Raw genomic sequence first — 72,089 nt, 5'->3', positions numbered from 1 at the left:
CAGTCACCAGTGTCTTGTTTGCTTCTATCATATTCACTCAGGCTGATCACTGCAATGGAGAAATGAAATGAAAAAAATTAATCAAGGTTAATTGAAAACTTATATTGGATTGCAGTGTCACATTTCTGTATTTCAGATGCCCCTTACTGAACAAATATGAAGGCAAAGGGTCTCTCTTTTTTAAAACACGCTTAAGAGTGTTAAGTATATTATAAAGAATTCTGAGGAAGAAGGAGTTTTTTAAAGGTTTTTCAAATATATATTTACCTAAAAGGTTTATGGAGCAGGCTGTGGACACCATTTGACTTAGTCCATAACTTGTCACTCATAAATACCTTAAAACTAAATGTATTAACAGTGAAATGTTCTACAAAATTAAGAATAAAAAATATGTAATACGTTTTATTCTACAGTCTCTAAAAAGTGAGACTGGTGCAGGTTCAAAAGTGTTTTCACCATTTCTCAAGAACTCAATTGTAACTTTTCTATTGAACCAAAAAAATAGACTAAAACTATATCTTTGTACAATGGATAGGTATCATTTCCTACTAAGACATTAATGGGTAGAGTAGTAAGACGGTAAGTTAAAATTTCATTTTTGTTGTTTCCTATCCATTATCATTATGTTTGATTATGTATTCATCAAAAATTACCCCAAATTCCTAATAGACTCTTTTGGTTATACATTCCTCAAAACAACACCAAATTTCAAATAGACTCTTTTTAATTTTACTCAATAAATTCTCATATGTGAACATAATCATCAAACATTTATTTAGTGTCTCCTAAGCTAGAACACTGTCATTCCTAGCTCACCCACACTGTAAAACTGTAACTCTGTGTTTTACCAATGATGTTAAAATAACCCCTCCTTTAAGAAGAGAGAAAAGAAGAGATATTAGCCAGCTTATCTGCAGATTTGGGAAGAATCTAAGAGCTAGGACTCTACATGCCAGTGTAGACAATTATCATGCAGTTAACCAAGAATGTTTCTAATATGTCAGAAGCACATAATTCTAAAACAATTATAAGGATTTTCCTTCCCTGCCCTTTTTGAGATTACAAGTGAGACTATCAAAGTCAGGGTAGAATGTAACATTACAAAAAACACCAAAGTGGAAAGAATAGCCAGTGTTTAATGTTTTGAATATCTGGATTCAATTTAAATAGTAAAAGTTAAGATTTTGTTTACACCCAAATCAAATGAGGAGAAAAGATGAAACACGTTGGTAGGCAATGGCTAACATGAAGATAGCTAAGGCAGAAAAGAGCCCCAAATTACAAATGCACCTGTTAATCTTATAATCCTGTGAAGCAAATGAGAAGGCTAGATCCTGTGGAAACCCAGAGGGATAAACCTAAGTCCACATCATCACAATGTGTTTTATCAGTGACAAATTGTATACACTTCTGAATATAAAATGTGTTCTGTGCATCCAAATCCCTGCCTCGGTTATCTAAAGAAGGATCTAGCCATTTAGAAACAGCTGATCTACGTATATAACCATGCAAGGGAATAAGACTTGGATTCACAGTTCCCTGCCTTTTATGACATGCCCAACCACATGGGAGTCATTCCAGCACAAATTTTTATTTCTATATCCTAGTCACCAACTCTGCAGAATGTAGATGAAGATTTCACTGCCAAGTCTATGCTAGCCTGAAACATTTTCTCAAAGTGCCTGCATTGTAATTCAAAAACAGGAAACAATGTAGAAAATTTGAGGAAAATAGGGTTTGTGAATTCAGTTCTGACAAGAATAATATTTGAACAGTAAATATATGGAAGAATTGGGGTATTTTCTACAGAAATGCGCATAGAGGTTTTGTGGGGGGGGGGTTGTTTTTTTCTTTTCTTTTCTTTTTTTTTTTTCCTTTAAAAAGGGAGGCTATGTTGAGGAAAGCACTTCTGCAAACTTCATAAGGAGTAGGAAAAGAGATAATTTGTTTGAGATTAATATTAGACTTAAAAAGTACAAAAAGAGAGGCTGGTAACATTGGCAGTAGTCATTGAGTAAGCACACTGCTGTCATATCACTGAAAGTAGCAGATTATCTACATTTTACATTCTGCCTAGAATACAATAATGAGGTATGGCTTGGGGCAGATGTGGTGAACTCCTTCTTTCTGCCTATCTCCAGAGAAGTAACAATCTAAACAAGAACCAGGTTGAAGACAAAGGCATAGACTGCCCTTAAAAGCTCCATAACCTGGGCTTCCCTGGTGGCGCAGTGGTTGAGGGTCTGCCTGCCGATGCAGAGGACACGGGTTCGAGCCCTGGTCTGGGAAGATCCCACATGCCGCGGAGCAACTGGGCCCGTGAGCCGCAGTTGCTGAGCCTGCGCGTCTGGAGGTTGTGCTCCGCAGCGGGAGAGGCCGCGATGGTGAGAGGCCCGCGCACCACGATGAAGAGTGGCCCCCACTTGCCGTAACTGGAGAAAGCCCTCGCACAGAAACGAGGACCCAACACAGCCATAAATAAATTAATTAATTAAAAAAAACCAAACAAACGAAAACTCCATAACCCTATGATTCTTCACGGTTGGAAAATCTTCTGGATTCTGTGACAGTACAGTAAAGGCTAGAATGAATTCCACTTTTACAGACACAAACTATTAAATAGATTGGTTCCATAACTCATTATCCTGGCAAAGAAAATGTTCACAAAAATGTAACAAAATTTCTGAAGCTTTGAGTCTCAATTCCACCTCTAAATTACTAAATGACAATGCCTAAACAACTTTATGACCTTGTTCTAAGATTCTCATCTGTAGTGCACTGGATTTTCTAAGGCACATCTGCCCACAGTCTATGAGTCTATGACTCCTCTTTGCTATTTAGTTAACTAGTAGAGTATAACGGTTAAACACACAGACTCTATATGTAATATCACCAATTCAAATCTTCATTCTACAAATATATAGCTTGTATCCCTAAGGGCTCAGAGGACTGAACATAATGTTTATTTAACTGTTCAGTTCAGGATTGCTGCCTGTTCCATTTGGTAGTTAAATCATTTCAAATTTTTTTCAGATATTTTGACAGCGCCTGAGAAACTCTTGGTACTAAAATGATATGTTCTATCACTTTTCATGGAAAGGATAATGACAATAAAATAAAGCATTGAATTCTCACCCAATCCCAAAAAGAAGATGCAGAGATGCCATAAAATATAAATTTTCATGAAGAATTCTTAAAGTACAAGAACAAAAATGTCAAAAACAATTATTCATCTCATTAATCTTCTTTGAGAAATACAGTTTAGAAGGAAAGGTATTTATATCCTCCCATCTTCAAATCTGTTTGTGAAGATAATATTGAAACTCCCTCAATGCTACCAAAAGATTCCCTGTAGAATAAAGTCAATCTACTGGGTATTATAGGTTAATCAACATATCATTTTGAACATACTCATTTGCCACTATCATTTTCATAGCTTGTTTCTTTCTTCTAAAGCAATTTCAGCTTAATAGTAGAAAAATTACAACCTAATTGTAGAAGAAAATTGAAAATGTAGAAAAGCACAAAAGAAACAAATTGCTGTAATCTCACTAACCACTGGAAAATACATTTAAATTTTCGGTATTTTTTCTTCCACCTTTAACCAATTCATGTACCTCTCTTGGTATATTTACATACATATTTGTTTTACATACATTTGTATATATAATTTATTGAAAATTTTATATATATGATTATGCTACTGCTACACATATTTTTCACAAACTACTTGTAATTGAATAATATATCATTTATATTCTCCTATGTTCTTCTTTTTTTTTTTTTAACATGTTTATTGGAGTATAATTGCTTTCCAATGGTGTGTTAGTTTCTGCTTTATAACAAAGTGAATCAGTTAAACATATACATATATCCCCATATCTCTTCCCTCTTGCATCTCCCTCCCTCCCACCCTCCCTACAGCACCCCTCTAGGTGGTCACAAACCACCGATCTGATCTCCCTGTGCTATGCGGCTGCTTCCCACTAGCTATCTATTTTACGTTTGGTAGTGTATATATGTCCATACCACTCTCTCACTTTGTCCCAGCTTACCCTTCCCCCTCCCCATATCTTCAAGTCCATTCTCTAGTAGGTCTGTGTCTTTGTTCCTGTCTTGCCCCTAGATTCTTCATGACCATTTTTTTTTTCTTAGATTCCATATATATTTGTTAGCATACGGTATTTGTTTTTCCCTTTCTGACTTACTTCACTCTGTATGACAGACTCTAGGTCCATCCACCTCACTACAAATAACTCAATTTCATTTCTTTTTATGGCTGAGTAATATTCCATTGTATATATGTGCCACATCTTCTTTATCCATTCATCTCTTGATGACCACTTAGGTTGCTTCCATGTCCTGGCTATTGTAAATAGAGTTGCAATGAACATTGTGGTACATGACTCTTTTTGAATTAGGGTTTTCTCAGGGTATATGCCCAGTAGTGGGATTGCTGGGTCATATGGTAGTGCTATTTTTAGTTTTTTAAGGAGCCTCCATACTGTTCTCCATAGTGGCTGTATCAATTTACATTCCCACCAACAGTGCAAGAGGGTTCCCTTTTCTCCACACCCTCTCCAGAATGTATTGTTTGTAGATTTTTTGATGATGACCATTCTGACTGGTGTGAGATGATATCTCATTGTAGTTTTGATTTGCATTTCTCTAATGATTAATGATGTTGAGCATCCTTTCATTTGTTTGTTGGCAATCTGTATATCTTCTTTGCAGAAATGTCTATTTAGGTCTTCTGCCCATTTTTGGATTGGGTTTTTTTTTTTTTTTTTGATATTGAGCTGCATGAGCTATTTATAAATTTTGGAGATTACTCCTTTGTCAGTGGCTTCATTTGCAAATATCTTCTCCCATTCTGAGCATTGTCTTTTCGTCTTGCTTATGGCTTCCTTTGCTGTGCAAAAGCTTTTAAGTTTTATTAGGTCCCATTTGTTTATTTTTGTTTTTATTTCCATTTCTCTAGGAAGTGGATCAAAAAGGATCTTGCTGTGATTTATGTCATGGAGTGTTCTGCCTATGTTTTCCTCTAAGAGTTTAATAGTGTCTGGCTTTATATTTAGGTCTTTAATCCATTTTGAGTTTATTTTTGTGGATGCTGTTAGGGAGTGTTCTAATTTCATTCTTTTACATGTAGCTGTCCAGTTTTCCCAGCACCAATTATTGAAGAGGCTGTCTTTTCTCCACTGTATATTCTTGCTTCCTTTATCAAAGATAAGGTGACCATATGTGCATGGATTTATCTCTGGGCTTTCTATCCTGTTCCATTGATCCATATTTCTGTTTTTGTGCCAGGACCATACTATCTTGATTACTGTAGCTTTGTAGTATAGTCTGAAGTCTGGGAGCCTGATTCCTCCAGCTCCGTTTATCTTTCTCAACATTGCTTTGGCTACTTGGGGTCTTTTGTGTTTCCATACAAATTGTGAGATTTTTTTGTTCTAGTTCTGTGAAAAATGCCAGTGGTAGTTTGATAGGGATTGCTTTGAATCTGTAGATTGCTTTGGGTAGTATAGTCATTTTCACAATGTTGATTCTTCCAATCCAAGAACATGGGCTATCTCTCCATCTATTTGTATCATCTTTAATTTCTCTCATCAGTGTCTTATAATTTTCTGCATACAGGTCTTTTGTCTCCTTAGGTAGGTTTATTCCTAGATATTTTATTCTTTTTGTTGCAGTGGTAAATGGGAGTGTTCTCTTAATTTCACTTTCAGATTTTTCATCATTAGTGTATAGGAATGCAAGAAATTTCTGTGCATTAATTTTGTATCCTGCTACTTTACCAAATTCATTGATTAGCTCTAGTAGTTTTCTGGTAGCATCTTTAGGATTCTCTATGTATAATATCATGTCATCTGCAAACAGTGACAGCTTTACTTCTTCTTTTCCGATTTGTATTCCTTTTTCTTCTCTGATTGTTGCGGCTAAAACTTCCAAAACTGTGTTGGATAATAGTGGTGAGAGTGGGCAACCTTGTCTTGTTCCTCATCTTAGTGGATATGGTGTCAGTTTTTCACCATTGAGGACTATGTTGGCTGTGGGTTTGTCATGTATGGCCTTTATTATTTTGAGATAAGTTCCCTCTATGCCTACTTTCTGGAGGGTTTTTTATCATAAATGGGTGTTGAATTTTGTCGAAAGCTTTCTCTGCATCTATTGAGATGATCATATGGTTTTTATTCTTCAATTTGTTAATATGGTGTATCACATTGATTGATTTGCGTATATTGAAGAATCCTTGCATTCCTGGGATAAACCCCACTTGATCATGGTGTATGATCCTTTTAATGTGCTGTTGGATTCTGTTTGCCAGTATTTTGTTGAGGATTTTTGCATCTATGTTCATCAGTGATATTGGCCTGTAGTTTTCTTTCTTTGTGACATCTTTGTCTGGTTTTGGTATCAGGGTGATGGTGGCCTTGTAGATGAGTTTGGGAGTGTTCCTCCCTCTGCTATATTTTGGAAGAGTTTGAGAAGGATAGGTGTTAGCTCCTCTCTAAATGTTTGATAGAATTCGCCTGTGAAGCCATCTGGTCCTGGGCTTTTGTTTGTTGGAAGATTTTTAATCACAGTTTCAATTTCAATGCTTGTGATTGGTCTGTTCATATTTTCTATTTCTTCCTGGTTCAGTCTCAGAAAGTTGTGCTTTTCTAAGAATTTGTCCATTTCTTCCAGGTTGTCCATTTTATTGGCATATAGTTGCTTGTAGTAATCTCTCATGATCCTTTGTATTTCTGCAGTGTCAGTTGTTACTTCTCCTTTTTCATTTCTAATTCTATTGATTTGAGTCTTCTCCCTTTTTTTCTTGATGAGTCTGGCTAATGGTTTATCAATTTTGTTTATCTTCTCAAAGAACCAGCTTTTCATTTTATTGATCTTTGCTATAGTTTCCTTCATTTCTTTTTCATTTATTTCTGATATGATCTTTATGATTTCTTTCCTTCTGCTAACTTTGGGGTTTTTTTAATTCTTCTTTCTCTAATTGCTTTAGGTGTAAGGTTAGGTTGTTTATTTGAGATGTTTCTTGTTTCTTAAGGTAGAATTGTATTGCTGTATTGCTTCCCTCTTAGAACTGCTTTTGCTGCATCCCATAGGTTTTGGGTTGCTGTGTTTTCATTGTCATTTGTTTCTAGGTATTTTTTGATTTCCTCTTTGATTTCTTCAGTGATCTCTTGGTTATTAAGTAGTGTATTGTTTAACCTCCATGTGTTTGTATTTCTTACAGATTTTTTCCTGTAATTGATATCTAGTCTCATAGCGTTGTGGTCAGAAAAGATACTTGATACAATTTCAATTTTCTTAAATTTACCAAGGCTTGATTTGTGACCCAAGATATAATCTATCCTGGAGAATGTTCCATGAGTACTTGAGAAGAAAGTGTATTCTGTTGTTTTTGGATGGAATGTCCTATAAATATCAATTAAGTCCATCTTGTTTAATGTATCATTTAAAGCTTATGTTTCCTTATTTATTTTCATTTTGGATGATCTGTCCATTGGTGAAAGTGGGGTGTTAAATTCCCCTACTATGATTGTGTTACTGTCGATTTCCCCTTTTATGGCTGTTAGCATTTGCCTTATGTATTGAGGTGCTCCTATGTTGGGTGCATAAATATTTACAATTGTTATATCTTCTTCTTGGATTGATCCCTTGATCATTATGTAGTGTCCTCCTTTGTCTCTTGTAATAGTCTTTGTTTTAAAGTCTATTTTGTCTGATATGAGAATTGCTACTCCAGCTATCTTTGATTTGCATTTACGTGGAATATCTTTTTCCATCCCCTCACTTTCAGTCTGTATGTGTCCCTAGGTCTGAAGAGGGTCTCTTGTAGACAGCATATATATGGGTCTTGTTTTTGTATCCATTCAGCCAGTCTACGTCTTTTGGTTGGAGCATGTAATCCATTTACATTTAAGGTAATTATCGATATGTATGTTCCTATTACCATTTTCTTAATTATTTTGGGTTTCTTATTGTAGGTTTTTTCTTCCTCTTGTGTTTGCTGCCTAGAGAAGTTCCTTTAGCATTTGTTGTAAAGCTGGTTTGGTGGTGCTAAATTCTCTTAGCTTTTGCTTGTCTGTAAAGGTTTTAATTTCTCCATCAAATCTGAATGAGATCCTTGCTGGGTAGAGTAATCTTAGTTGTAGTTTCTTCCCTTTCATCACTTTAAATATGTCCTGCCACTCCCTTCTGACTTGCAGAGTTTCTGCTGAAAGATCAGCTGTTAACCTTATGGGGATTCCCTTGTACGTTATTTCTTGTTTTTCCCTTGCTGCTTTTAATATTTTTTCTTTGTATTTAATTTTTGATATTTCAATTAATATGTGTCTTGGCATATTTCTCCTTGGATTTATCCTGTATGGAACTCTCTGTGCTTTCTGGACTTGATTAACTATTTCCTTTCCTATATTAGGAACGTTTTCAACTATAATCTCTTCTAATATTTTCTGAGTCACTTTCTTTTTCTCTTCTTCTTCTGGGACCCCTATAATTCGAATATTGGTGCATTTAATGTTGTCCCAGAGGTCTCTGAGTCTGTCCTCAATTCTTTTCATTTTTTTTTTTTCTTTATTCTGCTCTGCAGTAGTTATTTCCACCCTTTTATCTTCCAGGTCACTTATCTGTTCTTCTGCCTCAGTTTTTCTGCTATTTATCCCTTCTAGAGAATTTTTAATTTCATTTATTGTGTTGTTCATCTCTGTTTGTTTGCTCTTTAGTTCTTCTAAGTCCTTGTTAAACATTTCTTGTATTTTCTCCATTCTATTTCCAAGATTTTGGATCATCTTTACTGTCATTATTCCGAATTCTTTTTCAGGTAGACTGCCTATTTCCTCTCCATTTGTTAGGTCTGGTGGGTTTTTACCTTGCTCCTTTATCTGCTGTGTGTTTTTCTGTCTTCTCATTTTGCTTAGCTTACTGTGTTTGGGATCTCCTTTTCACAGGCTGCAAGTTCGTAGTTCCTGTTGTTGTTGGTGTCTGCCCCCAGTGGCTAAGGGTGGTTTAGTGTGTTGTGTAGGCTTCCTGGTGGAGGGGACTAGTGCCTGTGTTCTGGTGGATGAGGCTGGATCTTGTCTTTCTGGTGGGCAGGTCCACGTCTGGTGGTGTGCTTTGGGGTGTCTGTGGCCTTATTATGATTTTAGGCAGCCTCTCTGCTAATGGGTGGGGTTGTGTTCCTGTCTTGCTAGTTGTTTGGCATAGGGTGTCCAGCACTGTAGCTTGCTGGTCGATTAGTGCAGCTGGGTCTTGGCATTGAGATGGAGATCTCTGGGAGATTTTTGCCATTTGATATTATGTGGAGCTGGGAGGTCTCTTGTGGACCAATGTCCTGAACTTGGCTGTCCCATCTCAGAGGCACAGCCCTGATGCCTGGCTGGAGCACCAAGAGCCTGTCTTCCACATGGCTCAGAATAAAAGGGAGGAAAAAGAAAGAAAGAAAGAAAGAAGAAAATAAAATAAAGTTATTAAAATAAAAAATAATTATTAAAAAAAATTTTTTAAGTAATAAAAAAAAAAGAAAGAAGAGAGCAATCAAACCAAAAATCAAATCCACCAATGATAACAAGCGCTAAAAACTATACTAAAAAAAAAAAAAACGGACAGACAGAACCCTAGGACAGATGGTAAAAGTAAAGCTTTACAGACAAAATCATACACAGAAGCATACACATACACACTCACAAAAAGAGAAAAAGGGAAAATATATATATATATCATTGCTTCCAAAGTCCACCTCCTCAATTTGGGATGATTGGTTGTCTATTCAGGTATTCCACAGATGCAGGGTACATCAAGTTGATTGTGGAGATTTAATCCGCTGCTCCTGAGGCTGCTGGGAGAAATTTCCCTTTCTCTTCTTTGTTCGCACAGCTCCCGGGGTTCAGCTTTGGATTTGGCCCTGCCTCTGTGTGTAGGTCACCTGAGGGCGTCTGTTCTCTGCTCAGACAGGACGGGGTTAAAGGAGCAGCTGATTAGGGGGCTCTGGCTCACTCAGGCCGGGGGAGGGAGGGGTATGGATGTGGGGCGAGCCTGCGGCGGCAGAGGGCGGCATGACGTTGCACCAGCCTGAGGCGCACCGTGTGTTCTCCCGGGAAGTTGTCCCTGTATCACGGCACCCTGGCAGTGGTGGGCTGCACAGGCTCTCGGGAGGGGAGGTGTGGATGGTGACCTGTGCTTGCACACAGCAGCACAGCTGCCTTAGCGTCTCACGTCCGTCTCTGGAGCTCCTTTAAGCAGCGTTCTTCATCCCCTCTCCTCGCGCACCAGGAAACAAAGAGGGAAGAAAAAGTCTCTTGTCTATTCGGCAGCTCCAGACTTTTACCCGGACTCCCTCCCGGCTAGCTGTGGCGCACTAGCCCCTTCAGGCTGTGTTCACGCCGCCAACCCCAGTCCTCTCCCTGCGACCCGACCGAAGCCCGAGCCTCAGCTCCCAGCCCCTGCCCGCCCCGGCGGGTGAGCAGACAAGCCTCTCGGGCTGGTGAGTGCTGCTCGGCGCCGAGCCTCTGTGCGGGAGTCTCTCCGCTTTGCCCTCCGCACCCCTGTGGCTGCGCTCTCCTCCGTGGCTCCGAAGCTTCCCCCCTCCGCCCCCCGCAGTCTCCGCCCACGAAGGGGCTTCCTAGTGTGTGGAAACCTTTGCTCCTTCACAGCTCCCTCCCAGAGGTGCAGATCCTGTCCCTCTTCTTTTGTCTCTGTTTTTTCTTTTTTCTTTTGCCCTACCCAGGTACGTGGGGAGTTTCTTGCCTTTTGGGAGGTCTGAGGTCTTCTGCCAGCGTTCAGTAGGTGTTCTGTAGGAGTTGTTCCACGTGTAGATGTATTTCTGATGTATCTGTGGGGAGGAAGGTGATCTCTGCGTCTTACTCTTCTGCCATCTTGAAGCTCCTTTTCTCTCCTATGTTCTTAGTTTGAAAAACATGGGGGTTTTCTCTCTGGCTACATCAATTTTATAAAAATCTATAATTATAAAGTTATAAAGATAATTTGTCCAAATATATGCATGATATTAAGGATTTTCTTTCAAGAAATCAATGGGCCTCTTGGAAAATTGTACTGTTTTACAATACGAATATTGAAATTACTAATTTCCCAAACTTTATACTACCAAAAAGAAATTTATAATACAGTTGACCCTTGAACAACACAGGTTTGACTGCACAGGTCCACTTATACTCAGTTTTTCAGCATTAACTTCTACAGTACTACATAACCCACTGTTGCTCAGATCCATGGATGCAGAACCATTGTTACGGAGGAACCATGTATTCAGAGGGCCAACTATATGTTATACCGGGTTTTCAACTGAGCGGAGGGTCATCACTCCTAACCCCAACATTGTTCAGGGTTCAACTGTGTATAAATATAAATGTGTGTATATATATATATATATATATATATATATATATATATATATATACACACACACACATATTCACATAACTGTATTTACCTATATCTATATTTATGATTAAACTTGGTAAGAAATATGTCCGACCTAATGTATTTGTCAGAAATGTAAAACTACTGAAAGGCATAAAAATTTGTTTAATGTATGAAAATTAATCATTTCAAGTCTTAGGAAGACTTGAAATCTAGTAAAGTTGTTAATTTTACCAAATTAATGTATAAATTATATGCAATCTGAAACAAAATAATTGGGAGGTAGTTTGATTAGTAAATTCTAATTCATCAGGAATCAAATTGATTTTTTTATGTCAAAAGAATTTTACAAAAAGAATAAAGATGGGAGATGTTCCATGCCTAATATTGTAATATATCATAAAGTTAGCTGTAACAATTGAAACTATGTTTGATGTCGTCAAGGTTCACAATGGGTACGAATTCACTAAAATGTGATAGTCTACTTCTAGACATGGAAAGAAAGAGTAGCGAAGTTGATTAAGAGCATAGACTTTTTTTTTTTTTTTTTATAAATTTATTTATTTATTTATGGCCACGCTGGGTCTTCGTTGCTGCGCGTGGGCTTTCTCTAGTTGCGGCGAGTGGGGTCTACTCGTTGTTGCGGTGTGCGGCCTTCTCATTGCGGTGGCTTCTCTTGTTGCAGAGCACAGGCTCTAGGTGTGTGGGCTTCAGTAGTTGCAGCACGTGGGCTCAGTAGTTGTGGCTCGCGGGCTCTAGAGCACAGGCTCAGTAGTTGTGGTGCACGGTGCTTAGTTGCTCCGCGGCATGTGGGATCTTCCCGGACCAGGGCTCGAACCCGTGTCCCCTGCATTGGCAGGCGGATTCTTAACCACTGCGCCACCAGGGAAGTCCAAGAGCATAGACTTTGGAAAGATAGACTTGGGATCAAAACTGGCTTTGCCTCTAAAACTATGATCAATAACTTAAATTATCTAAGCCTTGATTTCCTCATTTTGAAAGAAAGTAAATAATGTGCACTTATAAGACTGTTGCAAGAATCAAATGAGAGGATAAACAACAAGCCTTAGTGCTGTACTTCACAGGTAGAAAGGGCTCATTAAATATTAACTTTAACTATTTGTGTTAGTTATTCTAGTTATTTATAAGTAAAGCAGCTAAGCTCTTTTGTTAGGGAATGGTATTTGGGGTGAGCAAAATTGAGATATTGCTAACTTGTGACAATGACAGTTTAACTTTGTTCATAAAACAACTTTTACAGCTAGCTCATGCCTCTGCAAGTTGGCACAGAGACCAGAAAATAGTGATTTTTGTGGAGTAAATGAGACACATCACCTGGAAGGGAAAAACCTATAGGGATTATATTTATTTATTTTATTGCAGTATAGTTGATTACATTATTACATTCGTTTCAGGGGTAAACTGGTAATTCAATATTTTTATAGATTATACTCCATTTAATTTATTATTAAATATTGGCTATTGTCTGCCAATACCTGTGAGCTCATGCTCACTGAAGTTTGAGAATGACAATCTCAAGTGAAAAAAATCTCTGTAACATTGGCTCCTCTTCTGCTTTAGTGACCTGTTATAAATGTTACATAGAGGCCATTTACTCCAATTATATAAATTAAGTACCTAGCAGACACTTTGTAGTAGCTTAATGATATTTAATGGATTGATTATACTATACTCTAATATAGACAAAAATGGAGAACTTGCCAATATAAATAAAACACCTGCTGAAATACGGGACTCTAGGAAGGCAAGAGAAATATTTGTTAGGAAAGAATTGCAGTTAGCTTTTTATAAACTGAATGAATGTGCGTAGCCAGTCTCCTCAAACTAATTATCTTTTGGAAATTTGAAAAAATTGGTGTCATGTACAATTTCTTCATTAATGCATTTGTTTTTAGAGAGCAAACACCAAGTTCATATTTGCTACCATAGAGACAGTTGTGTCAGACCTCCAAAAACAATAAAAGAATATCCATATGAGGAAAATGGCAATACTGTGTATAAATCTTACATCAGTGTATTTAAAACAACTAGGACTATATTTTTCCTTTATCAAGAATTTATTTATTTAAGCACTTACCATATGCCAAGCCCTATGCTCTGTGACTTCATACATATTCAACTCACAGTCACTGGTGGTTATTAGGAATAGTAGCAGCCTTGCTAAACTGTCATAAACTCATTCACTGGCTCATCATTTAAAACAATAATGTACACAAAGTATGATCATAAGAAAATTTTAAGGAACATGTCTCAGGAGGCAGATGGATGGATACAGGATGCTCTGTAAGAGGAATCCTATAGCCATTTGTCTAAGCAGAGGCTAATGGAAAACAGACTCAGTCTTTCACTTTTTCTTTAGCTACACCTGAAAGAAAACAAGAGTATGAACTAAACACAGTCAGGAGAAAATAGTGTTTATCAAGAGCAAAATTAAGCTATTATTTTTATACTACATTAATGTAGATTTTTTTATCACAGCATTGTTGCCTGTTTTTATAAATGAAATAATATGGGAAGTACTCTTGTATCTGTCTTATTTTACTCAACATAATATTTTATATTCATCCATGTCATTGTGTACCATTAGTTTAATCAACTTTCTGTTGTATAGAAGTCCATTGTTTTCTTAAACACCGCAGTTTATCCATTCTCCTGTTGATGGACTTTTGAGTTGTTTCCAGGGTTTGGTTGTAAATAAGCTAGCTATGAATTTGTCTTTCAGTGGACAAGTGCACTCATTTTCTATTCCTAGGTTTTTACCTAGAAATAGATTAGAATTGCTGTTTTGTAAGGTAGTCAGGGTCAGTGGCATAACAAGCTTATTTGACAGATGGAGTTGAATGCCTCCTCTATATGATAGAAGTATTCTCAGTAATAATCACAAAATAAAATAATAATAACAATGGTCAGAAAAGAATACAAGCAATAAAAATTTTCTTTAATTTCACATTATGTCAGTAAAAAATAAAATATTATAGCATAAAAATGAAAAAGCAACAGATTAATGTTTTTAACTACATTTTTATATGTTTAAAAGAATATATGTTTACATTAATTAATATTAGTTTCTGTTCTTATGCCTCAACTTCTACAAATTTGCCAATGATCTTACAAATTTTTATCTTCTTTTTACACTTATATTCAATAGACCTATAACCAGAGTCATCAACATCTTTGCTATAGCTGATGGAAGAGCTAAAACATACACTTTGCAAACAAAAATATCCTACCTTGCAATTAGCATGCTGTTTCATTTTTGTAAATTTTAAACACAGATAGAATTTTCAAGTGATTCCCATACAATGATATAATTAAAGTAACTTAAATTCTCCCTGTCTTTTTAGTCAATGTGTTCTCATTATTAATTTTTAATCTAACATTTAAATACAAGAATATGTAATACCAATGGGATTGGAGACAAAACTTCAATCTGAGTAATTTCAAACTTTTATAAGCTTATTCTTAAAATGAGTACAAATAGCTGAATTCCCATGGGTCTAGAGCAACTGTTAATGGAAGTTCTCTGAATAAACTTCTAAACAGAATGTATGCTTTATTAATGCTTCTTTAATAACACATGCTAATTTAAATTTATATACATATGAGTAATACTTAACAGTAATGGCAGCAGTTGTTTCAAACAGATTAACAAAATATTTTTTTCATGGAGGAGCATACTATTACTGGTATCATTTAGACTTGCTAACAAATAACAATAAAAAGCAGACTTGAGAGGCAGAGTCAAGATGGTGGAGTAGGAAGACCCTGAATCCCTGTATGTGTTTGAACTTAAATGACTATCATTTTAAAACAAGTAGATACAGTTATAGGTCAATATATATATGAACATCATGGTAACCATAAATTAAAAACCTACAATAGATACACAAAAAATAAAAAGAAAGGAACCCAAATGTAACATTAAAGAAAACCATCAAGCCACAAGGGAGTGGACTAGAAGAAGAAGAAAAGAACAGAGAAGAACCATAAAAATAACCAGAAAACAAATAACAAAATGGATATAAGTACATACTTATCAATAATTACCTTAAATGTCAATGGAGTAAATTCTCTAATCAAAAAATACAGGGTAGCCAATTGGATTAAAAAAAAAAATCAAGACCCATCTATATGTTGCCTACAAAAGAGTCACTTCAGAGCTAAAGACACAGATAGACTGAAAGTGAAGGAATGGAAAAAGACAACCCATGCAAATGGAAAAAAACAAACAAAAAAAGCTGGGGTAGCTATACCCATATCAGTCAAAATAGACTTTAAAACAAAGTCTGTAATAAAAGAGAAAGAACTGCTTTATATAATGATAAAGGGATCGATCCAAGCAGAAGATATAACATAAATAAACATATATGCACTTAATATAAGAGCACTTAAATATAAAAAGCAAATATTAACAGAGAAATTGACAGTAACACAATAATGGTAGAGGACTTTAGTACCCCACTTACATCAATGGATTGATCATGCAGACAGAAAACGAATAAAGAAACAGCAGGCTTATATGACACATTAGACCAGATGGACTTAACAGATATTTATAGGACATGCCATCCAAAACGAGCAGAATACAGACCTTCCACCCTTCACAAAAATTAACTCAAAAAGGATCACACACCTAAATATAAAATGCAAAACTATAAATCTCGTAGGAAATAACAAAGGAGAAAACCTAGATGTCTTGGCTATGGTGATGCCATCTTAGATACCATACCAAAGGCATAATCCATGAAAAAAACCCAAAAAACAAAACAAGCTAGACTTCATTAAAATTAAAAAGTTCTGGGGCTTCCCTGGTGGTGCAGTGGTTGAGAATCTGCCTGCCAGTGCAGGGGACACGGGTTCGAGCCCTGGTCTGGGCGGATCCCATATGCCACGGAGCAACTAGGCCCGTGAGCCACAATTACTGAGCCTGCGTGTCTGGAGCCTGTGCTCCACAACAAGAGAGGCCGCGATGATGAGAGGCCCGTGCACCACAATGAAGAGTGGCCCCCACTTGCCGCAACTAGAGAAAGCCCTCGCACAGAAACGAGACCCAACACAGCCATAAATAAATAAATAAACAAACCCCCCCCCCCAGAAAATAATTACTGCTCTGATCACAGCATGTTCTCTTTAAAAAAAAAAAAAAAACTTCTGCTCTGCAAAAGACAGTGTCAATAGTATGAGTGTGTTTCGTGTTTGGTAATTGCAATCATTGTTGCTTTTGTTGTGGTCATCCATTTACAATGCTTGGTGTCAGTTTATTTATCTCTTGTAAAAATAAAATACAGTGTGTGTGAAAAAAAGAATTATGGGTAACACTAAGTAATGTGTTCTTTAATTTTTCATCAAGCACATAATAAAAATTTGAATATTGAAAAAAGAAAAAAGACAATGTCAAGAGAATGATAATACAAACTACAATATGGGAAAAAATATTTGCTAGACACATCTGATAAAAGACTATTGTCCAAAATATACAAAGAACTCTTAAAACTCAACAATAAGAAAACAAACAAACAAACAAAAAGAAAACAAACAACCCAATTTTAAAATGGGACCAAGACCTTAACAGACACCTCACCAAGGAAGTTATACAGATGGTAAATAAGCATATAAAAAGATGCTCCACATCATATGTCTTCAGGGAAATGCAAATTAAAATGAGACACCACTACACATCTACTAGAATGGCCAAAATCTGGAACCATGACAATACCAAATGCTGACAAAGATGTGCAGCAACAGAAACTCTCATTCATGGCTGGTGGGAATATGGAATGGTACAGCCACGTTTGAAGACAGTTTGGTGGTCTCTTACAAAACTAAACAGATTCTTACCATATGATCCAGCAATTACACTCCTTGGTATTTACCCAGTGTAGTTGAAAACTTATGCGCCCACAAAAAAACCTGCACACAGATGTTTACAGCAGCTTTATTCATAACTGCCAAAACTGGGAAGCAACCAAGATGTCCTTTATAGTAGGTAAATGGATAAATAAACTGTGGTACATCCAGACAATGGAATATTATTCAGTGCTAAAAGGAAATGAGCTATCAAGCCATGAAAAGATATGGAGGAAACTTAAATGCTGTGAACCGTTAACTGCTCTTTAAAAATTGTCTAAAAGACAAAAGAGGAGAGAGTTCTGGAGATGAATGGCATTGACGGTTGCACAATAATTTGAATGTACTTAATACATACCTAACTGTTCACTGAAAAATGATTAAGATGATCAATTTTATGTTATGTATTTTCCCACAATTTCTTAATTGAGGAAAAAATTAATTATATTTCTATATACTAGCAATGTATGATTGGAAGCCAAAATTTTAAAAACCAGTGCCATTTATAATAACTCCAAAAATATAAATACTTAGGCATTAAATCTAATAAAATATGTACAAGATCTAGATGCTGAAAACTATAAAACACTATTGAAAGAAGTCATAAAAGACCTAAGTAGAGACATACCATGCTCTGTGATTGGAAGATTCAACATAAGATGTCTATTCTCACCAAACTGACCTACATATTTAATGCAATGCCAATCAAAATCCTAGCAGAATTTTGTAGATGTAGAAAACTGACTCTAAGACTTATACAGGAGAACAAAGGAACTAGAATAACTAAAACAGCTTTGAATAAGAAGAATGAAATTGGAGGATTTTAAGATTTATTTACAATAAAGCTACAGTGATGACAGTATTTGCAAAGGTGTAGTAACATAGGCCAATGTAACAGAATAGGTTTTCTCCTATAGACAATATGAAAACATTTTAACCAGAGAAAAGTTAGAAAAAAGAAGTATCACTAATAGAAATTTGGCAAAAGCATACGGAAGAGAGTAAAATAGAAAGCTTGGAGCAAGGAGGCTGATTGAGGTATTTATTTATGTTAGAGGCAAAACAGTCTAGTGGCATTGGGAAGACAAGGGAACTAAAAAGAAAAAAAAGAAGAAGAAGTTCTGAAGCAAAAAAACAAATAAACCAAAAACATTCAAGCCTTGAAAAGGTAGGGGTCAAAGATGACTTCAAAATTTCAAGACTGGAAGACTAGGAGAATGCTGGTAGTTTTGATCAAAGTCATGATGTTGGAAATGCAAAGACTACATTAATAAAGATGAATAAGATTGGCAGTTAACATTAATTACGTTAATTTTGTATTTTCAATGTACTAGACATTGTGCTAAACACATGGTATTATCCCATCAATTCTGACTATAATCCTAAGAGATAGGTCCTAGTGATGTCATCCCGAATTGACATATGAAGTAACTGACTCAGAGAAAAATATCCAGCCATTGCCAATGTTCACACATCTAGTAAGTGCAAGAATTAGGATTTGCACCTAGGAAGTCTGTTGCCAAAGATCACATTCTTAACCACTATATTTGATTGTCTCCTCAGGGATTTCAAAAATCATCTAAATCCATTTGCCTAATGAATACAGAAGAGGAAATGGAAGCCCAGAGAGGTTAAGAAGCTTTCTAAAAATCATACAGTTAAGTGCCACATCACATCCCGGAGCCAAGTCTCCTAGTTCCTTATCCCATGTCCTTTCAATACATTACTCATGACATGCACTTTATTTTGATGGAAAGTCTCATTTTTATTGAAGTATAGTTGATTTACAATGTTGTTAGTTTCTGGTGTACAGCAAAGTGATTCAGCCTATATATAGGCTTTTTTTTAATATTCTTTTTCATTATAGTTTATTACAAAATATTGAAGATAGTTCCCTTTACTATATGGTAGGACCTTGTTGTTTATCTATTTTATACATAGTAGTTTGTACCTGCTAATCCCAAACTCCTAATTTATGCCCCCCCTCCCTTTCCCTTTGGTCTATATTTGTTTTCTATGTCTGTGAGTCTTGTTTCTGTTTTGTAAATAAGTTCATTTGTATCATCTTTTTAGGTTCCACATATAAGTGATATCATATGATATTTTTCTTTCTCTGGAAAGTTTCTTTTTCCAGTGTTCACCTCTATAGCCTAGCGTTCCCAGAGATAAAACGAAATGCTATTCTTATATCTATAAAAGATGCTTTAAAATATGCTGTGTTCAATCTTCACGCAAGGTAAATAATTGCGTTTTCCTGAATAACAGGGATTTTCTTTTTGCCTGAATCATTTGGCATTATATTATTAATCTTTTCATTTAATTTTGCAGTATCATAAGTGCTAATCATTTAGTTTGTGGTTTTCATTTCATAAGGAAGAGAATGCTTAAACAATATTGTGTAGTCTATGCTGCCATCTCGTGGTTATATTGTATTATTACACTATGATGAAGGTTGCATTCCTGTCACCCACTTTCCACTAACGTGGAGTCCCCGCTCCCATCACTGTTGATTCTGTATGTCAGGAATGAAGTGGGAGGGGAATGAAAGAGGGGAGTGGGTTGGAAAGATGCTCTATCGGGGCTCTGGTAATTCTGGGAAACGGAAGAGAAAACACCATTTATGAGTGAGAGCAAGGTTTTTTGGAGGGATAGCAAATGCCTCCTAGTGGCTGCTCTTGACATGGCCATGTTATATTGCATTTCCAATGCACCAAAGGATAGCTAGTGGGAAGCAGCCACATAGCACAGGGAGATCAGCTCGCTGCTTTGTGACCACCTGGAAGGGTGGGATAGGGAGGGTGGCAGGGAGACGCAAGAGGGAGGGGATATGGGGTTATATGTATACGTATAGCTGATTCAATTTGTTATACAGCAGCAACTAACACAACAATGTAAAGAAATTATACTTCAATAAAGATGTTAAAAAAAAAAAAAAGCAAATGAATTGTGTGCTTAATCTCTCCAGTCTTAGTTTCCTCATATACAAAAAAGAGAAGGATGTAGGTAGTCTAAATGATCTCCAAAGATCTTTGCATATCAACATTCTATGACTCTACAATTTCCCACTCAAGATATTTTGCCTACTTGGCATCAGGCGGACACAGTGGGAAATCTGTGGAGGCTTGGAATTCGTTATTGTTGTTGTCAGATGTTCTTGATCCAATATAAATAAGACCTCCACTTACCTTGTGTTTTCTCTTTGTAAGCAAAATAGCTGCATATCCCAAGATGAATATTGAGGACACAGCCCTGCTATCCAAGTGTTCCCTTTGGTTCCCTGCCAAAGGAATAGAAACTGGCTGACATCATCAGAATGGAAGGAGAGTGAACAGGAGGCAATTTACGCGCGGGAGAGCTTAAACCTTTACAAAAGTCTCCAGTGACCCTGTGATTATTTTGTTTCCTGGTAGTTACCACTTTCTAATTTTGACATATGTGGTTTTCTGCTCTTTTCTTAAGAAGCTTACTGGGTTTGCAAAGAAAGCACTAAAGGGATAAGGAGCAGATCCAGCAACAACAGAGACAGATGTCTTACTGTAATTGAATTGAAACCCTAAGACCTTCTGTGAGCCAGCTCTTTGTATCCTAGGCCATTGCCTTATTTTTATTTTTATGCAGACTTAAAATTTGAAACTAACAAATGTATACTGCTTTTATTCCTCCCTTAATGTTAACGTTGATATGGATAGCTGTTCTGGCAAAGATTATTCAATGAAGAGGTCAGATGGATTTGTGTCATTACTACAATGTGGAGGGGGGCACCCAGGGCACCCTGATATGATTAAGTGATAGTGAGGAGGCATATGACCTGCCAGACATTTGTGAAAAACATGTGTCCCCCAAAATAGCTCCACTGCCTGCCTGACAGGTGGATGAAATTCTACTTTAGTGCTTCATTCCTTCAGCTCAAAGTATTGTTACAAGCAATTCCCTCTTACTGTCTTGCCTACCCTTCATCAGCTATCAATATTTCATTATGAACTTAAAAGTTTAGTAGTCACCAAAAGTAGTCATGAGAGGAGCTTCAAGATGGCGGAAGAGTAAGACGTGGAGATCACCTTCCTCCCCACAGATACATCAGAAATACATCTACATGTGGAACAGCTCCTACAGAACACCTACTGAACGCTGGCAGAAGACCTCAGACCCCCCAAAAGGCAAGAAACTCCCCACATACCTGGGTAGGGCAAAAGAAAACAGAAAAAACAGAGACAAAAGAAGAGGGACGGGACCTGCACCAGTAGGAGGGAGCTGTGAAGGGGCAAAGGTTTCCACACACCAGGAAGCCCCTTCCCGGGCAGAGACAGTGGGTGGGAGTGGGGGAAGCTTCAGAGCCACAGAGGAGAGCAGAGCAACAGGGGTGCAGAGGGCAAAGCAGAGAGATTCCCACACAGAGGATCGGTGCCGACCAGCACTGACCAGCCCGAGAGGCTTGTCTGCTCACCCGCCGGGGTGGGCGGGGGCTGGGAGCTGAGGCTTGGGGTTCGGTCGGATCGCAGGGAGAGGACTGGGGTTGGCTGCCTGAACACAGCCTGAAGGGGGCTAGTGCGCCACAGCTAGCCGGTTGGGAGTCTGGGAAAAAGTCTGGACCTGCCGAAGAGGCAAGAGACCATTGTTTCGGGGTGCGCGAGGAGAGGGGATTCAGAGCACCGCCTAAATGAGCTTCAGAGACGGGCGCGAGCCACGGCTATCAGCGTGGACCCCAGAGATGGGCATGAGACGCTAAGGCTGCTGCTGCAGCCAGCAAGAAGCCTGTGTGCAAGCACAGGTCACTCTTCACACCTCCCCTCCCGGGAGCCTGTGCAGCCCGCCACTGCCAGGGTCCCGTGATCCAGGGACAACTTCCCGGGGAGAACACACGGCGTGCCTCAGGCTGGTGCAACGTCATACTGGCCTCTGCCACCGCAGGCTCGCCCCACATCCGTACCCCTCCCTCCCCCCGGCCTGAGTGAGGCAGAGCCCCCAAATCAGCTGCTCCTTTAACCCCGTCCTGTCTGAGCGAAAAACAGACACCCTCAGACAACCTACACGCAGAGGCAGGGCCAAATCCAAAGCTGAACCCCAGGAGATGTGTGAAAAAAGAAAAAGGTAAATCTCTCCCAGCAGCCTCAGGAGCAGTGGATTAAATATCCACAATCAACTTGATGTACCCTGCATCTGTGGAATACCTGAATAGACAACGAATCATCCCAAAATGAGGCAGTGGACTTTGGGAGCAATGATGTATACATTTTTTTTCCCTTTTTCTCTTTTTGTGAGTGTGTATGTGTATGCATCTTTGTGTGGTTTTTCTGTATAGCTTTGCTTTTACCATTTGCCCTAGGGTTCTGTCTGTCCGTTTTTTGTTTGTTTGGTTTTTTTTAGTATAGATTTTAGTGCTTGTTATCATTAGTGGATTTGTTTTTTGGTGTGGTTGCTCCCTTCTTTCTTTCTTTCTCTTTTTTTTTATTACTTTAAATTTTTTTTTATTTTCAATAACTATTTTTTATATTAATAACTTTATTTTCTTTCTTTCTTTCTTTCTTTCTTTCTTTCCTTCCTTCCTTCCTTCCTTCCTTCCTTTCTTTCTTCCTTTCTTCCTTCCTTCCTTCCTTCCTTCCTTCCTTCCTTCCTTCCTTCCTTCCTTCCTTTCTTTCTTTCTTTCTTTCTTTCTTTCTTTCTTTCTTTCTTTCTTTCTTTCTTTCTTTCTTTCTTTCTTTCTTTCTTTCTTTCTTTCTCCCTTTTATTCTGTGCCATGTGGATGACAGGGTCTTGGTGCTCCGGCCGGGTATCAGGCCTGTGCCTCTGAGGTGGGAGAGCTGAGTTCAGGACATTGGTCCACCAGACACCTCCCAGCTCCACATAATATCGAACAGTGAAAGCTCTCCCAGAGATCTCCATCTCAACGCCAAGACCCAGCTGTACTCAACGACCAACAAGCTACAGTGCTGGACACCCTATGCCAAACAACTAGCAAGACAGGAACACAACCCCACCCATTAGCAGAGAGGCTGCCTAAAATCACAATAAGGCCACAGACACCCCAAAACACACCACCAGACGTGGACATGCCCACCAGAAAGACAAGATCCAGCCTCATCCACCAGCACACAGGCACTAGTCGCCTCCACCAGGAAGCCTACACAACACACTGAACCAAACTTAGCCACTGGGGGCAGACACCAAAAACAACGGGAACTACGAGCCTGCTACCTGTGAAAAGGAGATCCCAAACACAGTAAATTAAGCAAAATGAGAAGACAGAGAAACACACAGCAGATGAAGGAGTAAGATAAAACCCCACCAGACCAAACAAATGAAGAGAAAATAGGCAGTGTACCTGAAAAAGGACTCAGAGTAATGATAGTAAGATGATACAAAATCTTGGAAATAGAATGGAGAAAATACAAGAAACGTTTAACAAGGACCTAGAAGAACTAAAGAGCAACAAACAATGGTGAACAACACAATAAATGAAATTAAAAATACTCTAGAAGGAATCAATCGCAGAATAACTGAGGCAGAAGAATGGAGAAGTCACCTGTAAGATAAAATAGTGGAAACAACTACTGCAGAGCAGAATAAAGAAAAAAGAATGAAAAGAATTGAGGACAGCCTCAGAGACCTCTGGGACAACATTAAACACACCAACATTTGAATTATAGGGGTCCCAGAAGAGGAAGAGAAAAACAAAGGGACTGAGAAAATATTTGAAGAGATTATAGTTAAAAACTTCCCTAATATGGGAAAGGAAATAGTTAATCAAGTCCAGGAAATGTAGAGAGTCCCATACAAGATAAATCCAAGGAGAAACACACCAAGACACATAATAATCAAACTATCAAAAATTAGAAACAAAGAAAAAATATTAAAAGCAACAAGGGAAAAGCAACAAATAACATTCAAGGGAATCCCCATAATGTTAACAGCTGATCTTTCAGCAGAAACTCTGCAGGCCAGAAAGGAGTGGCAGGACATATTTAAAGTGATGAAAGGGGAAATCCTACAACCAAGATTACTTTACCCAGCAAGGATCTCATTCAGATTTGACGGAGAAATTCAAACCTTTACAGACAAGCAAAAGCTAAGAGAATTCAGCACCACCAAACCAGCTTTACAACAAACGCTAAAGGAACTTCTCCAGGCAGGAAACACAAGAGAAAGAAAAGACCTACAAAAACAAACCCAAAACAATTAAGAAAATGGTAATAAGAACATACATATCGATAATTACCTTAAATGTAAATGGATTAAATGCTCCAAACAAAAGACATAGACTGGCTGAATGGATACAAAAACAAGACCCATATATATGCTGTCTACAAGAGACCCACTTCAGACCTAGGGACACATACAGACTGAAAGTGAGGGGATGGAAAAAGATATTCCATGCAAATGGAAATCAAAAAAAGCTGAAGTAGCAATTCTCATATCAGACAAAATAGACTTTAAAACAAAGATTATTACAAGAGACAAAGAAGGACACTACATAATGATCAAGGGATCAATCCAAGAAGAAGATATAACAATTGTAAATATTTATGCACCCAACATAGGAGCACCTCAATACCTAAGGCAAATGGTAACAGCCATAAAAGGGGAAATCGACAGTAACACAATCATATTAGGGGACTTTAGCACCCCACTTTCACCAATGGACAGATCATCCAAAATGAAACTAAGTAAGGAAACACAAGCTTTAAATGATACATTAAACAAGATGGACTTAATTGATATTTATAGGATATTCCATCCTAAAACAACAGAATACACTTTCTTCTCAAGTGCTCATGGAACATTCTCCAGGATAGATCATACCTTGGGTCACAAATCAAGCCTTGGTAAATTTAGGAAAATTGAAGTCATATCAAGTATCTTTTCTGACTACAATGCTATGAGACTAGATATCAATTACAGGAAAAAATCTGTAAAAAATACAAACACATGGAGGCTAAACAATACACTACTTAATAACCAAGAGATCACTGAAGAAAACAAAGAGGAAATCAAAAAATACCTAGAAACAAATGACAATGAAAACATGATGACCCAAAACCTATGGGATGCAGCAAAAGTAGTTCTAAGAGGAAAGATTATAGCAATACAATGCTACCTTAAAAAACAACAAACATCTCAAATAAACAACCTAACCTTACACCTAAAGCAATTAGAGAAAGAAGAACAAAATACCCAAAAGTTAGCAGAAAGAAAGAAATCATAAAGATCAGATTAGAAATAAATGAAAAAGAAATGAAGGAAACAATAGCAAAGATCAATAAAACTAAAAGCTGGTTCTTTGACAAGATAAACAAAATTGATAAACCATTAGCCAGACTCATCAAGAAAAAGAGGGAGAAGACTCAAATCTATAGAATTAGAAATGAAAAAGGAGAAATAACAACTGACACTGCAGAAATACAAAGGATCATGAGAGATTACTACAAGCAACTATATGCCAATAAAATGGACAACCTGGAAGAAGTGGACAAATTCTTAGAAAAGCACAACCTTCCAAGACTGAACCAGGAAGAATAGAAAATATAAACAAACCAATCACAAGCACTGAAATTGAAACTGTGATTAAAAATCTTCCAACAAACAAAAGCCCAGGACCAGATGGCTTCACAGGTTTGAATTCTATCAAACATTTACAGAAGAGCTAAGACCTATCCTTCTCAAACTCTTCCAAAATATAGCAGAAAGAGGAACACTCCCAAATGCATTCTACGAGGCCACCATCACCCTGATACCAAAACCAGACAAAGATGTCACAAAGAAAGAAAACTACAGGCCAATATCACTGATGAACATAGATGCAAAAATCCTCAACAAAATACTAGCAAACAGAATCCAACACCACATTAAAAGGATCATACACCATGATCAAGTGGGGTTTATCCCAGGAATGCAAGGATTCTTCAATATATGCAGATCAATCAATGTGATACACCATATTAACAAACTGAAAGATAAAAACCATATGATAATCTGAATAGATGCAGAAAAAGCTTTCGACCAAATTCAACACTCATTTATGATAAAAACCCTCCAGAAAGTAGACATAGAGGGACCTTACCTCAACATAATAAAGGCCATATATAACAAACCCACAGCCAACATCGTCCTCAATGGTGAAAAAGTGAAACCATTTCCACTAAGATCAGGAACAAGACAAGGTTGCCCACTCTCACCACTATTATTCAACATAGTTTTGGAAGTTTTAGCCACAGCAATCAGAGAAGAAAAGGAAATAAAAGGAATCCAAACCAGAAAATAAGAAGTAAAGCTGTCACTGTTTGTAGATGACATGATATTATACTTAGAGAATCCTAAAGATGCTACCAGAAAACTACTAGAGCTAATCAATGAATTTAGTAAAGTAGCAGGATACAAAATTAATGCACAGAAATCTCTTGCATTCCTATACACTAATGATGAAAAATCTGAAAGAGAAATTAAGGAAACACTCCCATTTACCACTGCAACAAAAAGAATAAAATACCTAGGAATAAACCTAGGTAAGGAGACAAAAGACCTGTATGCAGAAAATTATAAGACACTGATGAAAGAAATTAAAGATGATACAAACAGATGGAGAGCTATACCATGTTCTTGGATTGGAAGAATCAACATTGTGAAAATGACTCTACTACCCAAAGCAATCTACAGATTCAATGCAATCCCTATCAAACTACCACTGGCATTTTTCACAGAACTAGAACAAAAAATTTCACAATTTGTATGGAAACTCAAAAGACCCCGAATAGCCAAAGCAATCTTGGGAAAGAAAAACGGAGCTGGAGGAATCAAGCTCCCTGACTTCAGAGTATGTTACAAAGCTACAGTAATCAAGACAGTATGGTACTGGCACAAAAACAGAAATATAGATCAATGGAACAGTATAGAAAGCCCAGAGATAAACCCACACACATATGGTCACATTATTGTTGATTAAGGAGGCAAGAATATACAGTGGAGAAAAGACAGCTTCAATAAGTGGTGCTGGGAAAACTGGACAGCTACATGTAAAAGAATGAAATTAGAACACTCCCTAACACCATACACAAAAATAAACTCAAAATGGATTAAAGACCCAAATGTAAGGCCAGACACTATAAAACTCTTAGAAGAAAACATAGGCAGAACACTCTATGACATAAATCGCAGCAATATCCTTTTTGACCCACCTCCTAGAGAAATGGAAATAAAAACGAAAATAAACAAATGGGACCTAATGAAATTTAAAAGCTTTTGCACAGTAAAGGAAAACATAAATAAGATGAAAAGACACCCCTCAAAATGGGAGAAAATATTTGCAAATGAAGCAACTGACAAAGGATTAATCTCCAAAATTTACAAGCAGCTCATGCAGCTCAATATCAAAAAAACAAACAACCCAATCCAAAAATGGGTGGAAGACCTAAATAGACATTTCTCCAAAGAAGATATACAGATTGCCAACAAACGCATGAAAGGATGCTCAACATCACTAATCATTAGAGAAATGCAAATCAAAACTACCATGAGGTATCACCTCACACCAGTCAGAATGGACATCATCAAAAAAAATCTACAAACAATAAATGCTGGAGATGGTGTGGAGAAAAGGGAACCCTCTTGCACTGTTGGTGGGAATGTAAATTGATACAGCCACTATGGAGAACAGTATGGAGGTTCCTTAAAAAACTAAAAATAGAACTACCATATGACCCAGCAATCCCACCACTGGGCATATACCCTGAGAAAACCATAATTCAAAAAGAGTCATATACCGCAATGTTCATTGCAGCTCTATTTGCAATAGCCAGGACATGGAAGCGACCTAAATGCCCATCGACAGACGAATGGATAAAGAAGTTGTGGCACATATATACAATGGAATATTACTCAGCCATAAAAATAAGCGAAATTGAGTTATTTGTAGTGAGGTGGATGGACCTAGAGTCTGTCATACAGAGTGAAGTAAGTCAGAAAGAGAAAAACAAATACCTTATGCTTACACACATATGTGGAATCAAAAAAAAAAAATGGTCATGAAGAACCTAGAGGCAGGACAGGAATAAAGACGCACACCTCCTAGAGAATGGACTTGAGGACACGGGGAGGGGGAAGGGTAAGCTGGGACAAAGTGAAAGAGTGGCATGGACATATATACACTACCAAATGTAAAATAAATAGCTACTGGGAAGCAGCTACATAGCACAGGGAGACCAGCTCAGTGTTTTGTGACCACCTAGAGGGGTGGGATAGGGAGGGTGGGAGGGAGACGCAAGAGGGAAGAGATATGGAGATATATGTATATGTATAGCTGGTTCACTTTGGTATAAAGCAGAAACTAACACACCATTGTAAAGCAATTATACTCCAATAAAGATGTTAAAAAAAAAAAAGTAGTCATGAGATGCTAGGACATAGAATTTTGATAAGGAGTATTTGTAAAGCACAGATTTACTGATAAATCAGAATTTCCCAAACTGGGTACTCTGGAGGAGCACTTTTTTTGAGTAATATTAGTAAGTCTGGTGGATTTTTTTTTAAAAGGGAGATCTGAGGTCAACCTAGTTTGGGAAACACAGAATTCAGCAGAACTAAACAGGATTTTTTCTGATGCTTTTAATGTAACAAATATTTACTAAACACTGATTACATGCCAAAAATGGTTAGAAGTGTTTAGGATACCCCAGGGAACAAAACAGACAAAGAATGCTTCCTTGTAAAGCTTACATTCTAGCATAATTAGACAGAGAATGAATAATAACTATAATAAGTAAATTGTATAAAACATGCTAAGTGGAGTCTATGGTAGATTGGTAACAGGTGTTTGAAGGAAAGGGAGCATACTGCATTTTTTAAAGGGGGGTTAGGGTATGCTTCATTGAATAAATGACATTTGAGCAAAGATTTAAATTTGTTAAAGGAGTTAGTCATATAGATCCTTGGGTGGGTCAGGATCTATATGATGGGTGGGTCAAGCAAGGGTGACAGCCTGTGCAAAGACCCTGCTGTGGGAGTGTGTTTGGTGTGTTCCAGGAACAACAAAGAGGCCAGTATTTCTACAGCCAGTGGTGGGGGAGGGAACAGTGGAGAAGCCAGAAGGCAAGGAAGAGGAGGGAACTGTAGATTAGGTAAGGCTTTCCTAGCCTTTGTAAAGACTTTTCAAATTGAAGAAAAGGAGAAGGCATTGCAGAGTTTTGAAGAGAGGAGTAACTTGATCTGACTTATATTTTTAAAGGATCGCTGGTTGCTGTGTTGAGAATTAACTGAAACAAGGCAAGGGAAGAAGCAAGGAGACAGGCCACCACTGCAGTAATTCAAACAACAGATGATGATGACTAAAAGGCCAGGGTAGTAGCTGAGCTGCTGGTGAGAAGCACTTGGATCCTGGATGTATTTTTAAGGTGGGCTGGACAAGGAATGTCAGAGACAGGAGTCAGGAACGGACTGTGTTGTTATCAGTTGAGACAGAGATAGAGAAGGCTATTGGTGGGCTGGGGGGAGGGATATTAACAAACTTACTTTTGGACATGTTGAGCTTGAGATACTTGTCAGACATCCAAGTAAGCAGGCAGTTGGATATGTGTCTTAGTCTGTTTGGGCCGCTATCACACTATACCACACACTGGGCAGTTTATAAACAACAGAAATTTATTTCTCACAGTTCATGTCCAAGATCAGGGTGCCAGCTTGGTCAGATGAGGGCTGTTTTCCAGGTTACAGACTTCTTGTTGTATCCTCACATGGTGGAAGGGGTGAGAGATCTTTCTGGAGCCTTTTTTATGAGACCATTCATCCCATTTTTGAGGGCTTCATCCTAATCACCTCCCAAAGACTCCACCTACTAAAACCATCACCTTTGGGGGTTAGGACTTCAGCATTTGTATTTGGGGGACACAAATATTGAGACCATAGGAATATGAGATGGAATTTTGGGAGAAAAGCCTGGACTGATTCTATAATTTGGGAGTGTATGTACAGTTCTTAAAGCCTTGAGACTGGCTGAGATCACAAAATGAGTCAGTTGGTAGGAAAGACGAGTACTAAAGTACTGAAGTGCTGAGCATAGGGCCATTCGAGTACTGTGAAATCTGTTAGAGGAAGGGAGATAAGATAATAGAACCAAGCAGGAATGAGCAAGATGTAAGAGGAAAACAGGCAAGTCCAGTATCCCCGAGGGCAGGTGAAGAAAATATTTCAAGTAGGGAGAGCTCAGGTGTGTCGCTGTTTCCAACAGTAAGGTAAGTAAGGTAAGCACTGAGGCTAGACCATTGAACTCACATCCTCCTCGTTGCTGAAGGAGGAGAGCACTTTCACTGAACCGTGTCATGTGAACTGAGTCCCCAACCTAGACTGGGGACTCACAGTTGGCAAATTATGCCCCGTGGGCTGTATCCATCCCACCAAATGGTTTTTACAGTGTTTAATTGGGGGAGAAAAGAGAAGATTTCATGATACATGAAAACTCTATGAAATTCAAATGTCAACAAACAAATTTTATTGGTAAACAGCCACAAAAAAAAATTTTTTTTTGTATAGTGTTTCCCAAACTCACTTGGCACAGAACGTTTTTTCACAAAACGTCTCCAGTGTAGCCAAGAACTACTTTGGGAAATGTTGGTGTAGATCCTGGTACTTAATGAAGAGAACAGGCCCAGGTAGCAGAGAGTGCTCGGGTCAAGTGTCAGGGCCCTGGATCTCATGAGATCACTAGGGTAGAAAACAAACTTTGACCATGGTGGCATCCTCCAGAAGTGGCTTAAGACCAGCAACTTTCTTCATATTTCTTCTATTGACTGGCTCTTTGCAGAAGAGGAAAGCTTACTGGCCCAGAAATACACAAAAAAAAATGCTCAAACTTCTCTAGCCATTAGGGACATTAAAATTAAAACTACAGCATTGATTGGATTGGGTAACATTTAAAAGCCTTATAATATTAATGTTAAAAAAAGATTTTAAGAAATGAGCGCTCTCATTCACTTCTAGTGGGGCTGTAAATTGGTACAGTCATGTTTAGGAGCATTACGGTAGTCTCCTATAAATTTGAAGATGTGAAAATTGTTCAGCCTAGAAGTTTTACTCCTAGGTACTTACCCTAGAGAAACTCTTATGTATGAGAACAAGAAAATATTGACAAAAATTCACTGCAGGGTTGCTTATAATAGGTTGTTTATCATTGAAAATAAGAAATAATGCCCATCAGCAAAAGAATAAATAAAATGTTAGTTATCTACACAGCGAGATACTATATGGCACTCAAAAATTAATGAACTAGGACTGCAGCTATCAACACAATAAATCTAAGCATAATGTGGAGAGGAAAAGTATGTTGCAGAGGTAAAAGTATAATTTAACACCATTTTTATAAAGCTTTCTGAAATATACAAAAAATTTGTACATAATATACATAATAGTATAACTGTATACAATGATAAACACTAAATAGGGGATCAAGGGAGAGGTAAGTATTTATTACATCATTCTGTATATTTGTAATATTTTAATATTTGTAATATTTTATATTAAACACATATTTTAAAGAGGAAAGACATGCCAAAGAAACATAGGAGGAGATGCATGGGCCAAGAGAAGAGGTAGCCCAAATCAAAATAAATTAACACCATCAAGCAATAACACAGGATATGAGGTGTCAAGGAGACAAATCAATTAGAGGAAATTTAAGAATTCCTTCACAGTATATTGCTGGGAAGAAAACAGCATTCTTCTTAAGTCCTAGTAAACAGGTCAGCTGTCGCTGGATTGCTCACCCTGTGATTTTCCAGTCGGAGAAACTGAATTTCACTAACCTGCCTATTCACTGGTACTTTGCATACGTGGAGGGAATATTTCTACTCGATGTGCAAAGTATCTTTAGGAGCCGATGTGGCCATAATTTAACGTAATTCCTTACCCACTGCCCAAGACTAATTTCTTTTTTTATTTATCTGGCTGCTCACCACATTAAACCTTAAATTGAACTACTTTTTATATCAATGGAATAAACCATCATCTTAAAATATGATTATTTATTTGACAAAATAATAATTTAAGTTTGTTTGTATTCTGGCCATCTGTATGCATTTGGAGAGGGAAAGATTCCTTTCTGGATTAAAAAAAACAACCATGAGATAAAGGAAAGGATCTTTAAAACTATAACAAATATTAAACTAATCATCTTTATTCTCATTAAGCATATTATTTTGCTGAGTCATTAAATATATTCAAATGATATTGTGTTGGATTAAGGGGATTTAATGCCTAATCTCACTTCTTTGTCTGCCGAGGACTGCAGCTGAGAGTTTGCTGAGTAGGGGATCAAGCATCCCACTAAGAACCTTCCCTGGAAAGAGGGACTAAAGGATGGAAACAAAATGAAAAAATCTGCTTTGTTTTTCTTAAATTGCTGGTGATCCAGACAGATGTTTGCCTGTGAATGATGTCAATCCATTTAACCTACTAAAACAAAAGACACAGCATTGAAGGCAATGTCTCTCTTTTTTCCTTGATACCTTTTTACCTGGCACTCTAATTACTTTTTAAAAGACACATGAAGAAGCAATACTGGTAACAGCATTGGTTGCATCCATCTACATTCCTTTCTTTCGGCAGAGATGATCCCAGCTTCCCAGTTGGTCTTCTTCACCTGCATCTGGATCACACTGATGTCAAATGCTTGTGCTGCTGGTGAAATCAAGAAGCCCCACCAGCGCTGCTTCTCTTCAGTGAAGCCGACCCGGTAAGATATCCATAGTGTAGTCCCAGTTTCTCTCACCACCTGCCTCAGAACTGTATCTTTAATGGTAGCACGTATTTGTGGCAGTGATTGTCTCTAGAGATAGCATTCACCCATCAAAATAAATCACCTCTAATTAGCATAGAAAGAGCAGAATCTGGGGTTTCTGCTGGCATTTGCTTGCTTATTTTTGGAGAAAACAGTTAAAGGGCTCATGTATGAATCTTCTTTCAAGGATTGTATTTCTCCAATGAGTAATGCATTTATTATAAATAACGACATGAGTTTAATGTTCCTTCAAAATTTTTTGAGTAGAAATTAGTCTAAGCACCAATTTCTAATGTCAAGTACTTGCAGAGTGTATAGTTCTGTATATCGATGAGACAGTACTGAAAGACATTAAAGCCATTTGTTGTTTTTTAAAATTCATTTTCCATTTTGAAAATCATCTTTGAAATATCATCCTGAATGTCAATACATCATCATTATTATCTTATCATCAATAATCAGAGTATGTTTGGACCTGCTAGTGAAGGGGCATCATAGCTCTCTACTAGAATGACCAGTTCATCCTGATTTGCCTGGGGTTCCATGGTTTCTAGCACTAGAAGTCCCAGGAACCCCCTCAGTCGCAGACAAACTAGAACGATTAGTCACCCTACTACCCTTTAATAACCAAGAAATGACCTCCTGTTGTAGGGACAGTCTTTCCTTTTCACCAAGCACAAGAGTCCCAAAAAGACCCAGTAGGAGAAATTGAGGAATAAAGGTGAGTAATATCACCCAGCCAACCTTAGCAATCAGTGAGGTAACTTTTGTTTCAGCCAGATTGCCCTCACATCTTGGATATTTATGAAGCACTCACTACAATATCAGGAAAGAACATAAAAATTTAATAAATCCTTCTGAAGCCTCAGGTTTAATGACCAAAAACAAAAGAGGTATGGGGGGAGGGGAGGAGAGGTCACTAGATTCCTAATTCCTGCTCTGCTTTTAAAAATCAAGGACCACCTCCCACACTTCCCTTCCAGGCTTCTGCTCCCACACGCAGATCTGAGATGCTATGAGATCTTGCCCAGTTTAAACACTTTGAGTCTTCTTCAAGGCAATTGGGCAAGCAATATTTGGGAAATGTGGGGCTATACAACCAAACTGTATGTTTTTTCAGATTGCTTATGACATCTAGTATATTTTAGTAGTATATTTTATCTAATTTTGAAACAAATAGAGACTGCTTAAAATATCATCTACGACTCAAACAATGGGAAGTTTGTCCAGTTTGTTTGGTGGATGTGCAGATAAGAAGGGAGATGGTCATAGGAACTCATCAATCTCACCAGCACACTCTCGGTGGAAGAGTTGCTGCAGAAAAACCTACCATGTGTATTTTTTAGGTGTCATTTAAGGGACAAGAGGAGAACATCTGTTCTTTGTGGTGGGGTGGGAATTTCTCTCTTATGTTAGGTGTCTCATTTTTAGAATCTATTTAAATGAAGAGGGAACCCCGGGCTTCCTACTCCATGGGGCCAAGCATGTTTGTTTTCACTTCTCTATATCCTAAGTGAGGTACCCCTTTCAGCGATAAGCTACAATATGATTCATTAAAATTTATATCTGCTTCTTTTGTTTTTCAAAGAAAAATCCTCTAGGACACTAGGGATTGCATAAAACATAGACCCTAGTTCAGAAGCAGCCACTTAGGATGAAAGTCAGGCATTTTCCCCAGTGAACAGAATAATTCAGCCAGCCTGTTTCTGAGCTATCACTCAGCACTCTCTCATGAAGATTTTAAGGCATTTTGACAAAAATACTGAAATTACTGTATAGGATAGTTTCTAGAGTAAAGAGCCCAGGATACTTTAGACCTTAGTATATGAATAAATGCTGTGAGGTTCTTTGCCCTACACACAATCTGATTAACAGTAATTAAATAAGTAATGAATGAATGAATGAACAATCCTCTCTGTCATAATGCAAGAGAACTAATAGAATGAACATGGAAGAAAGGCCTGATCTTTCTTTGAAAATTTGGAAGTATATCTTTATATATTAGCTCACATTTATGTACATTATTTTGAGCCAGTTTTCCTACAATCAGGCCCTTAAATCCTTTGCTATTAACCTTTTTCATTCAGAATATAATCTTACTTTTTGCCTAAAGATTCCCTTTTTTATCCAAGTATTTTAAAAATCTTTCATCCAAACATTCCCTTTATTTCTTAAAGACAAAATGGGGGAGAGGAGGAGTTGGTGAATAAATTAAGTATGGCAGGGGAAAACGTTCCTGTTTTGCGTAGGGGAGAGATTTGGCTCTCTAGGGATGCAAAGAGGATTAGGCATCTAGACTCACTGAATATTTATTCATTCTTTCAACAATTGTACTGAGTGCCTTTTGTATGATAAGTATTGGGTTGAGAGTTAAGAACAACACACTGTCTCTGGCTTTAAGAATAATCAGAGTGCCAGTGTCTGCGCAAAATGGCTTGCAAGAGCCAATTGTTAAATTTTAAGGCTGTTAAATATAAGCATTATTAAAAATTAAATTATATAAATATACAATTAAATAAATTATTTTTAAAACGAAGGTAATAAATACTTAAAACTCACCACTTCCTAACTACTTTACTACATGTTGCTATTGTCTATTGTTCTCCATTATTTATATCTATTTATGTCTGGTAGAAATACTACACTATACTGTACTATACTATCCTATAAACTGTAGTATACTATAATGCACAAAACTATACTATATTATACTATACTACGCTATGGGCTACACACATCTCTGTCATATCCGTAGCTGGAAATCAGCTATGGTGGCAGTATTTACATCATGGAAATCAACAAACACTACAAATAGGGTTTTTTTTTTCCAGGAGAGCCACTTAAACATTTACCAGCACATCCAGGAACCTAATGTAGAAGCCAAGAGGGTCCTAGAGATTGCCAATTCAACTGCTACTGCAAATAACAAAGGGAGTGGCAGAGACCGTGGCAACTACAGGCTATATGCTCCTCTGGGGGCAGAGGCTGGTCAGGTCAAGAATTCTTACAAGACAACTTGAGCCTGGTATTGCCAGATTTTCTGATTTTTCAAGAGAAAAATTCAGATTGTCATGTGAAGTTTTCCACTTTAATACACCATATGGGCCATCCAAAAAAATGTCTGCAAACCAGCTCCTAATGTGGTCCGATTCCTTCATTTCACAGATGAGGAAACTGAGACCTCACTGAGCTCATGATCTGATAGAGACACAAGTTAAGTCATGGAAACTGTCGTGTCTCAAGTGGGGCACTCTCTCTGGCTGGCTCTTCCACAGAAATGCTCGTCCGTGTAGATTTTTCCTTTATAAGAAACAGGCTGTTGACTAAAGTCAAGTGTGTATTCCCAGAGTCATGAGTTCAAGGGCAGTTCAGTCGAAGCCACAAGATTCACTCCGTATAATGCACCATGTCCTCTCTAAGAAGTTTCAAAAGCATCAGGGACCTAAAAATAAACATTGGATCCAGAATTATCAAGGTTTTCTTTGTGATCAAAAATTGGATCAACTGATTTTTCTTCCGACTACTTTACTGCATTCCTTGGATTGGCATCAAAGGATATGAATTATCTTCCTAGCTCTCAAAATCAACTTTTAAACGGGTTTTACGAGTATATTGCTACCCACAAAGTATAAACATTTCTATTTCATCCTATTCTTAGCAGCATTGGGTACTAAAATTTTTTTGTTTTCTGCTCATTTAATAGGTATAAAATGGCATTCATACTTTTAATTGGTATCTCACTGTTAACCCTCTAGATTAAATATTTTTTAATATGTTTCTTAATTATAGCCTCTCTTGGGTAAATAGTCTATTTAGTCAGGCCTAGTCGTTTTCAAGTCCTGATCCTCGTAAACTAATCAACTATATAGGCCCTTGGGAAAGCAGTTTGGTAAAGCAACCAGCTGAGTATGACTCAGTTAAAATGAGTTTTTGTCTTTCCACTTACTAAACACCAATGTGTCAGAATGAGTTAGATGTATTTACTTTTCCTCAAGCAGTTCTGGTACTTTTTAATTCTCTGCCTAGTATATCCTCCTCATAGACCCCTTTATTCCCCTGAAACCACTCAAAATCCAGCCCTTCCTTCCCCCTGAACCCACACTTTCTTAGTGACAAAATTATAGTAAAGTTTCTGATACTGACAAGAGGGGGGAACATAAAAATATGGTTCCTTTGTTTCATCCAGAAAGAAAAAGGTTCTAACTCAAAAAGAAAAATGATAACTATTACCGAGCCTTACCTATTGTTTCTCAAACAATGTTCATAATCTTTTGTGGGGAAAGAATAAGAATGCTGTAATGCTTAAGAATTCTGTAAAGATTAAGAATGCTATAATGATGCAAGACTCTTCCATGAGTTGAGATTTCTTTGCTCTGTCCCATTGGCACCTAGCCTTCTAGAAGACCCTCTCTTCAGACAGAAGTCATCCAAAAGATTTTTTTCAGTAACTACTAAAAACAAAATCATTTTTTCTAGGAAAGGGAAGAGGGCAGAAGACAAAGGGCCTTAAAATGATACATATATGGAATCAGGCCAGAAAGCTCTGAGCTAAATCTGATTCTCTGTCATAAATGAATCCCCTTATTAAGCATATTTACTTCTCTTGCCTTTGTCTGTTCTATTTCAATCTTCATTTTATTAACCTTTCTATATATGTCTTTTTTTTAATAAGCCAGGGGTCTTCAAATAGGGCACTTATACTCCTAGAGTATAATGTTCCCCTTAGGGTACATGCAAGCTATCAGAGGGGCACGTGGGCATGGATAGTTTTAAAATAATTATTTCTGGATCTCTGACTTCCTCTGACCTCTTTCCTAAAATTGATCCTCCTGAAAACTTGCCTGCAATCTCCTCTGTAGCCTCCCTTTAATGATTGTTCTGTCCCATTTGGCAAAATAAAGGCATACCTCTCCCTCTTCTTGAATCTTAACTATGTGTATTACACCAGTGTATAAAATCCTCCCAGGTACAAAGAAACCTTTACAGATATTGTTGTTGAGGTAATGGATGACTTTAGTTTAAATAACACATCCTTTTCCAAACTGCGTGATTTTCTTTTTTCTTTTTTTTTTTTGCATTCATCAGTATTGAAGTAAGAACCTAATTAATTTGTCAGGTTACAAATCAATAGAAATAATTGATGATAGACCACAATGTGAATTTTGGAAAATAAGAAGGAATTTAAATAATTAAGTTACATTCCTGAAACAAAATTTCTTCCAATTCCATGTACTTACATATATATGAACAAAGTTTTTCAATATTTTCATCTATAGAAGTGAAAAGTATGATCAGGGAAATGTAAATCAAAACTACAATGAGATATCACTTCATACCTATTAGAAGGGCTTTATCAAAAAGACAAGAAATAACAAGTGCAATAAATAATATCCATATACAGATACACAAAATAGGGAAAATGTACCATCACTTTATTAAGAAATACTTTTCCTATAAAATTTGATTCATAATTTTAATAAGTATTTATCAACATTTATATGCATTATGTTTTACTCCATTTGTAATAGTCACAGAGGCTAAAAAAGTTTATTTCAATATGTATACATATATTCTTGCAAAGAAGTATGATGGGGTGATAAAATTCAATGAAGGAAATATTGGATTGGCCAAAAAGTTCATTCGGGTTTTTCTGTACCATCTTACGGAAAAACCCGAATGAACTTTCAAATAAAATGGAAATAAAATAAAATACAGGTTCCAAGAAAACAAGGAATGAGATAAAACTTCTGGTTTTTAAAGAGGAGTTTATTCATGTATTTTAAAATGCATAAAGTGGGTATTTTAGGTTCATTGGATACATTAAAAGCAGGAATATGTTTTATTTTAAATTATTATCAATATTTAAGTAATTTTAACTTTTATGATGAAAAAATTGTAGGTGTCTACTTAAATATGTGTGAGGTTTTCAAAATTCTTTAAGAGGGTATCTAAGCCACATAAACCTCTTTGAGAAGCAGATGCATAAATAAAGTCAAAAATAAATAAAGGTGGGACATCTCACTGTACATCAGAAGAGCCCTCAGGTAAAAAAAAGGTGTGTGTGATTTCAGGTACTGCCAAGAGTGCCTTTCATAGCAGGCTGCATGTTCATTGTTCTGGGATTCCCGATCTCACGGAGGGGTATGCTTTTGAAAAGAGTATTAGAGATTGCCGTTTTGTTGTGTATATTACTGAAGAAGTTCACAGATTTCCATGAATTTCCACCCAAGGTTACATTCCACTTTTCATAAAATAATAACAACTAGCTAGCTTTTATAAAATGTCTGCTATTTTCCAGACCAGTAGTTCTCCAGAGAAATTGTTATAAATGCAAATTCTCATACCCTGAAACTGTGGAATCAGAAACTCCGGGCATGGGGCCCAGCAAACCTGGTGATTCAGATGCACTCCAAAGATAGTATTTACAAAACTTCTGGTAGGGGGCCTTGAACACAGTAGGCATTTAATAAAAACTAGCTGCTATTACTTTTTCAATAAATGGTTCATTCTAGCTCCTTGAAAGAAGTTTTCTAGTTAAGAGATCCTTGGAAGAAATAGTTCTATATGTTCAATTATTATATAAGATAAAATGACTTATGTTTAAAATCAAACTCATTTGTCTTCTACTCAAAACAGATTTGTTCCTCCAACTTCGCCATTTCTATCAATGGCAAAAATACATACATAAATCTCTGAGGGTTTCAGCCAGAAACTTCTCTATTTAAAGACCATACTAGGTGATCTGAGGTGCCCATAAGCCTGGACATATTTCTTAAACCAGCCGCTTCAGGATGTGAAATTCCCACCATCAAAGTCACTTTATTGAGTTAGGAAATTGCGTTCACAAGTCTTATGTTAAAAATGTACGTGTGTTTCCTGAAGAAGACATGTATCAATGCAAAAGCCAGTCAGGAATTCAGAGTGACTAGAATTCACCTAGAAGACCCCTCAGTGTCTTGTGTTATTGCTGCTGTGTTATTGCTGTGATGACGGTGATGGTGACAGCAACGTTCTTCTGGAAGAGGCAGTGAACTAGGTCTCGGGCACCGGGGATGAGGAGACAGCAGCATGTCACATACAGAGGAGCTGTGTGCACTTCTACAGATATTCTGCCGCCACACTTAGAGTACGTCTGGGAGGTATGTGTCACAGCACAGGAAATGAGTCAGGGAGGCCCAGCAACTTGCCAGACTTCAAAGACCCAGGGCGGAACGGGCTTCATTCCCAGATTAGGACTCCACACACATGGGAGAGGCCACACTCTTTGCCTTTGCCCTAGAAAACTGCAGGTGAAAATAGGCTGCACCTGCTTCACAGCTGGACCTGACCTTAGGTCCAATCAGCTGTCAGATCATCCATCTTTCCCTGTGATTCCTCTCCATCCATGCCCATCGCCTTCTCTCAGGTTCCAGAATCTGCCATAGGGGTACTTCCTCTAATCTCAACCAGCACCCATACTTTTTGCACATTCTGTCTTTGTAAAACACTATTTTCATCAGTTTACAATTTTTCATGTTTTTTTTTTTTTTACTGTCTTAGTGCAAGAGGTAGTTTAACTTCAGTGACTCTAAGAATCACTTAGGTAGCACATTGAATGCAGATGCCTAGGCCCTGTTTCCTCTGGTTCTGGTTTAGTTGATCTGGGTTGGGGTCCGTGGATCTGAATCTTGATCACCTCCACCCAGGTGCTAGTGACCAGGTTTTCCTACTATAACCCACATTCTGAGAAACATTGCCTGTCAGGATCACATCCAAACTCAGTTTATCATCTAAGGTGCTCCAAGATTTGCTTACCTGCCCCACCCTTGTATAATAAACAGTAAATGCTGGCAGATCTTTGGCTATGTGTAATATGAACTGAGAAAATGAGCTTTTATGTGTATATTTTAGAGCATACCATGTTGAGAACAGAAAGCTAACCTAAATCAAAATATCCAGAAGCATATGTATCTCAGAAGCATTTTTCTCCCTTGGAGGTACAGCAAACAAGAAACTAGAATGAGGAAAGATGACAGTACCAAAGTGTGGCCCCTGAAGTATAAGCAACTTCTCCGTATAGAGGACCACAGTTTTGCAGTGAGACCTGGATTTGGAGGTGAGTACTATCTTTACAAAACTCTTGTGTCACAATCCATTGCACTGTCAAAATTGAGTTGAAAATTTGAAGGAATTAAGACCAAAACACAAGACCACCAATTTAAAAAAAATCTAAAAACCTTTTACAATGATTTTCTCTTGAATAAGAACAGTTGATAATTTATGCATTTTAAATTAACCAAAAAGACTCATTTTTTACTATATACATTATCATAAATAGTGTGTTCAATAAATAGTATGTGTTCAAAAATAATGAATGTATATATCTTGCCCATACAGCAACATATTGTTTTAATTAAAATTTGTTAAGTTGGGTTATATGATAATATTCATAAAATCTTGTTGAACATTCTTATGAGCTGCAATGCCTGGCTTTTGTTGAAGAACTAGTCTGACAAATGCCATGGCTTCCTACGAACCACCTCTGCTGAGGATTTTTCTTCTATTTACTCCTAGCAACAAAAAGTGATCAAAATGTTGGAATGACCTTTAATGCACTGTCTCATTCCACGCTCACAGTGACCCTATGAAGTAGGCGTTACCATGATCCCTAATATTCCAATGTGGAAACTGGGGCTTAGAGAAGTCAAGAAATTTTCTCAAGGCCATGAAAAAAGCAGTAAGTGGTGGAACCAAGATGCAATGGCTGATAAGGAGAACAGAAGCAAACCACATTAGAAGGATACACTTGTAAGAAAGCCTTTCCTCCCGTCAGATTGTTTACTGTGCATGTAGTTGGATCACTGAGGGTACCAAGTTTCCCAGAGATGCACAGGATGTGGTAAAATCCACAAGGTAAACTGAACTCCCCGTCTTACTGCTAAATGCATCCTGACTCTCCTGTCATTGACCTAAGGTCTCCCACACCCACAATTCCTGAACTGACAACTTTTCATGCTAGAGATATGGAGGTGAGAGAAGTGAGCGTGGTGGTGAGGAGGCAGGATCCCCCAGCAGTAGAACAGGTACCGCTTTTCGATAAATAACCAATGCTTCAAGTACTCAGCGTGGGGTGAGGAGAACTTGATACTCATCATATTGTGGTTATGACAAAGGGAAGCACAACAGGCATGTAGGTACCATAGATAACTCATTTGTTAACAGGTAAAATTTAAAAGTACATCAGGTAGCTGTTATGTTGAGGGTTGTTTGGTTTTTGTTCTTTCATTTCCTGGAATCCATTGGGATGCAGTTCTAAGGGTACGGTTTTGATTTCATTAGGTTAATGATGCAAACTTTAGCAAGCATCAGAGTCACCTGCGGGCTCCTTAACACCCAGGTTACTGGGCCTCACCCACAGAGGTTTCGATTCAGTAGATTTGAGTGGGGTCACCAATTGTCACGTCTTATAAATTCCTTGGTGATGCTGATGCTACTGGTCTGAGATCACATTTGATAACTACTGAATTAGATTATCAGCATCAGATTAAATCATGGTGAATAGAATTTGTTTGTTTTCCAGAGCATTTCTCACACTTATTGAACCTAATTTAAGATTTTTAGAAACCTCAAAATCAATCAGGTTTAAAGATGTGTGCATTTCTGTTTTGTTTTTTTTTTTTACTTATAGGTCTTTTTTTAAATCTTTTGTTTTGTTTTGTTTTTTTGGTTTGTTGTTGTTGTTGTTGTCTTACATCACTACTTCTCAGATGTGTCATTAAGGATGACAATTCTCCTAAAGATGCCCGAAATCTAACTACCATTCCCAACAGACCGTTTATTTCCCCCAAATTTTTGCCCAAAGTTTGGATACTATACTCTACAACTCTTACTCAGGTATTCTGAACCTTGGTCTCTATGATTCTGTAAAGAGTTTCTAAAATCTTTCCCCTCCCACTGTTTAGTTGGGGAAAATCTTACGAAGTTAAACTTGCTGGGCTATGGGTCCTTTGAGCCATTAGGGGGCTCCAGACGCACAGGAATGGCTTGGAATGGGCCTCTCCCGAGTAGCGGTTAGCAGCTCAAAATGATGTACTCTCTTCAATACCAATTCAAAAAGCTGCCCTAATTCCTGTCAAGTTAGGTTCCTCAATTAAATGAACTCCTATCCTAGAGGAAAGGGTTTTATGGGCCTATTTTAGACCATTGAAAGCCAGAAAGATTAAGAGAAAAATTACCATCCTTGAATTTGGACCTTGAAACAAGCATGCTACACTTTGTAGCTCAAAGTGGTCCAAGGACCAGCTGCAGAATCACCTGGGAGTTAGTTAGAAATGCAGAAGATCAGGCCCCACCCCAGGCTTTCTGAATCAAAATCTGCATTTTTAACAAGATCTCCAGGTGATTTGAATACACTTTACAATTTGACAAGCACTGTCATAGATTACCAAGAGCCGACCCTCTACTTTTATCTTAAAGCATTTATGCCTCCATTCTCCCTCCTATATATCATCCCCATCCCTCAGAAAAACATAAAACTGATCGTAAAATTCCACTTCTCTTGATCTGTTAGGGATACATGTTAAGAATTTTTAAAACAATTTTTTTCCTGAGGCTACTTTGTGGGGTCATTAAAAATGCAATTGAAATGTACTACTTAGTGGCAGGTGGCAAATCATCCCACGATTAAGAAATTTTTCTGACAATCGTGGACTGGGGCTAAATGGTATCCAAATGGCTTGTGTGTTCAGTCAGTTCAGGCAGAAAAATCCATAAATTCAGTCAGAAGTGTCAGTCCGGTAGCCCTGTGAAATATAGTCCTTAACCTTCTCGTCTTGGTCAGAACCGCTTTTTATACAGGTGACCCCTTCTCTGTTCTCTCAAGCCTGCCTTCCTGGGAAAATCAGCCTGCAGGATATAAAAGACAGGCTTAAATTTATCTTCTCTTTCTTTATACTTGTCCATAACACAAACACACACACATACTTCTTTCCTCTTGAGCTAAATGTAACTTCAGCACTTCTCTTGCCTTAATGTTTTCCTAATTAGCCTTAACAGTAAAACCAGCTGCTACTGCAGTGTCTTTTATAAAGCATTAGAAGATTAATTGACTTATTATGTGGAAAAAGGAGGATACATATTTAAGGGAGCTTTTTGTTTAACTTGGGTTATAAATTGCAGCTCATTTTCTTTATTTACACTTTCCCTACCCTTTACATCTCCCATAACTAAGGGTTTCTTTTGTTTTTGTTTTATAGATGATGATTTCTTTGTTTCTTTAAAGTGAAAACAATTCAGCATCTAGATACTGGCTACTGAGTCAAAACAAAAGCTAAAGCTGTAAAAGCCGCTTGTGTAGTCTTTGCTTGTCAGACAGGAGGACCAGATTGGGAGCCAGAGGGACCTGGCTATATTCCTGCATTAAACAGCTCTAGGTTGCAGACAAGTTCTTCACCCTTGCTGAGCATGAGTTCCCTCATATCAAATGGAGTTAAAATTGATTCTACCCAGCTAACTAAGTGGCTATAATAATAACATTAGATAATATATAAAGTATTTTAAATGCACCTCACAAATAAGATGAATAACTTTCATTTAGCTCTCCTTATTCCAGCATGCATAAAACCAGATTGATGATCTAGCTGTATATATATATAAAGCAGTATAAATGTCTATGCCACTACCTAGTTAGTGATCCTGGGAAATCAACACCTAATCGTAATAGTTAATAGTCATTTAATTTTTACTATATTCCAAATGCTTTACATAGAGAATTAATAAGAGTATTTATGAAAGTGTTATATTTCGTGTTCTATGTATTACACATCAAATAGATACTGAATAAGTTGGTTAAGACATTTGAATGTTAGGTTAGGCTAAGGACTTAACATGCATTTTTTCATTTTGTTTCACAGCAACCCCATTAGGCACATACCATATACTTATTTCCCCTATTTTACAGATGAGCAAACTGAGGCTTAAAGGAGTTAAGGATTTACAGAAGTTTAATTTTAACTCGGGTTTATGTGGCTACAAATTTCATGGTTTTTTGTTTTGTTTTGGTTTGTTTTTGCTTTATTGCCACCTTTTCTCTGGGACTCGGCTCCAATTTTACAAAAAGAATGATCTTTGGAGCTTTTATCCAGCTCCAAAATTCTATGATTCTGCATCTTGCCTTTACACGTCTTCACCCTCCACTCTGTCCTCAGAATGTCAGAGCAGGGTATAGAGTCCTAGACCCAGGAGAAAGTACACTTGGGCATCAAATGCAAAGGAGACAAAAATTAGGTCAGACAGCATCTGAAGACAAACACTTTCCTTTGAGATGGAAGAGCTCATCCCCACAAGAATAGAAAAAATGGGAGGGAAGAAAGAAGAAATCTAAGATGTTTCCAGGAACCCATTCCTAAGAGACAAGCCATATTATTACCCCACTGTCAGTCCAGCCTTCAAACAACCCCGAGGGCCCAGCGCTTGTCCAGTGGTGGCATGAATGTCCTTGTATGGTGGCTTTATAAGACTGTTCCTGGATTGCAGAGATAGTCATCAGTAAATAGGTCCTACTTACAAGTCATGAGATCTTGAATCCAAGCTGTGTTCAGGTTTTGTCATAAAATAAGCTCTCTGTGAGAAGCACTGGATCATTTTTTAGTGAAGAGTGGACTGATTGTCTAAATGTTTGAGTGTAAGATTGGGAATTGTGGTTTGCAGTCCTAGGAACAGTTTCACATTTTTGCTGAATTGCAGTAAGAGTAATATTTATTCTGTGCTATTTACTGAGTATCAATTAAGTTTACTGTGTATTATTTCTAGTCTTTCAGTAAGTCTCCAAGGTGAGTACCACTACTGGATCTTATAGCTGAGGACACTAAGCTTAGAGATGTTACTGACCCTAGATCGCACGTGAGTCCTGGAGCTGGATTCAAACTCTGGTCCGGACTCTAATGCCAGAATTTTCTCCAGGACATTCTGCTCCCTGTCCAAGACCTCTCCAATCCCCTCAGTCCCTTGGAGTATTGGAGTTAATGGGAATATTTACTCATCCTGAAAGGCCAGAGAGGGGCAGGGATGAGATCTTACCATGATTTTTTTATTTTGATAGCTCTACCAATTAAAGAAAAAAGACAACCAAACAAAAGTACCAGAGTTGAAGCTGATAAAGGAATAATACTGAGCTGTTCCAAAGTTAATGCTTAATCATAATTATCATTAAACAAAATTTTAATAGAATTGTCATTATTAACATTGCAGGAAATAATTGGTCCAATATGGCAGGAAGTAGTTGGTGGTTAAGATGCAAGTAAGGTATTCCTAAAGCCTGAAACAGAAATATATTCTAGTGAATATATTCACTGGCCCAGTGCCTGGCCAGCTGATACCCTTGTAAGTAAAGAATGATATTGAGGGTTTAGACTTATGGAATGGAAGAGGGAATCTGGGTCGATAAAGTGAAGGTAACGTCAGCCAATTAATGGGGCAGGGGGGTCATAGATGGTGCACAGGGACTGGCGAGGCACATCTTGTTTTATAACGTGCATTTAAAACACAATAATTAGGTGCCTTATTAAATTATACGCACATACATGTCACATGTAGCACATCCAGACAATAAGGAAGGAAGTTTTTCTGGCCTGTCCCTTCTAAATCCCAGAATCTTGACTGAAACAGCCACCTGGGATCCATCTAGGCAAGATTTCTGTTTTTTCAACAATAGTTGAAAGCATTTTTTAACTCAGGACTATAAAGTTTGAGAATTGGTCACCATGGAAAGAAAACATATGAAGACTATATGTATAAATATACAAACTATTTGAACATATATATACATCAAATTTCATACACAATACTAAATAATGAAGTTATCAACATCAGCATCCCCTCACACAGGAACAGATGAAACTCTTTGTAAGGTGTAACAAGGAAATGTCTTGGTCTCAGTCTGTTCTCTGGGTGCATGAGCCTGATTCTCTGAGACCCAACTGCACACCAATCTCAGCACTTGTTTGTCTGAAGTTGCTCCAATTCTGACTTTCAGAATACTCTCAGCCACACATTTCAAAGGATGTTTGCTTTATCCCAAATGCAGGCTGTGGTTACTGATGATCTGGGAAGCGACACTTCTGAATGTGCAGCATCCCTGTGTAGCACTGTACTAGCAGTGTGTTCCTCTAGCCTGCCATGCACTGCCCAGGTGAAAAAGGATGAATTTTTGGCAAGGGAGGAAAGGCTCCCATATTTACCAAAGTCATGAACTCCATGACTACATCCACTCCCTGAATGAGTAATAATATATCAATAGACAATGGAGAGATTTATTGTCAAAACTTGAAAAATAATTCATTTGCAACATTGATCTCTCTCCACTTTAAATGTTTCCAAAATAATCCTGATTCCTCGTTATATTACCCATTCTTCTTTCTGAAGGATCTCCAGTGCCAGTGGGTATAGATGTCCACGTTGAAAGCATTGACAGCATTTCAGAGGTTAACATGGTAAGTTTCTCCATGAGATACTTTTTCTGAAAGGATAGAGTCTCAATAGTGTCAAAATCACTGGTGTTTTAATAAATCATCTTAATTACATATGTTACTTATTTTTCCTACTTTGCTTAATAATGCTGAAGTTGCTTTACTCTCTTCTATCCACTTCTTTCTACCTCTGATTAAAATTCTCATTCCTTTCCTCCTCTTCTCTTTTCCTTCTAATGGCTTTACAGTGGTGGAGCACTGAAGAACATGATATATTTAGCTATGTGACATGAACCAGAAACAATTGCACAAGAAGAAAGGGTGATCATAATATACGTGAAATATGAAGTCACAACCATGAGTCCTTACCCACAAAATGATAAACACCTGAATCTGGGTTGATAGAATGCTTCCAGATTTTTCAGTTAATACTAACTTTGCTTATCTGTAGACAAACAATAACAGAGAACAAAGGATTTTTTAAACTCATAGGACTAAAAATTTAAATTAAGAAAAGTTTGTCCATTCCCTTATAGTTTCTAGAAATCCAGAAGAGACTGCCCTTATTTTATTTTTGCGCTGAAATATTTGCCATTTTTATGGAGTAGTACTTGCAAACCACCATCCCTTAAAACTTTAAACTGATTGATTATTATCATCTTCAGCCTTCCTTTTAGCCTTTTTCTGTTTCCTTTGCCATTTTATATGCTTTGCTTTTTTGTTTCTTCTTCCCCATTCCCCCAACCCGGTTTTACCATTTTAGTTATTTTTGTGTTTTAATGTCCCCTACCATAATTTTTCCATTTCATTTTCTCTATTCCCACTTTAGAACTACCAAGTCTACATAATTACCAGAGTTGTGTTTCATTTAAGTAATTTTAAGTTTTTTTCAGGTACTTTAAGAATAATATTTACTTGCACAAACATATACATTATTGATGTAATTCCTTTTTACCTACTACTATTCTGTTAATTTGTTAATGTCTCAGAGCTTTGTGTAGCCCATTTTAGTATATTTTTCTATGCCAAATAAAAAGTGCGTTATAGTTTCAAATTTTCAATGTCCATTTCCTTGTTCTTACCTAAGTGATGTATATTCTTATATTTGAATCACTCTTTCCATCTAATTTTGTTCTCTTCAGTCGTGTTGTCTTTTCCATCATCTCCTGTAGTTGTCTTTCTTTTGTTTCCTATCAACATTACACTATGTGCAACTTTTTTTTTTTTTGATGTGCAACTATTAATGACAAGGGCCCTAACAGGTACTCACTGGTAGGATGCAGCTTTGAACATGTTTTGGTTTGGGCTGTGGTTTCAATTTTGGATTTGTTCCTACCTCCCCCCAAGTTTTAGACAGTTTGTGAATGCCATTAGATAGGGCCTGTGCCCTGCAGTTTGCCCTGGAACCCATGCCTGGCTTTCCTCTTAGATCCATCCTGCTTCGTTCATTGGTGTTTCCTGCCAGGTCCTGGTCCAGGGAGTCATCTGAAGTTGCAACTCTTAGCCAAATGCTTATTGTCTTTCATTTTCTACTTTGAATATGGAAGCTTGGTTTTTGCAGGGGGCTGGAGGGTGATAAAAATAAAACCAGGGAATACCCCCTCCATGAATAGAGAAGATACGAATTACTTTCAAACTCCGTTTTCCATCTGGAAAGATTTAGTTTGTTGTTTATCTAATCTGGTCATTTTATGTACATTGTTATGTACATTAATCCTTGCATTTTATCCCCTTTTCTGGAATCTTTTACATGTGTGTTCTTGTGAAATTTTCAAAAGTTGCTTTGGGATATTTTTTGGAATAAAAGCATTTTTGATATATGAACTGTGGCTTATATATAGTGTTTTTCATAGAATTAAGTATTGAAATTTAGATTCTACATATTATTTTTAATATGCAATTACCACAAAGATAATATTTTTTAAAAAAGAAGAGAATGAAAGAGAGAGAATAAAGTAGGGATCTCTTAAGGAAGCAGGACCTAGAAAATATAAATTACTTAAAATTGAAAGAGCAAATAATCTTTTCATATGTAAACTTAATTAATATTTTATTTATAGTGATTCCTTCAACTAGTCATTGCCATCCAAATGCTAACTAAATGAAAATTATAGGACACATAAAAATTCCAGAAAAGTCTAAACAAGATCTTCTATGGCCCAACATCTGGTTTCAGTCTTCAGTTAATGTCGTTCTAGTCCTTGTCATTATCTAATTTAATATTTATTTCAGTTCAATATCAAACCTTAAATGAAACTTCCTTCATTTTAAGCACCCTACTCCCAGAGGGAATAGCACCAATAGTGCCCACTATTCAAAAATGCCTTGATTAGAAAGCGTCGGCTTTTCCCTTACCAAAAGTGGCTTTTAGTGACATTCCCTTGAGCCTGTTGTGCTCCAGGAGCAGGCTCTCATTTCGCCTCTCCTGGCATAATCTCTAAGTGATACCTGAATGATCCAGTCTGCATCTAAAAATCTCGTTGTGTCTGCCCCACAGCCCCCCAAACTGGACCTCATCCTTTTCTCCTGAATAAGTTCAGCCTTAGTATTCAGTGTCAGCAAAAACTGGTCTGCATTCTCCATGCCTAATTTGAAAAAATTATCAGTGACCTCCAGTGTTGGCTTCTTTTGCTTCTCATTTATCATTTTCCCATGCTCCCTTGTCCCACCCTGAATTCACTTTCGATCCCTTTTAGTTTGGTCCTGCTCTCCTCAAAACAGGCTGTTCAGCCCGCTTCTCATGATAGTGCCAACTAGTGGTGATGCTGATGTACCACTGACATGTCTATACCAATGTCTGCCATTTGACTTCATAGGCTCAGTATTTGCCCAGTGCTCTTCTGATCAGACTGAGCATCTAAAACCAAATATATGCTCATTAAAGCAATCCATGCAGTACCCACAGGATTCCCTGCGGAGTAGTGTTACAGTAATGAATGAACCATTCTATTTATTCACCCTCACAGTAATCCAAAATTACACAGGGCTGATGCTCCCAGATTAACACAGAGCAATAATACAATGTACCTCTATTCTGATCCTAAGAAAAACAAATGAGCTCATCATTACTTGATGACTTATTTGTGGTTTACTGAGATTTGTTCTTTGCTTGTGTAATAAATGTCAAAGTTCTATTATACGTGTTATTTCAAGAAAAATAGGAGTGTTGTTGGGAAATAAATGATAGTATGAAGTAAGCATTTGGGAAAGGTAAAACATGTTGTCATTGCCCACACCCAATGACTTGGATGAAGATAGGAGAATTTCTGTTCAAACAAAATATTTAATGTAGTATCTGAGAGCCAAAAAAACCTCAAATTATTGACTAACCATTTTTTTTTTCTGCTAACATAATGTTAATATAGCTTTTTCCCCTCATCCTTACCTCCTTACAACTGGAATGCACATTAACAATTCAAATACCTGAGCCATACTGGATCAGAATCTCTGGGAACTAGCTTCTGGGGAATGTGCCATTTTAACGAATTCACAGGTGATTCTTTTGCACACTTAAATTCCAGCACCACCATTTCCTGGCATTCTTTCTGTCTCTCAAGAAGAGGGAGATCATTGTCGCTTTTTCAGAACCTCTGAAAACAATGCTTTCCACTAACAACTCCAATAAAGGCTGTGTCCAGGTTTTTGTGGGACTGTAGGTTTTTCAACTTGGGGAGGGCTTCTTTAACAAAAACAATATAAATGTATGGATACAAAATCAATCACAAAAGTGAATATTTATTTATAATGAGAAAAAAAGCAAAATAAAATACCAGACCATGGAGTTTCAGGTTCCTTTCTTCTGAGATCTCTTTAGGTGATTTACCAGAGTGCTTAGGTAGAAATCCTTCCCAGTTATAACCTGTTTCCCTTCACCAACTTGAATACTTGATGGTTTTCAGAAACTCTCAACATTCACCAGAGTCCAGGTGAGGGAGAGGCTCTGTGACTGAAGCTCAGTAGCTTCATTCTAAATCTACCTGAAAACATAAGCTATTCACGGACAGGTCACTAACACCCATGGAAACCAATCGAGACTAATAGTATTGATTGGTCATCCTGAACCATATTCCTACTGGCCTTGATTTGTCTCTTTTTCTCTCTGCCTAGGACTTTACAATGACTTTTTATCTCAGGCATTACTGGAAAGATGAAAGACTTGCCTTTCCCAGCAAAACCAACAAAAGCATGACCTTTGATCACAGATTAATCGAAAAGATTTGGGTGCCTGATATCTTTTTTGTCCATTCTAAAAGATCCTTCATCCATGATACAACTGTGGAGAACATCATGCTGCGTGTACACCCTGATGGAAATGTCCTCTTCAGTGTCAGGTAAGGAGGGCTGTCTACTGCCTTTGGCTTCCTTATACCACACCATCTACACCAAAGCTGATGGGTCTCACTTCAGGCTAAACTCCCAATTGCTGTATTCAGTAATGCTGGAGCTTGGGACACAAGCAGAAGATGTGATTTTTCCTGGTTCTAACTTCCAGGTTTTAAAGAATGGTTTCCTAGTCTAACTGTACCCACTCTGGGCATGTATTGGAGAATGATAGGAAATAAGGTTGGACAGAGTGGAGCTGAATTATGGAAATCCTTAAGAATCTGGCCCACAATTTTATAAGTATACAAAACTACTTTTCCTCCTCACCAACTCCACCCCACCCTGCACCCCAGCAAGCAGTCTTGGAATCTTGGATTAACTAAATAATTTTGTTAACTATCTCCTTCATTTTTCACAGGAATATATAGTCATCATCCAAGTTACCCCTAGTTTCTTCATTTAAAAAATTTTGAAAATTAAAAAAAATTTTTAATTTAAAACATTTGTTCTGACGCTATGCTATAATATCCCTCCAACTTCAATATACCATATGTTTTTAATCCTGAGTCCTGTGCTTACTGAGTGGCTTACCATAGGTAATCCTAAAAATGTTTGGTAAATCCAAGCAATTCATTTTTTTTATGTCTTAGAAATCCCAGAAAGATTCAGTAGTAAACTGAAAAAAAAAAAAATTAGCTTCCCAAAAGTTATCCATGTCCTAATCCCTGGAACCTGTGAAGGTTATTTTATATGGCAAAAAAAAAAAAAAAAGGATCTATGCAGATGTGATTAAATAAAGGGTCTTGAGATAGGGGAATTATTCTGGATTATCTGGATGGGTCCTAAATGCAATCATCCGTATCCTTGTAAGAGAAAGGCAGAGGAGGGATTTGACACACATGGAAGAGTAGAAAGCAGTGTGACCATGAAGACAGAGATTGGAGTGATGCAACCACCAGCCCCAGAATGCTGGCAACTACCAGGAGCTGAGAAGCAAGGAATGAATTTCCCCCCTAGAGCCTCTGGAGGGAGCAGGGCCTTTCTAACACCTTGATTTCAGTCCAGTGATACTAATTTCAGACTTCTGGCCTCCAGAACTGTGAGAGAATAAATTTCTGTTGTTTTAAGCCACCAAGTTTATGGTAATTTGTTACAATGGAAATAGGAAACCAATACAGATTCTTTCTGTTCATTAAAAACACCTTGCTCACTTTAGTACAAAGGTGCTATTACCAGACGTTTCATATGCTTTTTTTAAAAAAAAAGAAATTAAAGGAAAATACTACTTTCCATAGGACTTTTAAATCAGAAGTAACATAGGACTCTAATAAGTACTGGAATCAAGCGTTACTAGGAATCAGAAGCCGAATGGCAGCATCTGGCCAAGGAATCAACTGATTTAAATTAATTATTTTGATGAGGCGATATCCACTGGAGAATTAACTCAGTGGATTATCCTTACCCTGCACATTCCAAAGAAAGATTTAGCTCTTGCCTGGCTCCTGGGAAATAACCTACAAGCCCTTGGAATATCCTGCCTGATAAGTATGTCTTTGTTTACCCGGAGGCCTTGAGCCACACGGTATCAACTTGATCTCTGGAGGAGTTAAAGACTAAGGTCAGCCATAACTATGTGACCAACCCTCAGTTAATATATACTTTGGACTCCAAAGCTTATGTAGCTTCCCTGGTTGGCAATTTTCCGTGCTTGTTGTCACACATCATTGCTAGGAGAAGTAAGTACTATCCATATACCTCCACTAGAACAGGACAGCTGGAAACTTGCTCCTGGTCTCCCCTGGAACCTGCCCTATGCATCTCATTTCATTGCTGATTTTAACTGGTATCCTTTCATTGCAATGAACCATAACTGTTAGTATAACAGCTTTGATGAGTTCTGTGAATCCTTCTAGTGAAACATTGAACCTGAGGTTGGTCTTGGAGATCCCCCAACACAGAAGGACTCAAAACTGTTGTCTGCACAGCTGTTTCAGCTGACAGCAGAGCCAGTCGAAGCCCAGCCAGTCACCTGGTTTCAGGCTTGGTTCTGACACCGTCTACTGACAAAGATTCTCTGTTTGACCAAATTCTACTCAGTCTCCTCTGAACTCTCTTCTCATCTAGGCCCTGCTCCCCCATTCTCAATATCTGATCACCCTCCATATCTGATGAGGTTCCTCATCCACCCCCTAACCCCCAGCTGACATCTGATCACCCTGGCCCCCCTTCAGCAAGAATCCTGTTAGGTCCATTTAGCCAGAATCCCCCAAGCCCTGATGTTTCCTCTTGGTAATTGTTCATCCACTGACCTCCGTACCTCCACCCCACTCCCTCTTCCTTCACTATAAATTCCCACTCATTATATTTGGAGTTGAGCCCAATCTCCCTTACCCATTAAAAAAAAAATTATAGTAGCCCTCCTAAATAGAGTCTGCCTTACCATTCTTTAACAAGTATCATGAATAATTTTTTCTTTAATAGTGCCTGCCTAATCTCCTTGGTGGTTAATTTATTCGTATGTACTCTGAAGGAAGTAGACTCAAAGATTTCAGAAGTCCTTTCCAGCTTTAAAGTACAAGGAAGATGCCAAAATGAATATGTTTTGTGAAACAAAGTTATCCAGACATCTTCCTGGCTTGGCATTTTGCTGCATGACTATTGACAGTAGAATTCAATCCCTGGCAGATGAAATGGTTCTACTCCTCTGATTAACTTGGGGACACCATGGGTAGGAGCAGCTGTTGCCTTTGTTTTTTGCAGACTTGCTCAGGGGCCTTTTAAAGAACCTCTGATCTGCTATTGCAGGTACCAAAGTTCAACAGCCTCTGCCTGAAGCCAGGAAAAGCTAAAAGGACATAAAATTTGAAAAAACAGTCCTCATCAGTATGCAAGCCTTTCAACTTAATAGCACCTGAATTACGTGCTTAATAGCACGTAGATCTATAACTGAAAATGCTCCAGGCTTTCCCCTCACTCCTGGAAAGATAATTTCCTCAGGTAAACTTGCTTTGTGAAAGAAACCTTTACTCATAGGGTTTTAATACCACCATTCCAGCTCTTTATTACTGGAAACTATTTAAGTTTGGATCTTCCAGAAAGCAGAAAATATTTAAATCTATTTAAAAGTCTTCTCACTTTGAAGTGTGTTTTTCTGAAAACACCCGAGCCAGAAAATATAGAGGAAGCTAAGCAGGAAATGGTGAGATCAGAAACAATTATTAGGGCAGGAATTCACTCATTAACTCTGTCTTAAGCAAATCAACTACCTTCCTGGGTTTGCTTCCTTATGGGTTACTTGGAAAGAAGATGGTAACACCTGTTTTGCATTAGTCTTGAAAGGCACTCAAAAGTGTCAGAGAGCTTCAATGCTGCATTGCTTATTTGACCATGTGGTTAAATAATTTGCAGTTTTCTTTTTCTCATTCTTGCTATAGGATAACTGTTTCAGCGATGTGCTTTATGGATTTCAGCAGGTTTCCACTTGACACTCAAAACTGTTCCCTTCAACTGGAAAGCTGTAAGTCTTACTTCCCTATGGAGTATGTGTAGTCTGAACACACCATCACATACTTGCATATAAATAAGCATACTCTTAACAAGCATGTAAACATGTTGATATAAGTTAAATATATTTGTCCAAAACAGCTTGTTGTTTGGTTGGTTGGTTGGTTGGTTTTTTTAGTGAGAATGATGATGGCAAATTGTCTCTCAAATGAGAAGATAGAAGATTCAAGGAAAAAAATGCTTTGATAACTACATATTCTGCAGTTTCCACAATGATTTTAAAGGAATAGCTCCCTGAAAAGTTGTATTCTTGCTAATGCTATTAACAGAGACTGGCAGATTTAGAAAGCTCTGCCATTTATGTTCCCGTATGAATCCCAATCTTCCATTAAGTATACTTTGTTTCCCTGGAAAAACCCAGCTCTAGACTTAGACCTCGTAATCAAAGCCCTGTCAGAGGGCATCTGAACCAGCTCCCTGTCAATTACTTTGACCCACCAGCTATGTTTGACATGATATCTTAAAAGCTGACTGCAGTTTTCTATAATGTGGGTAAAATGCTGGGAATCTCAATGGATGTCTCCTACATAGATGCTCCTCCCCAAATCCATTAGAAACTCTCTATAATAGTATTTGATTATAGAAGAAAATACTGTACAAGCCCAGCTCACTCTGGAATTTCATCCAATAGAGCTACAAAACTAAAGGGGCCTAAAGACTTGGCATCAGACCTGTGAGTGAAAGGCGTTGCTGTGACATCACAGTGCACACAGACATGGAAACAGCTATTAGGAGAATTTTAATGTGTCACATGGGCACAAGAAAAGCTGCCACATTATATCAGTAATCGGGGTCTAATTTTTGGAGGTTTTTTTTTTTTTCTTTTTGAAGATGTGAAGTCTATTGGCAAACATATATTTCAGAGCCATGACATTGGACCAGACCCCAGGGATACAGAACTGTATAAAACATGGTCATAGACCTCATGGAACTTACAAGACCTTACTCCAATAAAAAGAATGTTATTTTCTTGTCTTAGATGCCTACAATGAGGAGGATCTAATGCTGTACTGGAAACATGGAAACAAGTCCCTAAATACTGATGAGCATATTTCGCTTTCTCAGTTCTTCATCGAGGAATTCAGTGCATCCAGTGGATTTGCTTTCTATAGCAGCACAGGTACAGTATTTTATGTGGACAATTCATCAGCATTTATTGAGCATCTACTGTCTGCAAAGTACGTGTGGAAAGACCCGAGTCCAAACAAGCATCCCATTTGGCCAGTAACATCATCCTTCTTTTATAGGCAGCCACCTCTACCTTTCCAATACAGGTGTTCCTCAACTTATGATGGGGTTACCTCCCAATAAATCCATCATAAGTTGAAGTGCATTTAATATACCTAACCTCCCAAATATCATAAGTAGCCTAGCTTACCTTTAATGTGCTCAGAACACTTATTCATCTAACTCAAATCCTATTTTATAATAAAGTGTTGAATATCTTCTGTAATTTAATTGAATACTGTACTGAAAGTGAAAAACAGAATGGTTGTCTGGGTGCAGAATGGTTGTAAGTGTATCGGTTGTTTGCCCTTGTGATCTGGGGCTGACCGGGGGCTGGTTCGCTGCGGCTGCCCAGCATCGCACGAGAGCATGTGGCCAGCCTGGGAAGAAGATCAAAATTCAAAATTGGAAGTACAGTTTCTACTGAATGTGTATTGCTTTCATACCATCATAAAGTCAAAAAATTGTAAGTCAAATCGTCTTAAGTCAGGGACCATCTGTACAGATTTCTGTCTTTGTCATATAACCACCTCTAACTAGATGCCTTGCTTCCTCTCGGCCCCTGCAGTCTACTCTTAATACAGCAGACAGAGTGTTCTTTTGAAAACATAAACAGCACAATTCTTCTCTGTTCAAAACCCTCTGGTGTTTTTCCACCAAACTTACAACAGAATTTAAGCTTCTCACCGTGGCCTGCAAGGCCCTACATGATCTCTCTCTGCCTAAGGCTCTGACCTCACCAACTACCCGTGCCCCCTCTCTCTACTGCTTGCTTGTCTTCAAACACACCCATCTTATTCCGTCTGCAGGGTTTCTGCTTTGGCCTTTTCTCTCTCTGCCTGGAATGTTTTCCCCTGATCTTTTCATGACCAGCTTCCTCATTTTGCTCAGAGCTTTGTTCAAATATCATCTCCTCAAAGAATGCTTTCCTAGCCATCCTATCTAGAATAGACTTCCCTCCTCACCATTCCCCATGTGCATTTGTCTTCACATCACTAACCATGTCCTGAAATACATCTCTATTTGACTGCCTTATTGTCTGAGTGCCTGACTAGAAAGAGTGCAGGGATCTGTCTGCCTTGTTCACCATCTCTTCCCCATTCTCTTGTTCACCTCGAGTGTGCCTGGCGCATGATAGGTGCTCCATAAATAGCAGCTGAATCAATCAATCATCAATCAATCAATCAAGTACGTCACTGTGATGCCACACACATGCCAAAAGGGTATAAAGAGATTTATTACTCACATAATGAGGTTTTCTAGAGAGAGCAGGGCAGGCTCCTGAGCAGGTCTGAAAATGTCTGAGAGAACAGCAAAGGGTGCCTGACTTGGGGTTCTATGGTGGTTAGAAAGTGGGGCTAGGGTGAGGATTCCCTTAAATGGGGCAGTGTTTGCATGGTTTGATCATCCCACCAGTGCCAAAGAGGGAACATCTGGCTTTCCTCCTAGCTTGCCCAGGGGTGGAACAGAAGGGGAAGTGGGGCTAGAAAGTTATCAGAAGTCAAATATGAAAAATGGAGTCACACTCTATTTATTACACTACCCAAAATGAGGGCTCCACATCTTTCCAAAGCAACACTACCTTTCCTGGTTGGTAAAGGGAGCTCTTCCTGGCTACAGCTTCAACAACAAAACCATCCCTAGTCTCCCCTTCCCAGAAGAACAGCAAGACAGAGCAACATTTCTCCTGCTCGGTTGCAAAAAAAAAAAAAAAATTCAGAAAATTATGAGTAAAGAAAGGACCTCGGGCTTCCCTGGTGGCGCAGTGGTTGAGAATCTGCCTGCTAATGCAGGGGACACGGGTTCGAGCCCTGGTCTGGGAAGATCCCACATGCCGCGGAGCAACTAGGCCCATGAGCCACAACTACTGAGCCTGCGCGTCTGGAGCCTGTGCTCCACAACAAGAGAGGCCGCGATAGTGAGAGGCCCGCGCACCGCGATGAAGAGTGGCCCCCGCTTGCCGCAACTAGAGAAAGCCCTCGCACAGAAACGAAAACCCAACATAGCAATCAATCAATCAATCAATCAATCAATCAATCTTAAAAAAAAAAAAGGACCTCGTTACCTAAATATATTTCAAGACTTAAAACCATATGCATTAATGTCTTTCTTTATGAAGTACTTTCACAGCTTTTCCTTATCTCTTTTAATCTCACAATAATTATACGAAGCTATAACGTCAGAGATGCTATCATTCCATTCTACAACCATAATCAAAATTCTCAATTGCAAACCATAATGAAGTGGGCTGTGACATGGGTAATACAAGACATTGAGTAGCTTAAAAAATGTATATTTTGACTTTAGAATGCACTATGTAGTGTATCTTTTATTACCCTTGGTAATGAAATTGTTTGGTGTTCCTGAAACATATCAACTGATGGTGAGAGAAACTCAGAACAAGTAGGAAAGAGAAGGGTAACCAGCAGTTAATTAAGAGTAAAATATTAGGCATGCAGTCTGCCAATTCAGTGTGGATTGACTAGGTGTATATATTAGACTAAGTGCCTAAATATTTACTTAATCTGTCTAAATAGGTTTGCCATCTTGGGTTACCTAAGAAATTACTACTGAGGAAGTAGAAGAGTTCTCCAGCTTTGCAACATCTATGATTTAGTTTTATTTTTTTTAACCTGTAGTCTCTGTGATTTGAATAATTTTGTCTCAAAGTAAACTGCATTTATCATAGAAAAATTAATCTTACCACTTATTTATAAAAGATATACTTTCATTTTTATCATTTCATTATTCATTGCCTTATTTTAGAAAAGGTTTAATAAGATTGACATCACAGCTATTGTGAAATAAAGCATGATATTAATTAGAAATGTGTGAGAAAGAAAAATGTAAAACAAGGGTAAGTTATGTTATAGAATATAATATGTGGTTATTAGAGAATGGCACTCAGAGAGTCCTATAGATGGTCCAAATATATGGCTTTAAACTTCCTTGCAGCCAATGTGAAAAGGGAAACCTGAACAAAATGTGTGTGTGGATGTGACTACAATTTGTACTTTTGATCAGCACAAATTAATCAATATTACCAACGTGAGTTTATATAATTCCAACAACAAGCAAAAGAACATCATTTGGCTACTTTTTGGCAGATTTATCATAGATAAATTAATGGTACCCATGAAACTTTGAAATGATAAAAAATAGTTTATGGATACTCCCTGCCTTTTAGCTCTTCTTTGAATCCCTAGCTGTCTGGATCTTAACTTGGAATCCAGTGACCTAGTAGCTACTGTGAATCTTTTTCTTCACGTAAAATATTTCATTTCATTTGTTATAGCTAATAAATAGTTTATTGGCTATTGCATCAGTCATTAGCCATGTACTGAAGACTTTCTCACCTGCAGAAACACTGCAAACACAGTATATTTTGGAGAAAGGTCTTTAAAGGCCATCCCATAAAATGTAATTACCATTCATCCCTGAACAGCAGGTATGAAATTTAAAGGAGGATCTTTGAGTCAGATAATTAAACAGACTGCAGTTCAGTTAGTTCAACAAACATTGGATGGAGTGCCAGGCCCAGGTCCTATGCCAATGCTGGGTAAACAAGGGTGAGTGTGTTAAGTTCCATGTTCCCTAAGAGCTTGAGTCTAAAGAAGCAGGTTGTTTCACTAAGTGTGGGGTTTCCACGAAGAAGCCTGTTCTGATGAAAACTTTGGCTTTTTCTCATAGGTTGGTACCATAGGCTTTTCATCAACTTTGTGCTAAGGAGGCATATTTTCTTCTTCGTGCTGCAAACCTATTTCCCGGCTGTGTTGATGGTAATGCTTTCCTGGGTTTCATTTTGGATTGACCAGAGAGCTGTTCCTGCAAGGGTTTCCTTGGGTAAGTTTTTCCACACCTTTGTGAATGTTAATATGGGAGAAATGTCGAGGAAGGTAAATGAAAAGGGTGATAAGTGGAGAGGGAAAGAGACTGATGATTTAGTAGGGATAGTTACTGAAAACCTCCCTATCCCTTGCCCAAGTTCATTTCACTTTCCCTGACAAACCCGTACATCACAGAAGATTTCAATTCAAACCAATTCACACTATACTACTGGTACCTTAATAAATTACTTCTTGGAGAGGGGGTTGTTTGAATTTGGAAACATGAGCACTAGTTAGAAATTAGGGCGTAATCTGAACGCTAAAATCAGAATCAGCTGCAGTGGAATTTTAGGCATGGTGACATTAGTGGGCAAGAGATTTCAGGTGGAGAAACATTTCCAGCCTCATTAACAGGTATATTATCTCCTCTATCTACATATGTTATATGCCACTGTCACACATACAGATTTACGGGAATGATTTCAGACCCACTTAGCAGTTATTGAGTCCTTACAAAGTGGAGTTGCCAAGCTAAGCACTTAGATGACGTGTTACTTAACGGGAACCCAAGAGTCAATCCCACCTGCCTTCTTAGCTGGTTTGGGGCAGAACTCTATCATTTTGGCTGATTTTGTTCTTTCGCCTGTAATGCTCTATCTAGAGAGAAGATTGTCATAAGTGGTTCATAATCATTGTAATTATCACACAATTCATTCCAGAAAGGGTGATTTCTAAGTTAATGTTCACAAATTATATGCATACTTCAAAAGATCATTTGAAAGACATAAATCGTCATTAATATTAATAATTTGTTCACCTCTTTCCCCTATTAAAAGCTTCAATCTACAAGCATTTGAGGCTTGAATGTCTTCAAGAGGAAACATACTATCTGAATGAGTAACTAAATTATTGTGGCTGTTCCTTCACATCAGAGCAGCCTGGCTCTGACCTCAGTAAGGCAGTAGGGCAGTGTAGACCCAAAAGAGGAGACTAAAGGCCTATTTCCAGCCCTCGAGACAGTCTCTAATGGTGTATGGATATGATTTTCAATGGGATCCCTGAAGCTGACTGCTCAACTCTTATACTTTGAAAATGACAACAGTAAAAGCTGGTTCCAGGGCAGGGTGGGGTGAATGGAGAACACTGAAATCCATTTAAGTCGCCCCTGAAATTCTATGCTTCTACATCTGATTCCTCAGGGTTAGGAAATTGCTATGCAGATTTATGTAAAATAATATACAAATCAGAAGTGTCCCTCTCCTTCTTTTTAATAGAACTGTAGTATTCCTAGAACACTGCTCTCCTCTCAGGCTTTTCCTTCCTACCACCTTCAAGTTCTTTCAAAGATACTTTGCCCTCTGTTTTAAAAAAAATTTTTTATTGACGTATAGTTGATTTACAATGTTGTGTTAGTTTCAGGTGTACATCAAAGTGATTCAGATGCCTTCCCATTACAGGTGATTGCAAGATATTATGCATAGTAACCTGTTCTATATAGTAGGTCCTTGCTGTTTATCTATTTTATATATAGTAGTGTGTATCTGTTAATCCCAAACTCCTAATTTTTCAGTGCACCCAGTGAGGAGTAGGGAGCAGAAATCCAGCCCAAGCTCCATGGGACATGGTTTGGGGTGATGTCCTCCAGAGGAAGGGGCACCTCTTACTAATTTGTACAAAGATGTAGTTTGGGCTTGCAGAGGTCTTGTAATAGCTTATTTTACCCCCTGCTCTTCTTGCCCCAGTTCAACCCTATGACCAGAGTGATATCTCTAAAACACAAATGTGATCACAATACTCTCATCTCAAATGCCATTGGAATAAATACACTCAACTTGGAATCCAAGGTGTCCCTTGAGGGTTGCCAGATAAAATACAGGACACTTGGTTAAATCTGTATTTTAGATAAGCACCAAATAATGTTTTCGTGTAAGTATATCCCAAATATTGTATGGGACATACTGATACTAAAACACTGTTCATTGTTCATCTGAAATTGAAATATAACTGAAGGTTCTGTATGTTTATTTGCTAAATTTTCAATCATACTCCTGCCCCAACATACTAGCCCTAATAAGCTTCAACCAATTTGAATGTTCAATGTTCTCAAACAGGCCCTCATGCCTATCTGCTTATCTCACCTCTATACATTTGTTCTGGCTCTCACTCTGCCTAGAATGCCCTCCCTACCTGTCTTTCTCTGTCAAATTCAGCCATTTCTATACAGCCAGAAGCCTTTACTGATGGTTCCAGGCAGATATGGTCTCTCCCATCTTTGGACCACATAGCACTCTGTATCTCTCCTGAGACCCCTACTTCCTCTATTTCATGTTCAGCTATGGGATGGGTTGGTAGCTCATCTTGTCTCCTCTATTAGAATATGAGTTTCTTAAGGAAAAGGATCATTATTATCCTCTTTTTTGTCCCTACGTGACTGGCACAGTGTCCTGCGCATATTTTGTGCTCAATACATAGTTGTTAAACTACCAGTATTTAGCCCACTATGTTTTTAATAACTATATTTTAGCTACTAACTGAAAACAATGATGATTCATTGCTCATTAAGACTCTTCCACATTTGGGTTCATTTGCTGATTGAGGATGAATCATTTGCTGGTTAAGACCCTTCCACATTTGTCACGTTTCAGATAAAGAACAATGGAAGCTGAACAGCACAAAAGTATCAATTGTGATTAGGCACTTCTCATAAGAGATAATAGCTGTCATAACTTGGAATGTGTAATGGGTTAAAATACCATTCTATGTTTCTATTCAATTTGGTGTGAGACTATTACAAGCTGTTCAAGGATGTTTTAACCCTCATGGAGGGTTCTCCTCTCCTTTCTATCTCCCTCCTTCTTTCCTTGCCTCCATCATTCCTGTTTTGACCCCTCTGCTGGGGTATGCCATTCATGTACAATGTATGAAGTAATGGGGTCATTTATCAGGAAATAAACATGGCAGAAAAAGGCAACTAAAACTTTCAGGCATGTAGTCATTCATAAAGAAAAATGTCTAACAGAGGATATCCCATATACCTGGAAAGGTAAATACTTCGGAGCTATTCATTTTACCATTATAGAAGTAACCAGAACTTCTGTGCCATGGACTCTGGCACCACCTTTGTGGAATAATGGTTGTTACTTTCTGGCCATAGAGTGGTATTTGGATATCCAGCCTATGTTTCTCTTCCTCACATCACTTAATATTTTTCTTCTGCCTAGGCCTACAGGGAAAATGTTTTTACTCATTTAAAGATGAATGTAGACACCTATTCCTTCAAAAGAGCTCCCCACCACACAGCCACTGAAGGGGTGAACTGACTCAATAGTTTTAAGTGACATCTGCAGGCCCTACTGCTTTCACACAGGTCAATGAACCTCTCCATCATATATGGCAAAAAATAGCCAATGAAACACAAAGATAGATGAATAATTCTCCCCTAACTGCAGGGCTCTTTGGATCTCATATGTGTCCTGAAGAATTAATATGGTGAGTGAAACTGCAAGGCTCAGGGAAGTTGAGTCCCAGAGGCCAGACTAAGTATTGCCTCTTAACACTTTCCTAACTATGCATAGCAATTTCAGTAGGTGGGAAAATAATTCCCTAATCCCAACACAGGACCTTTCTTTGACTAAATGGTCACTTCATATAATTCAAAACTCCTTTATTGTGATGTTAACTTTAATGGGCTTGGAAGGAATACAGTTTGTCAAGGTTAATGTATTTCTAAGGGGTGGTTCAAGACAAAGTAAGTGTGGTTAATGTAGCTGTAATACTCCTCACTCCAAGTCCTATTGCTTTAGGAATTTATATATCAGTTTTCTCACCCCTTACTCCCTGTACTCAACATTCCCTTCTCCCCAGTCTCCCTGTCTCTCCCTCTCTCTCTCTCTCTTTGTTTGCTCCTTTTAAAGAGGAAAGTCTAGAATGCTGATTTAAAAATAGATAAAGCTACCATAAATTAGTTGGACTAAGCACCCTTCTAAAGAAAATGACTGCTAGTTTATTGCTGTCTGGCAAATATAGATAATGCAATTCCCTTTTATTGACCCAACAGTCATCAATTTAAAATACATGACAAGAGCATGCATTTGCGTGTTTTTCTAAACCCTCATTTTGTCCATTAAGCTTCATGTTACTGTTCATTGAAAAAAATTCAAGTTCTATCTTCCATATCGTAGAAAACCAGTAAGAGAAAACATTTAAAAAATTTTGAACAAATGAGGTAAACATTCCTGAATAGGAATGTTCATTTAGGATTTTCACAGTTTTACCAGGGAAATCCTGACAGGAATAAGACTTCTGGCCTCTTGTAAAGCACAAAGTACCTTCATGCTTCCTGACATAATTCTACGCTCAATTTTACAGCATCTTGTCTCAGAGATACTCCATATATAGGAATTGGTTTATAATCTTAAAAACAAAAGGAAATTTCCTCTACAGGTTCAGAATGAGAGGCCACAGGTTTGCATGAAAAAAGCATGGGTTCTACACTCAGAGAGAAAGGTTTCAGTCCTGCTCCTGACCAAACTCAGGCTAATTAGCCACTCTCCACTCATATTTCTTTTCTGCAACATGTGGCTAATATTTACCTAGGTTTGTGGTGGGTAAACATTCAATAAAGGCAAGCAAGTTTTATTTATTAATCTCAGCTTCAGCTATACATACACCTGATCCATTAATAAAAGTTTCACATCTCCATGTTTATGTAGCAAGGAATGCAAGCAGCATCTACTGATATGCAGATTATTGATATTACCATTGTTGGGGAAACCTGAGACTCAATGGGTCAGTGGCCTGCATTTAATGGTAAGTGCTAGAGAAGCTTTTAGGTTTCTTATTCTGGAGTTCAAATCAGTGTGAAGGTGAGATTCCAGGCCCTCCTGTGGTGACTATCAAATTGCCAAATTGCATTGGTTTTGATCGTCCAAAGGAAAAACTTAATTTGAAATCGAGTAGCTCTGTAGCACTGTCATTGTCTTTGATATGGGCCTCCCTCAAATGAGAACCTTGCAGAATTATAGAATTTGTTGAAAAGGTAGAAATGTGTGGGTGAAAGCTGTCCACGTGCTGTGTCTGTACATTTAGGAGTAAATCGCAGTGCTCTTCCTGCTGTTCGGGACTCTGTCTGTTGACGTTAAAGTGTCCTCACAACTTATAAAAATCATTAAGGATTCCATTTGCACTTCCCTGGTGGGAAGTTAATAAATAAAACCATGCCAGCCAGTGTACATTTCAAATATTTACAATACTTTACTTTCTCTCCAGGCAGTACTCTTGCAGTATGCCTCTGAGAAATTAGTGTAGACACAGAATAGCCCTCCCCAAGGCTGGCATTTTATTAAGGAAATCTCAGAGTCACTTCTTTCTCCATTGTCCCCCAGAACGTTGATATCGTTACTTCTGACGCCCATGGCAGGGATTAAAGAAGGGAAAGGAAGAGAAGAAAAGTAAAGGGAAGGGGAAGGCAGTGGTCAGGGAGAGGAAGGGAAGAGAAGGAAAGCGGTGGGAGTACTGGACAACAAGGGAAAGGGAGGGGAGGGGCAAAAAGTAAGTGGCATTTAGCAGTTGCTTAGTAAATATTTACACTGAACCCAGCCTCCACTAACACACTTCCGTTCTGAATCTCAACTGAATTGTAGTTTCAGTAACAAGGGGCAAAGTGATACCAATAACGATGGCTTGTAAGTATTCTATATGAAAGAAAAATACAGAGAAAACAATCTTTAATGCTACTAAAGATCACTCCCTGACAAATGAAAGATTAAAGATTGACATGAAGACGCTTTCTGAACAGTAAAAGTTGTGAAATGATGGGGAAGGGTAGTGGAAATGGTTTTAGAATTTCTTTCTCAGAAGAATTTTTAAAACTTGAATACATTATTACCTTCCTGGGGTGGTTAAAAGAGGCCCAATTGAGGGTGGAAAGCAATCGATCCTTAAAGACAAGTCTGACTCCGTGGAGACCTTAGCTGGAGGGAAGGAAACGTCACAGACAATGGGGGTGAGGGTGAGAAAAAGAGATGGAAAGAGAAATCCAAGGAGAGTTTCTTGCTTAGGCTCAAGCTGTGTACTAGGTTAACATGCTGGGATTCCGTCCCCCCCACACACCTTTGATCACCAGGTATCAATCTGGAAATGTATCCCCTGGTGTCATCCGGCACCAGCACCTGGAGCTGAATGGTTATGTCACTGAACTCATCACTGTTCTCAAATGGCAGGAATCACCACGGTGCTGACCATGTCCACGATCCTCTCTGGGGTGAGTGCCTCCATGCCCCAGGTGTCCTACATCAAGGCCGTGGACGTGTACCTGTGGGTTAGCTCTCTCTTTGTCTTCCTGTCAGTCCTTGAGTACGCAGCCGTGAACTACCTCACCACAGTGAAAGAGAGGAAACAATTCAAGAAGACAGGGAAGGTATTGCCTTGTTTTGACTGTTGTATCCTTTCTGGAATGTGAAAAAGACTATCCTCATCTATGCCCTCTCCTGACAGCATTGCAACCCTTGTATGAAGTCCATGTGCCTTGGCAAGATGCAAGTTTATGGGGTGATGACAATTTGATATTGAACTTTATTCTTTCTGCTCTGTGCTGGTTGGTTTCCTCAGCATCCTCATTCACCTTTGCCAAGAGATTTTCTGTGTGAGGAACTTCTCTCAGTGTGCTCCCCTCCACTGACTCTAACCCTTGAAAAGAAGGGGTTGATGTACAAATCACATCCTTTCAAGTAGATGATGATGATGATGATAATAATAGCTAACATTTAATGAGTGTTTCTTATATATTGGCATTGTGCTAACCATCCAACATATTATGTCTTTTAATTCTCAAAGTAACCCCAAGAGGTTGGTACTTTATCACCTTCATTTTACGGAGGTGAAATAGGAGCAGATGGGGGAGTAACTTGACCAAGGTCCCACAGCTTAAGAGGAATCAGGATTTGCGTCTGGAGCACCCTGACTCCAAAGGCTGTGCTCTCAACCAATCAATGATAGCTCTCCCCCAAGAGCTAGGATTTATTTTTCTTTCCTAGTCACTCGGGAGAGTGGTAGAGCATGAGGGAAGGTTCTTCTCTTCACAGTGTACTGGGAATAAGGTGCCTTCTGGGGCCTAAATGTTATCACATGTTTCTTGTGACATTACTTTATCAACCTGGATAGATTGCTCTCTACCTGCTTCATTTCCCAAAGGGGTGGGGCACCAACTTCCTGTTATTATGAGAACTGACACATGATATTTTACTTCAGAAACCTAACTGATCAAATTAATTTGTTTGCTATATATATGTGTGCGTGTATATGTGTGTATATATATGTGCAATTTTAATGTGATATATTCACACTCATTTAAGAAATTCTTATAATGAGTATTTATACACACCCAAAACATTATTTAATATTTTTTATACTTCTAGTGAGAGTATTTCATACTTTTCAGAGCATTTTTATATCCTCTTCTCAAACTGTACCCTCATATCAACTCCATGATGTAGGCCTTGTGGAGATGATTATCTCTGTTTTTAAACTGAAGCAGCAGAGTTTTAGTGACGTAAAGCGATTTGCCAAAAGATCCACAGCCAACAGAGCTGCAATCGCAGTTCAGATCTCCTGTAATGCTACTTCAGTCTTTTATTTCATATCCTTTGAGTCAAAGCTGTAATAGAAACTGATTTTGCTTCATTGCAGATGCTTTAGTTTCTTTTGTTGACAGCATGGAAGTATGAGTCTCTGTCACGTACATACCCACAGTGACCGCTAGGCAGGCATGAGAAAATCAGGAGCTTTTAGACGAGTATGCAGTAATCGGCATGTACGCATCACCTGGGATTTGTTAAGATTTTCATTCAGTAGGTCTGGGGTGGGAGCTGAGGGTCTGCATTTCTAAGCCCTGGCTGCTGCCAATCCATAGCCACACTGTGAATAGCAATGATTAGATAAGCTGTGAAGTGAAAGAGATAAATGTGTGATGAGAAGAATTTTATTCTTGTTTTATTTTGTTTTGTTTTGTTTTCATGTGGGGAGTGGTGAACCCAAGACAGAGGCACTGTAGTAATTTTGGCCGCCTCTACCCAGTCCTTTGACTCCTCACCTCCACCCACCCCACCACAAAACACATGTGCTCACACTACCTGCATGTTTTTTTCACTTGATCGGGTTGTTCACAATCTTCTGTGTATCCCAGAAGATATTCTTTTGAATTAATAAGCATTGTTCACTTTAAAAATTATTTTTTATTTTCAATTGTAGTAAAATATACATAACGTAGAACTTGCCATCTTAATTGTTTTTAAGTGTACAGTTTCATAGTATTAAGAGTATACACATTGCCATACAACCAATCTCCAGAAAGTGTTCACCTTGCAAGATTGAAACTCTGTACCCATTAAACAACTCCCCATTTCCCCCTCCTCCCAACCTCTGGAAACCACCATTCTATGCATTCTCCTTCAAAGGTGCAATTATCTCAAAGAAATGTCCTACTTGCCCTTCATATGTTTGTGGTACAAATGAAAGAGCACAGATTTGGAGTCAGAAGTGATGCCAAACCTAATATCCTAGCTCTGTGTGCCAGGCTGTCTCCTAAACCTCATTCTGCATTTGCAAAATGGTGGAATTTCTTCCCTATTACCTCACAGAGCTGTTGTGAAGATCAAATGATATAATAAACGCATTTAACATTTTTGCATACTATAAAGTGTTACACAAATGTTATGTTCTTATTGTGATTAGTGCCCAGAGCATATGCTCTGAAGGAGTAGCAGTTTTGATAGGGATAGTGGGAACAGGTTGTTTGAGATGAGAGATCTTTAAAGGGGTGGGATGCTCTGGTGAGATGCAAGGAAGAAAGATATGTCTATAGGTTTGGGGGCTAATCAATGATACCTCTCCCCTCTGTATGTGAGTTGGGAAACCAGTTTGAGAGAGAGAGAGAGATGTAGGAGCCAGACAGATGGATGTGATAATGTTACCTTTGTTATTGGTAAAGCAGTTTGGAGAAATTGCCTTAGATCTGTGAGCAGGGGGTCCCACTAATATTTCATCGCTGTATTCAGTGTACTTACTCTCTTGGTCACTGGCGAAGCTAGACATTTCAGGATTCCCCTGTGAGGACAGTCTCCTATACCTCATTGCAGAAAACAAACCTGGACACCAATGCAGATCCTAAAGTGACTCCAAAAGGACTAAAACCACACATGCCAGTTCCTTCTTCCAAACCCCTAGGGTAGAGTGATTGAGGGATGATGAGAAAGACCAGGAATGTTAGGCTATGGAGTTCCTCCCTATGAAATCATGAAGTTAAGCAAAGCTCATTTCCTCCCAACACCACCATCACCACCATCACACACCTGTCCCAACCACCCCCAGATACCAAGAGATGGGAGAACAGCAAGGTCCATGGAAAATTTGTCCCTGGCATTGACCATTGCCCAGAAAGGAGAAAGGAAGCTATTTTCTTTCTTATTCTTCATCCAAATGTTTTCCTAATTCTAGGACTTAGAACTCAGTCTAAAACCGTCAAATCTATACTTTAGATATAATATGCCTTAGCTTTGTGCTTATTTGTAAGCTGGAGTGAAAAATTAAAGACCAGTTCTAAAACTGTTTCTATTGGAACAACCAACTTACAAACTTGTGGACATTAGCAGCCTACTGGTAAATTGTGCACTGCAAGGTTTAACCAATTTTATAGATCTAAATTATCACGATGGAGAAAGAAAATGGTACCATTGTTTTTCAAAGAAGATTACGTCTTTTTTAACATACTAATGACATTTTTGTTAAAAGTGTGGATGTCCAGTGGGATGCCTCAGCAGTGTTCTGAGGGGCTAGCAAAACCAAGGAGACAGTACATAGTTATTCTATCCTCAGATCCAGAGTTGGATATATTATTAGTGTTATTATTGGCTATTGGTTAGTAATTCAGCCTCAATGTCGTTTCATGTTTATTTTACCCATTTTCATTTTACTATGAAAAGTTTCTACAACTAAAACAAAAAGGGACAACATAATTCGAGTATGGGTCCCTGGTTAGTTTACTAACTGCACAAAATAGTCCTTATGTCTCTTGAATTCAGTAAAATATTAGGTTTTTGAGTCAGTATTGAACCAAATACACGTTTTGGCAGAATTTACTCTGCAGCCTCCAATTTGAACTATGAATACTTTCATGCAGTAGTAGCCTGTCCATATTTGTTCCTTTTTTAACTTCCCTAGAGATCAAAAAGAAATTTTGTTTTCTCAGAAAGCAATTAGTAACAGCTGCTTCCTAGACACAGCTCTGTATCAGGGAGAACCACTATCTCCCGCAGAGTAAAACCTTAAAGAAAAACAATGGTTTAGATTCAGTCAAGCAATGGAGCCAGAAAGCATTGATAACTCACTCCTTCAAGAAAATACACCAATTTCAAGTTGTTTAATTGAGCTATGTTAGTATCATTTAAAGGTACTTTTCAGCAAAAGTGGGAAGGTTTGGTCAATTTGCATTTTAAAAGAGCAGCTAAAATCATTCCCTATCTCCACCCCAAATTCAAGCAAAAATGGATCACCAGATGATATTGTTCTGTTTTCGGACAAAAAACCCACACTGATTAGGCATACTGCTATGTTTTCTCTAAAGAGGAAAAATACATTGAAAAACAAGTCCAATTGGCTTATATTGCTCTTCTGATAAATCATATTCATTTTCAACTCACAAACTTAGGGCAAACAATTCATACTACTCAGAAACAAAGAGGAAAGCTTGAAACAATGTTCCCTTTTGTGGAAAAAAATGAGTGTAACAGTCTGTCAGGCCTGGACTAAATTAGAAAACATTGACAATTATAGTTGTGATACATTTATTTGTATAATGCTCAAATATCTCTCTCTCTAAATCCCTATTAAAAATGGATGTCTAAGATGATGTTTTCCATTTATTATGAAAATGACTTTTAATCAGACACCAGAAGCAAAACCAGAATTCTATTCTTTAAAATAAGCAAACATTCTTAGTATTTATTAAAACTATTTTTAAAATCTGATTGTTTAGATATTTACTGTAATTCCAACTCCTAAAACCATATTCATGACTAACTAACAAAAGTCTTTTTGTCAGATTTCTGGAATGTACAGTATTGATGCAGCTCAAGCCATGGCCTTCGATGGTTGTTACCATGACAGTACAACTGACACGGACCAGACTTCCTTCTCTCTACACTCAGAAGAGGACTCCATGCAAGAAAGATGCACAGGCAACCTCAGCACAGATTCACCTCGGATAAAGAGAAGAAAATCGCTAGGAGGGCAGGTTGGTAGAATCATTCTGGAGAACAACCATGTCATTGACACCTATTCAAGGATTTTATTTCCCATTGTGTACATTACATTTAATTTGTTTTACTGGAGTATTTACATGTGAAGAGGAAATCCCAGTTGATAAAATTTGTTTTGGAGTCAGATTATGTTAAAAACAACAATAAAAACCACCAACTCTTAACAATAAATTGGATGGTACTAGACTACACTGGAGTCAGCCAGTCACTTCTCCTGGCCCAAAGAAGATTTGAAAGTTAACTGATTCACATCTAGGAAAGAGTTTAAGGTCTTAGGAGAATTTGGCTCCATCAATGAGAGCCAATGGCTCCATCATTCTGCTTGCCTCCCCCATGCCAGAAGCTGCCTTAAGGACACAGCCTTGCGATAGTAAGGGGTTCC

General features: G+C 38.0%; 2 protein-coding genes across 2 annotated transcripts in view; one reads left to right on the top strand and one right to left on the bottom strand.

Moving 5' to 3' along the window:
* LOC133093248 (olfactory receptor 5AC1-like) overlaps positions 1–31 on the bottom strand; it is a 919-nt gene extending 888 nt beyond the window's left edge. Inside the window, 1 exon segment of the mRNA XM_061193005.1 lies at positions 1–31. This exon segment is cut by the window's left edge and continues 21 nt beyond it. Within this exon segment, the coding sequence (XP_061048988.1) occupies positions 1–31 (31 nt within the window).
* Positions 32–32,840: 32,809 nt separating this feature from the next.
* GABRR3 (gamma-aminobutyric acid type A receptor subunit rho3) lies at positions 32,841–71,793 on the top strand. Its single transcript, XM_061193004.1, has 9 exons — positions 32,841–32,965; positions 40,993–41,105; positions 47,411–47,478; positions 51,562–51,785; positions 55,212–55,294; positions 56,321–56,461; positions 60,259–60,411; positions 66,617–66,813; positions 71,491–71,793. Exons 1-9 carry the CDS (start codon positions 32,841–32,843, stop codon positions 71,791–71,793), a joined length of 1,407 nt encoding a protein of 468 aa, XP_061048987.1.
* Positions 71,794–72,089: the final 296 nt, after the last annotated feature.

This window comes from Eubalaena glacialis, chromosome 6 (genome assembly GCF_028564815.1).
Source record: "Eubalaena glacialis isolate mEubGla1 chromosome 6, mEubGla1.1.hap2.+ XY, whole genome shotgun sequence".
Lineage (NCBI taxonomy): Eukaryota > Metazoa > Chordata > Mammalia > Artiodactyla > Balaenidae > Eubalaena > Eubalaena glacialis.
The sequence above is the reverse complement of the archived record's forward strand: the minus strand, read 5'-3'. Positions and strand labels throughout refer to the sequence as shown.

Bases quoted from the DNA above. Each gene is read 5' to 3' on its own strand.
- GABRR3 (XM_061193004.1), top strand. From the start codon at position 32,841: ATGATCCCAGCTTCCCAGTTGGTCTTCTTCACCTGCATCTGGATCACA. The intron at 47,479-51,561 runs GTAAGTTTCTCC...CTCTCTGCCTAG, and splicing joins GCATTTCAGAGGTTAACATG to GACTTTACAATGACTTTTTA. The intron at 56,462-60,258 runs GTACAGTATTTT...TTTTTCTCATAG, and splicing joins TGCTTTCTATAGCAGCACAG to GTTGGTACCATAGGCTTTTC.